This window comes from Thermobia domestica, chromosome 18, assembly GCF_964235325.1.
Source record: "Thermobia domestica chromosome 18, izTheDome1.hap1.1, whole genome shotgun sequence".
Taxonomy (NCBI): Eukaryota; Metazoa; Arthropoda; class Insecta; order Zygentoma; family Lepismatidae; genus Thermobia; species Thermobia domestica.
This window is the reverse complement of record NC_137471.1, coordinates 178,946,299-179,018,387: the sequence shown is the minus strand read 5'-3', so window position 1 is coordinate 179,018,387 and position 72,089 is coordinate 178,946,299. Positions and strand designations below refer to the sequence as shown.

Sequence of the window (72,089 nt, the reverse complement as noted above, 5' to 3'; positions counted from 1 at the left end):
CTCAATCCACCTTTCCACATAACCTCTTTATAATCACTTAAAAATCCTGGAATTAATTTTAATGGATACAAAACACTAAAGTCCTTTCTCAGACCAAGTTTATCATCTGTTTCAAATCCTGCTTGTTTTAAATATTCAACTTCTGGTTTGGAAATCTTTAATGTTCCAATAGCTGTAGATGTTATTCCTGGTAGCTCAATCTTATCTATAACAACTCCATGCTTTCTAACCTCAATTTGAGAAAAGAAGAATGAGAAGAAGTTATCTACAAGTTTTATAGTATCATTTGCACCAAATGTTCCTCCAACTGATGCACCAACAACTTCAAAAGTCATATGACAATCTGCTTTGTGTTGATGTACGAACCCATCCCCCACATCGAAAACGAACTCAATATCTTTGTTAGCTTCATTCAAATTATTAAATGTTCTTGTGTTAGCCTTAAAGCTCTGTAACTCGTAACTCTCAACACTATCCATTTATTATAAAGAAAATCTTGAAACAACGCTTTTATGGGATATACCCATAAAAGAATCATACATAATAACAATTAAAAACTTATAATCCCCATCCTAACTTAACCTTAGCATTCATAGCAGTACCAACCCCAAAAGCAGCTAATCGTTCACCAATTGGCGCATCACTACTAAATGCTCTTTTCCATGATTTAGTTTCTAGTTCCTTATCTGCAATATGTCTCGACTCTCTATCTTTATTGTCTCTGTAGTATATATCGTGTTCTTTACAAGCCTCATCTAATGGGTTAATAACTTCATCACCTCTTTCTAACCTTTCTTGAAGCTTAGTCCCAGGCCCGCAAAATCTGAAACCTGGAATATGTAATTCAAATGGGAGTTTATTAATCAAATAATTTACTAATCCTTTTCCAAGCTTCTCATCATTCCAGAATCGTGGTGGTAATGTATTTAAGATCTTAATCAAATTACCTATACCTTTTGGATCATTAAGAATAAATTGTGAAAGCTTATTATTAATCATACTCACTATACCTACTTTCTCATTATAAAAGTTATTATTACCAGACTTTTCTTCTCCATTTATAACTATTAACCGATCAATTAACTTTCTCACATCATCCATCCATATATATTCTTTAGCTATCTCTGTATATTGTTTAATTCCTTCACCAGTCCTTTTAGGAGTTGGAGGTAAAGATGGTTTAATATAATTATCCCAAATAGGCTTGATAATATTAATGTACTTAGAACCTCTATTAGATGCTAATTTTTTATCTCGATTATATTTTAGGAAGGCAGCATCTGATTCTATTATTATTTCCTTGTACTGTTCAAAATCGTCATCATCATAATCTTCAATGGTTTTATTAGTATTCATCGTTAACAACTCCCATAGAACTTCTGTTCCTTTATAAGTTTTACCATTAATTATCAAATCATTACCATTCACTTTAACTTCAGAATTTCCTACCTTATTTATTATTTTTCCATCTTCTTCTACAGTTCTTATTCCAAATACAATATCATTTCTTTTACAATAATATTTCGTTGCAATCTTATCAAATGATTGTGCTGTTGTTAAAGGTTCTACTCCTTCCACTTTGTCTTTAATTTGTTTTCTCATTTGTTTTATTTCTCCCGTTATAGGTGTATCACTACTACTTGGAGAACTATCATAAATTATCTTTTTAGGTGTTTCTAGTAGACTAGGATCTATTGAAGCCGTCTTATGTACAACTGGAACAAGTTCAGTTATTAGATTTTTATTTTGTTCTGCTACTTCTTTGATCTCACTTCCCAAGTTTTGAATAGCATCAATTACAGGTTGTTTTTGTGTTTTAAATTTATCATATATACCTGCTCTTTCTTTCTTCCAAGATTTGAAGCCCTTTATCAAGAACTCCTTTAACTTGATATTCTTATTAATATCTTTCTCATCCATTTATTATATAGAAAACGAACAAACGTCAATAAACGTCAAAGAACATAAATAAACGTCAATAAACATCTAACGTTTAAGAAGTGTTTTATCTTGTTCCTATACTTACCATTGTTTACATTCCTTGTCATATCAATTACTATAAAACCATAATCTTCTTGCCAACATTTTGAACATATCTCTTTAAATTTATCATAAGACATATCTCCTCCAACAAACTCATTATACACATGTTTAAGATTAGTATCATCTTGTCTGAATATGCATAGGAAGTTAACGTTATCTCTTATAAGTTGTTTAGGCACTTTTGAATATGTTTGTGCAAGATAGAAACAGTCTAAATGTCTATGCCTACCTCTTGTAAAGTAATTTCTAACAGTATCTTGATTCTCTGAAATGTAATCATCATACACAACGACAGAGTATTCTTCACATTCATCAATAGGTACAATAGAATAATTACCGCTTAAGAACGTCGCTATTTGTTTATTGAATTTTTGTTCTGCTTTTTCAAATCGATCTTTTAACTGCTCATACTTTGGCTGATTCATGCTTTTAGAATATATGTAGAAGTAATTATTGTTTAACCAACCTGGCTGTAATAAAAAATTAAATAGCAAAAACGTCTTACCACTCCCAGATGAACCTACGATAAGGCATCGAACATCATCAGGTATAAGCTCTCCATTTCTTTTCTTAACTGTTGTTTCTTTTATCATCTCTTGTACATCCCAATTAATAGTTTTCTTACTCATTTATTATAGAGAAAATCGACTCTTTTATGATCTTATATATTTAAGTTGTTCTCTGATCTTAAGCAACGTATCTTTTATATATTCGCTATCCATTTCACCATTTAGTGTTATTATCATCTCTAACTGTTCTTTAAATGAGTTAATACAAGTGACAATTGTTTTATATTCATCTTTTCTTTTGCTTATGTTTAACTTAGTAGACAAACCTGTTATTATAGCACTTCCAGTTGCAAGAGACGTTCTTAATATCGAGTAAATTGTTACAAATATAAAAATATTAATAAACCCAGTTGTTGCAGAAAGTATAACTGACAAGGTGATCAAAGTGTAGTATGCATACTTAACAATTCATAGTTTCTCTTTTTCTTCTTTAAACTGTATTCTAACTTTTGAATGACATCTTCAATTAACTTGATTACTTTCTCTCTTGGAATATCTCTAGGTATATGAAACTCATTCATTTATTATATAATAAATGGCTAAGGTATTTAAGCTAACGAGTGATACTTCTGTTTTAAAGAAGAAACTCCATTATGAATTAGACAACAGTAGCAACTACTTAAGTATAGGACTAGTTGGGTTTTACAGTACATATCTAACCCCAAACATAACAACAGAAAAAACAGTTTCTCATATGGTGATAGACAAGTTTTTATACCAGAAGGGCAATACAGCTTAAACCGTCTTAATGAATATTTAAGATCTCAATCCATCAACATAACATTATCAGAAGATCATTTAAGAAATAGAGTTAAAATAGAAACTGATAGTAATGATGTTACAATTAGGGGTATAGGTACTGTCCTCGGGTTTAATGTTTTTGAAGTTTTAGAAAAGAATAATACACATATTGGAAGTAAGTTGCCAAAGTTTCATCCGTTTGATACTATAAATGTTCACTGTAATATAGCAGATGGCATGTTTGTTAAAGATACAGAATACACACATAGAGAAACAGGGATCATAGCATCATTTAAAACAGATGCCGAGTTTAAACATAGCATCATTTACGAACCTACTTATCCATTATTTTTCCCTATATCCAAAGAGAAGGTTGACAATTTTGAGATAAGGATAACAGATGAGAATGATTCCTTAATTGATTTTGGTGGAGCAACAACAACTGTATTTTTACAAACTAAGATTTTCTCTTAAATAAATAGGAAGATGTGTTCTATTAAAGGTTGTATGTTTAGTGTTCCTTATAACGAACTAAAGGATCTAAATATTGATCATGTATTAACAAAGAAACAACTTAGTGATAAATCTAAGAAAATTAAAGAAGGTAAAGGAATGAATTTAACTTTAACTACAGCACAAATGAAAAAGATTAAGAAAGAGCATATGGGCGGTTTTATCTTTACAATTACAGCCATTTTAGCACCTTTAGGAGCAGTTGGCTCATTAGCAGGTGGTGCAGCAGTGATTACTAAAACTGTACTGGATGCTAAGAAGAATAAACAAGAACTTGAAGAACAAAAAAGACACAATATGGCTATGGAAGAAAAGCAGGGAGCAGGTAAACCAAGGAAGTCGAAAAACTAAAACCATTGACCAACTTCGATATAGAGAGGTTGGTTAAAGAATTAAAGATAAAACGATTTAGAGGTGTATTTATGAGTGATGAACTTCCACAAAAACCGTATGTAAATGAGTGTGGTATAGTTAACCTTGATAAATCAGAAAACATTGGTACTCATTGGATATGCTATTGGAAAGATAACAACATAAAGTACGTGTTCGATTCTTATGGTGGTGTTCCTCCTAAGCAGCTAGTACAATATCTTGGTACCAAAAACTTATTTTACAATGACGAACGAATACAAGACTTTAATTCAGTTATATGTGGTCATCTTTGTGTTAAGGTTTTAAATCTTCTAAATCAAGGGTATTCTTTTAGTGATGTTATGTATATGATTAAAAATGATTAAATATTATTAAGTTTAAGTACTTTTATAGTTTATATCCATAAAAGTTTTGTTTAAGATAAATATGGAAGCTATACACAATAGATTTTTAGATTATTTCGAGAAGCATGAGGATGAACTAGATGCACTAGATAGATTTAATTTTTATCAGTATTTTAAGTATGTTAGTAAGATAGACTTAAAAGATAAAAACAACGTATATACAGTTATTGATGTTTGGAGAGTGTTAATACCTAAAATTTTGTACACAGAGGAAGAGTTTGTAAAGTTACGTCCAATAATTACCTTAAAGGAGCTGTTGTCAAATTATAGCTCTAGACCATTAAAATGCAGTAATTGTGGTTGTAAGTCATTAACAAAAGGTAGGAGTACACATATTTGCGATAATTGTTTTGTAGCGAATGGTTTTGTTTACAGTACTAATGAAGGAATAAGAGCTTGCGTAAGAAAACCATGGTATGACACTATAAAAAGATTTAAGTTACAGTTATCTCGTTTGCAAGCTTTACAGGATAGAATTATTCCTGAAGATGTGTTCAAGGTGTTAAATGATGAATTTAGGGATATATCAAAACATTTAATATCAACAAAAGATGCTCTAGAAGTACTAAAGAAAAACAAATACACAAAATATTATGATGATGTTTATTTAATACACTATCACCTTACCGATCAAAAACCATTAAACTTACGACATATGGAAGAAACACTTAAAAACGACTTCGAAAACTTATACAAAACCTTTAAAGAACTGTATCCAAAAAGAGTATTGTTTATTAACTTGAAATGTGTATTGTACCATCTGTTGAAAAAGCACGATGTTCATGTTGATATTGATTTTAAGCACTCATCTAAACAAACAGAGATGTTAAAGAAATGTTTTGAAAAATTAGGATGGACATTTTCTTTATAATAAATGAGTATGGATATATTTGGTAATGTTAAAGATAGAAAAGATAATGTTGATATTAGTGAAGAAAAATTAAAATTGTTGGAGAATTTAAATGATGTTGTTAGCGTAAGTCAGCTTAGATCGATAGAAGCCCAATTAGAGAACGATAGAAAACGATTTGAAGATGCATTAGAAACGTTACAAGACACATACGTCAAGAAAGAAGATATTGAAAAGATTAGGATGGATACTACGAAATTGGTTATGCAGAAAGAAACCATGCCTCTACTATATCGATTAAGAGCTAAAAACGTTAAGGAACCAATCTTTGGAATATTTAATCTCTCTAACGGTTACAAATTTCTCTATAATGGGAAAATAATGCACATGGACTTAAGTTTGGATAAATACTTTCTAGAGATATATTTGGGTGATACTTTGATTGAAACTTTACCTTTTAACTTTAACAAGAACGATATAATTACAATTAAACCAAATAAAAATTCAGCTATGGAAGAAGGGCAATTATTGTTTGTTGTAATGTACATAGAAAGAGAACTTTCCTAAAGACGTATAATTTTTAGGTAATGGTAGATTTTATTTTTTTTTCGTTGATTTTCTATACAATAAATAATGATGATGTATTGTGTTAAGTCTAAGAAATTGACAGGTACGGAGAAAGATACCATTAGAATAGAACAAACAAAGAATGGAACATATCTAAAGAAAGGTATTTGTTCTGTATGTGGTGTTACTAAAACTCAATTCGTTAAAAAGCCTGATTGACTAGAAGAAGGTAAAGGTGTTAGAGAAGACATTATAGAAGAAATTCACAAACCATCTAGAAAAAACTTTGACAGATTAAGTGTGGTTATAAAAGGTATCGATGATCTTTGGCAAGCTGATCTTGTAGAAATGGATAGTGGAGTATTAAAAGGTGTTTCCAAATTAAATAAAAGTTATAAGTATTTGCTAACGATTATAGATGTGTTTTCTAAATATGCGTTTGCTGTTCCTGTTAAAGATAAGAGTGGTAAGAATGTTACAGAAGCATTCGAATCCATATTAAGAACGAGAAAACCTAGTAACTTACAAACTGATCAAGGTAAAGAGTTTTACAATAAAGAGTTTAAGAAGTTAATGGAGGAAAATAAGATTAATCATTACTCAACCTATAGTGGTAAGAAAGCTTCTGTTGTTGAAAGATTCAATAGAACACTTAAACAAAACATATGGAAAAGGTTCACAACACAAGGAAATTATAAATGGATAGAGATATTAGCAACATTTGTTAGTGAGTATAATAATAGAGTACATAGAACAATTGGTTTAAAACCTATAGAAGTTAATAAGAAGAATGAGCAAACAATATTGGAGAAAGTTTATCAAAAAGAATATAAGCGTGTTAAGCCCAAATACAAGTTAGGTGATCATGTTCGTATAAGTAAGTCGAAAGGGTTATTTGAAAAAGGATATACACCTAATTGGTCAACAGAAGTATTTGTTATTAGTGAAGTTATTCCATCCAATCCGCCTACATATAGAATTAAAGATTTAGAAGAAGAGGATGTGCAAGGTAGATTTTACGAACCAGAACTATTAAAGACGAAACATAAAGATGAATACTTGGTGGAGAAAGTGTTGAGAAAGAAAGGTAACAAAGTATACGTTAAATGGCTAGGGTTTGATGATTCGCATAATAGTTGGATAGATAAAAGTAATGTTGTAGTGTAAATATAAATGTTGTCTTTTATGGTTATTCCATTAAAGGCTAGCAAACCGTTACTCTCTGTGTTAGATATTATGTAAGGGTTTAACGATTTCGAAAGAGTTAATACTTGATATGACAAGATGGTGAAATGAGAATTTATTTGTGTGGGTAAAAACTTCGAAAATGATTAAATTAACATTTTTATATAATAAATATGAGTATTATGGATAATTTGTATAGTTTAATTGATATTTGTTATGAACAGATTAAAGGTAATTATTGGTATGGTGTTTTTGGTGATTTTAAATTGATTATAGATAAGAGTACAGGATATTTCAATGCTACTAAGTTGTGTCAAGATGGTGGAAAAAAATTTAAACATTGGCTGAGAAATAAAGAATCAGCAACACTAATAAAAAGATTAGAAGAAGAGCATCAATCTCAAAAAATATATTACGTGGTTAGTGGAGGAAGTCAAAGGATAATCAGTGGTACATATGTTCATCCAGACTTGTTCCAAGAAATAAAAAGACGGTCTCAATTGAAAAAAGGTAATGATAAGTCATGTTTTGTTTATATAGCAACTACCAAACAGCACCAAGAGAAGAATATATATAAAGTGGGTTATACAAAAAACCTTGAACAACGCTTAGGTCAGTTTAATGAGTTTAGACTTGACTTCGAGCTATTTTATTATGAAGAAACGTATAAGACAAATGATGCTAAAAAGTTAGAGTCACTTGTGCATAAACAATTAGATGAATTTAAATATAAAGGTGAATTTTTCAAGTGTGAACTCAACACGATCAAAGAAGTTATAGAAGAAATTCAAGATGATGAAGTAATCGAAAAATTAAAAGGATTGGAGTTAAAAGTTGAATAGTTATGTAAGGGTGTAACGATTTCGAAAATGAAGTTAAAAATAAAGATTTTCCATATAATAAATATGGGTACTATGGATAATTTGTATAGTTTAAATGATATTTGCTATGAACAGATTAAAGGTAATTATTGGTATGGTGTTTTTGGTGATTTTAAATTGATTATAGATAAGAGTACAGGATATTCCAATGCTACTAAGTTGTGTCAAGATGGTGGTAAAGAGTTTAAAAATTGGTTTCAAAATAAAGAATCTAAAGAACTAATAGCATACATTTCTAGCGCTGGTAATCCAGCTGTGGAAATTATTAGAAAAGTAGCAGGTGGCAAAGGCGAAATATGGAATGAATTAAGAGGAACATATGTTTGTAAAGAACTGATTCTAGATATATCTAGATGGTTATCTCCAGAGTTTTATCTTAAATGCAATCAAATCATTATCAATTACTTCGTTAAAGACTTTCAACAGCTATACCTTACTAACAACGATCAACTTCAAACAAGACTACAAGAAATAGAACAACAAATGAATGAATTACGTATAAACAATGAGAAACAAGAAAAAGAAATAAATCATCTTAAAACAATCGCAGCACCATATACAAACGATAATTCAAAAGATAATTATCTAATCATATACAAGAAGAACAAACTTAATGATCCTTTCCCTTATTGTGCTATTCGCTGTCAGAAGAGAAGCCTATATAAGCCTCTTAATGAAGCAGAAGAAAAATATCCAAATCATGTAATAATATATGAAAAGTTTAGAGATCCTAACAGTATTAAGCTATTCAACCTAATGCAGCAAGAACTAGATATTCGTAAAGGTAAGGGTAATGAGTTTTGGACGCCACTATCAGAAGAAGAATTGATTAAAGAAATTGATTGTTTATATGATAGGTTGTTATCTGATAATTAAGATTAATATTAGATAATTAAAGTTACAACTTTTATAATATAATAATCATAAAAGATAATTAAGGTTAATATTAAATAATTAAGGTTACGACTTTTATGATATAATAGTCATAAAAGGTAATTAGTTAAACATTAAACAAACCATCTGCTGTAACATCGAATGCTAAATTCAATATACCACCTAAATCAGGATTATTACGGTATTTTCTTATTATAACCCTCCAATCTACATAATGTCTAAATAAATATATAAACTCTACAGAGAGGTGTTGATAAATTGAGATGTTATGCCAATGAACTCTGTCTTTAAACTCTGCAATAAATCCTTCTGTTAAATTTTGAAATATTGAAATTATTTCCCAATCTACTTTGTCAGCGTAATCTCTTGTAAGGTTTTCTGATAATTGTTGAGTTCCAGATAAGCGTTACCAAGAAACTTTATCTGCATGTTCTCGTATAAAGGCTTCAGAGAGTTTGTTTCCATAAGATATAGCATCAAAATCAACTTTGTCTATAAACTCATTAATAAATTCTTCAGATAGGTTTTGATTATACGATACTTCTTTCCAATCAACTCTACCTGCAAATTCTCTTATAAAGTCTTCTGATAAGTCTTGGCTTCCTGAAATAATCTCCCAATCAACTTTATCAGCTAATTCTCTTATAAACTCTTCCGATAACTTTTTCCATAAACATATTTCAATCAAATTAACTTTCTGCAGATATTTGCGTATGAAGTCTTCTGTAATGTGATCATAGTTATATTCCTAGTCATAATCATCATAACCTATAGATAACCATTGTTCATCAGTCAGTGAATCTAATATCTCATCTGACAAATTCATAACATGTGCATAGAGAATGTTTTGTGTAAGAAATGAGTTGTTTTCTTTAGTGGCTTTCTTGAACAAATGATCTAACATACCTATGGACACGCTAAAATTTATTTTTTCTTCATCATTATAACCACCAATATCTAAATATTTACATACACAATCAGATATAGGTTTGTAAGATAATATTTCCTTTGCACTAGTCATGTTTGTTTTTATTCTTAGATTTTAAATTTATTTCATTTTTTTGTTGGTTTTCTATATAATAAATATGGGGAAAGAATTTGATTTATTACATGATAGACTTAAACTAATTCATCATGATTTCAAACTCTTAGCAGCACTACTAGAAAAGCAAATACTGTTAAAGGAAAAAGAATTATTAATAACACAGCAAAAAACATCTGATTTGAATAGTGATGATGAATATAAATATGGTAGTGATGATTATGATGATGATGATGATGGTGAGTAAGTTTACAAAAATGATTTAATTTTAATATGTGTATATGTGACATTGGTGGGTTATTCCCATGAAAGTCCTGTTCTAATACATAATGCTAATAGGCATCGAGATTTCCCAGGTCACATGAATATTAGCTGTTGTGTTAGTTAACAAAAATGAATTAAAAATTTTGATGAAGATGAAGATTGAAGAGTGATTATTTTCTATATAATAAATAGGATGAATAATTATAATAAATTTACTGTAGTGGAGTTAAGGCGACAATGTAAAGAAAAGGGAATCAAAAGATATTCTCGATTAAGAAAAGCAGAACTAATAAACCTTCTTAAACAACATGACGATGAACAAAGCAGAAAACAGATTAGAGATATATTCCCATTTAAACAAGAAGTATTTGAAGAACCATGAATCAAAGTTGAATCAGTACCAATTGATTTAAAGCTCAAAGAAACAACAATTAAATCAAGATTAGAAACATGGGAATTTACAACAGATTACAAACCACAAGATCCACTTGAACAATATATTACTGCAACATCTAAAGCTATATTAAACAGATTACAAATTAGCTTAAGTAAACATAGTTCATTGAAAGCTAATCTTTATATAAGTTGTACATATAAGAAAGGTAAAGAAACTCAAAACTTCTATTTTAACACTGAAAACCAAGAAATATATCAATCAAGTAATTTAAAAGAAGAAATAACTAAAATGAAACAAAGATTTAGAACAAGAATGGATGAGTTCCAAGCTAGAGGTTCTCGTTGGGCTCTTATAAACATTAACTTTTTACAACTAGCAATCGTCAAAGATACACCATATAGAGGATCAACATATATAGATCTGCCTGATAAAATTAAAAATAAACAAGCAGTCATAAATGTAGAGAACGAAGATGAAAAATGTTTCTTATATTCAATCGCTTCTGCATTATATCCTGTTGAAAAAGATCCACAACGACCACCGAAGTATAAGCATGTTGTTATAGACTTAGAAAAAAAATTAAAAGGCATCAATTATCCTGTAAAACTATGCGATATTCCAAGAGCTGAAAAATTACTTAATATTTCTATAAATGTTTATGCATATGATAAAGACTATTCAATCTATATACTACATCACACACAAAACAAGCAAGAAAATCATGTCAATTTATTATATATAAAAGAACAAAATGAAGAGCAAGTTAAAACACATTATTGTTGGATTAAGGATTTAAGCAGACTAGTATGTACGCAATTAACTAAAAAGAGAGCTCGAAAATATTTATGTGATAGATGTTTGTTATACTTTTACTCACAAGACGCTTTAAATAAACATGAGCAAGATTGTTCGTTAAATGAACCAGTAAAAATAATAATGCCTGAAAAAGGTAAATGTGTTGAATTTAAAAACTACCAATACACAATGAAAATGCCATTTGTGATTTATGCTGATTTTGAATGTTTGTTACATAAAATTATGGGTTGTGAAGAATGTTATCCAGATAACGAGCCATATACGAAAAAATATCAACAACATAAGCCATCTGGATTTTGTTATTATGTAGTAAAGAGCGATGGAAGTAAAACTAATCCTGTTTTGTATAGAGGTAAGAACGCTGCTAATAAATTTATAAGACTGTTAACAAAAGAAGCTAAACATATATCGAACATATACAAACAAAATAACGAATTACCATTAACAAAAAGTCAGAGAAAAGAGTTCAATTAATCTAAATGTTGTTATTACTGTAAGCAGGAGTATACTAAAGAAAATCATAATGTTAAGCATCACGATCATATAACAGGAAAATTTGTAATTTACTGGTTCATTACTATGTAATAACTGCAATTTAAAAGTCAAAGTACCAAAGTTTGTACCAGTAATCATACATAACTTGACAGGATATGACTCTCACTTGTTTATTAAAGAACTTGGATGTAATAAAGAAGAAATAGATCTAATACCCAATAACGAGGAAAGATACATATCATTCAGTAAAAAGGTTGGAACTATTAAATTGAAATTTGTAGATTCATTTAGATTTATGGCTTCTAGTTTAGACAAATTATCATCAAACTTGAAATCTGAGCAAATGATACATACACAACACTTTAATCCTAATCAAGAACAGTTTCAACTTGTAATAAGAAAAGGTGTTTACCCATATGATTATGTTAACAATTGGGATAGGTTTAGAGAAAGAAAATTACCGTTAAAGGAAGCATTCTGCAACAAGCTTATGAACACACATATAAGTGATGAAGATTATGAACATGCAAAGAAAGTATGGGAAACATTTGACATTAAGAATCTCGGATAATACCATGATTTATATTTGAAAACAGATGTATTATTGTTAGCAGATGTATTTGAGAACTTTAGAGAAACATGTATTAAAGCTTATGATCTGGATCCTGCTTGGTATATGACGGCACCAGGTTTAGCTTGGGATGCAATCTTAAAGATGACAAATATGAAATTAGAATTGTTGTGGGATTATGATATGGTATTAATCGTAGAGAAAGGTATAAGAGGTGGGATTAGTCAGTGCTCAAAAAGATATGTTAAAGCAAATAATAAGTATATGGATGATTATGATAAGAATAAAGAAGATTCTTACTTAATGTATCTAGATGCCAATAACTTGTATGTGTAGGCGATGAGCCAATATCTACCGTATAAGGGATTTAGATGGTTAAGTGAAGATGAGATAAGAGAAATAGATTTTACAAGTGTAACTGATAATTCTGATACTGGTTACATATTAGAAGTTGATCTTAAATATCCTAAAAAATTACATGACTATCACAAAGACTATCCATTAGCTCCTCAAAATATATGTCCGTCTGGTTCAAAACAATCGAAGCTATTAACAACCCTATATAACAAAGAAAAATATGTAATTCACTATCGAAACCTAAAACAGTGTCTTTCACTTGGATTAAAACTTAACAAGATACATCGAGTAATAGAGTTCGAACAATCAGATTGGTTAAATAAATATATTGATTTAAACACACAGATGAGAACAAAAGCAACAAATGATTTTGAAAAAGACTTCTATAAGCTCATGAATAATTCAGTATTTGGGAAGACTATGGAAAATATTAGAAAGAGAGTTAATATCAAACTTGTAAGTGATGAGAAAAAATACGAGAAACTTGTAGCAAAACCGAATTATAAGAGTACTACAGTTTTTACGGAAAATTTAGTAGCAGTTCACATGAACAAGGTTAAAGTGCAATTTAACAAACCGATTTATGTTGGTATGTCAATCCTAGATTTGTCAAAATATTTAATGTACGATTTCCATTATAATGTGATGAAACCTAAGTATCAAGACAAAATAGAAGTATGTTATACAGATACCGATACCATATCCATATCCAAACAGAAGATGTGTACGAGGACATGAAAAATTATATTGATTACTTCGATACCAGTGATTACCCTAAAGATAACAAATATAAGATACCACAAATCAATAAGAAAATACTTGGTAAGATGAAGGATGAAATTAAAGGTACAATCATAGAAGAGTTTGTGGGTTTAAGAAGTAAGATGTACAGTATAAAAGCACCTCAAATAGATTTAACAGATAAAGACTTTAAAGGTAAGTTCGATAAAGAAAAGTGTTGTAAGAAAGCTAAAGGTGTTAAGAAGAGTGTCGTGTATAAAGAACTTACATTTAACGAATATAAGGACTGTTTGATTAGCCAAAGAGAATATTATAAGAAGATGAATTTGATTAGAAGTTATAAGCACGATTTGTACAGTATAGAAGTAAATAAGTTAGCTTTAAGTTGTGTGGATGATAAAAGATGTGTTTTAAAGAATGGGATAGTACTCTACCATGGGGGCATTATAAGTTAGAAGAGTTGTAGTTTTAGATGTAAGTTTTAGATGTAAGTTTTTAGATGTAAGTTTTATGATTTTAAATGTCATAAAAGCCAGTGCACAAGGTACAATACTCAATATACTTTGCGCTCTGTAACTTTGAATAATTAGTTGGCTCCTTCTGCGTTAAAGTGTGATGGTTAGTGGTGGGTTCATAATTTTTTGGTAGTTAGGGGGTGGAAGGGGAAATGCGCTCGTAGTAACCATGACTATCTACTGATTGCCATCGCAGTCATCATGATATTACCATTTTAAATGCTGCTGAGATCATGTATATTAAACTGCTGTGATTGTCTGTACATTGAACCCATGAACTTCAACCGCTGGACAAGAGCTTCTTCCAATCACAAAAATTGTACTGCTATGAAGCAGTTGACAGTTATCGACGAATGCATCCCGGAACAACACTTGGGAAGCTAGTTTCCAAAATTGTTTTCACAGGCATGGTTCCGTTCAGGAACAACTCAGAACACAATTTCAGGCTTCAGCGCAACAACGCATCCTTTTAACAAAAATGCTATACCCGATGTCGCTTTTCCCCCCAAATGACGTCTCAAAGAACAGCAACCTCCAGCAACGCTTCCAAGGACATGACCAGCCTCCATCTCTCCTTCAACACCACCGAGTGCCCACACCATCCGCAAGCTTTTGTCTACAGCTAAAATAACTAGGAGCAAATCTCATCCCAGGGGGCGTTCTCTTACTGCCAGAGGAGAATTGGTAACACTGACTGACCCTTTTACTTCTTCCAGCACGAAGAAACAATCATCTTCTAGAAAGACGAAGGATGGAGATATGGTTACTGTGGAGGATATTACTATGATCTCAGGGATCTTAAAACGTGGATTCAATGTATTGATTGCAAGATTTGGTTTCACGAATTATGTGAATCTGCCAACATTGTTAAATGTTGCTTCCGAACGTTGTGTGATGCTAGTTCGCATTGTTGTCTGGCTCCGACGAGCAGTGTTCCATATGACTGCAGCTGTTAGGTTTGGCGATTCTCAATCATCAGAAGATTTATCGGTTAACGACATGTACTGTACGACGACTATGAGTTTTGTGTATGAGCAAAGCATGTAGCACATTGCCAAGAACATTGTTTAGTTGTGTTCAAAATGAATTTTGTTACGATTCCAACACCTTTCTGTTGTTCTAAGCTAGTGGCGTTATTTGCCGACACCTCTGGTAATAACGCCATCTCATACTCACTCCGATTCTCAGCGCATTGTGGTCGACATTGTATGTGTAGGATCTTTGTTTTCTCATTGCATTATTGCGGAGAGTTCACTTCATCTTCCATGTAATTTGGACGGTTCTAGGTATAAACATACTTTAATACCAGAACAATATGTTGAATTGGTGGCGTTATTTGCCGAAGTTACCCTATATATATATATATATATATATATATATATATATATATATATATATTTAAAACTGATTCTGAGGGATTAGTTTCTTCAAAATTATTTTTAAAAATATGTGAAGAGTTTTGAGACATTCGAGTCGAATCAAGAGTTTTACGAGCAGTCTCGATTCGATTCGAATTTTACAAATTGTATGTCGACTCGTGCGCATCCCTACTTCTCGGTTTGGTTTGATATTTGATATTGAATGAGCTGTGAGCCAAGCCGCACAAGTCATTGACAACCGTAGACCCAGGCAGAACAGTTTCAAACATGTTTGCCTGCAACCCTTTAACTTTTATCAAATTTTGGAAGAAGCACGAATACGTGCTCATCCGGAACTCAAACTCAGAACCTCGTGAACCATGTCCTTGTGTCCTAGATTTCGCGACTACCGAAATCGGCAGTCAACTAGTTTTTAGTATTCAGACGCAAACCCCCTATCTTTCAAGTTTAATAACAGAATTAATTAATTAATTAATTAATTAATTAATTAATAATAATAATAATAATAATAATAATAATAAGTTATAGTGGAAGTAGCAACATTGATAATAATTATATTGTTTATGTAGAATAAGTTAAAACAGAACTTGAAACTACACACAAGATTTGGCTCCATTTGGTTAGTTTTGGCTCAACTCGACTCGAAATTCGATCCAAATTCGAGTCGAGTTGGAAGAAATTTTTCAAGTCGAAGTCTCGAGTCGAGCTAAAAGATGTCTGTTTCGAGTCGAATCAAGATTCAAAAAAACTCGCTCGAACTCTCTCGTGCCCATCTCTAACCACCGCCCCTGAGTGCAGTAGTAATGTCAGATATCAGGGCCAGGCCACGAAGCTCAAGGAATAGCTTCCTGACGTTATGGGCTCGGGTCTCTTCTATTCACCTATTAAACATGACGTTGTTGGAGGGCGTTGGCGACATTTGAAAGGTTTTGATACGTTGAGCACAATTGTAATATCATAAATCGATCCCTTGCCTTGAACCTCAAGAAACTGGGTCCGAAAGTTTTAGACACGAGTCCTTTCTATTCCCCTTTTAAACATGGGGTTGTTGGACGCGGATGGTAACATTGGAAAGATCCTAGTCCTCTGAGGACAGCGTAATGTCTGAAATCGGTTCCTGGCCTCAAAGCGCCAGAAATGAGGTTCCGAATTGGCTCAATATCAATACCTGGTTGCGCAATATAGAACAACATTTATAGCTATATGGATGGTTTTATCTCGCGTAATAAAATACTGAGATTGAACCACAGCAAAGGTTTACATCACAACCCAAATGCTTGGGACCGAATCTGATTTCTGACATAACCGCAATGCTCAAGGGATCAAGACCTCTCCAATGATTAAAGAAAGTAAATGATGATAGAAGAATTGTTTGAATGAAATGTAGGAGGAAGCGGGAGTACACTGGGAAAACCCACGGATATGACCTTGTCCACCACAAATTTACCAGACCGGAAATCGAAACAATAAGGACCCCGTGCACCAGAGAAAAGAGCTCTACCACTGAGCTACAGCGCCCAACGATTAAAGCGTCAATGACAATAGAGAAACTGGTGGAATGGAAAGTGTGAAGAAGCGGAAGTAACCTGAGAAAAACCACAAATATGATATTGTCCACAACAAGCTTACTTGACCGGGATCGAAAAAGTAAAGACCCCACGCGCCAGAAGAAACGCTCTACCACTGAGACACCGCTCCCAATCATTAAAGCAAGTAAATGATAATAGAGGAATTGCTAGAATGAAAAGTGGGAAGAAGCGGACGTACCTGGAGAAAACCAAAGGATACGATTTTGTCCACCAGAAACTTACTTGGCCGGGGATCAAAAGAATAAGGACGCCATGCACAAGAAAAGTGATCTACGACTGAGCCACAGTGCCCAATGATTAGAGTAATTCAGTGATAATAGAGGCATTGATGGAATGAAATGTCCTGCCCACCACACAACTTACTTGACTGCGGGATGAAACAATAAGGACCCCGTTCACGAGACGAAGCGCTCTACCACTGAGCCACCACCGGCAATGATTCCAGCAAGTGAATGATAATATAAGAATTGATCGAATGAAACATGTGAAGAAGCGGGAGCACCCTGAGAAACCCCACGGCTACGATCTTCTCCACCACAAACTTACTTTGCCCACCAGAGGGAGCGCTCTACCACTGAATCATTGAGCCCAATGATTAAAGTAAGTCAATGATAACAGAGGAATTGGTGGAATGAAAAGTGGGAAGAGACGGGAGTACGATGAGAGAACCCACGGATACGATCTTGTTCCCCACAAATGTAGTTGGCCCACCAGAGGAAGCGCTTTACCACTGAGCCACTGCGCAAAATGATTGAACAAAGTCAATGATCATAGAAGATTTGGTGGAATGAAATGTGGGGTGATGCGGGAGCACTCTGACAAAACCCACGGATAAGATCTTGTCCACCACAAATTTACTAGCCCGGGGTTCGAAACAGTAAGGACCAAGCGCACCACATGAAGCGTTCTACCACTGAGCCAGCGGACCCAATGATTTAAGCAAGTAAATGATAAGAGAGCAATTGGTTTAACGAAAAGTGGGAAGGAGCGGGAGTACCGTGAGGAAACTTACGGATAGGATCTTGTCCTGCAAAAACTTACTTCGCCCACCAGATGAAGCCCTCTACCACTGAGCCACTGCGCCCAGTGATTGAAGCAATCAAAAATTATAGATGCATTGGTTGAATGGAATGTAGAAGGAAGCGGGAGTACCCTGAAAAAACCCAAAAATACGATATTGTACACGACAAACTTACTTGGTCCACCAGAAGAAAAACTCTACCAGTTACCCACTGCGTCCAATGATTGAAGAGAGTCAATGATAATAGAAGAATTGGTGGAATGAAATAAGAAAGGAAGCGGGAGTACCCTGTCAATACCCACGGATACGATTTTGTCCACCAAAAACATACTTGTCACACCAGACGAAACGCTCTACCACTCAGCTACCGCGCCCAATGATTGAAGCAAGTCGATGATAATAGAGGAACTGGTGTAATCAAAAATGGGAAGAAGCGGGGGTACCCTGACAAAACCCACGAATACGATCTTGGGACCATTACAAACTTACTTGGCACACCACACGAAGCGCTCTACCACTGAGCCAGAGCGTCCAATGATTAAAGTAGGTCAATGATAATAGAAGGATTGGTGAAATGAAATGTGGGAGGAAGAGGGAATACCCTGAAAAACACATGGATACCATCTAGTCCATCACAAACTTACTTGGCCCCCTCAGATGAAGCGCTTTACCACTGACCCACTGCACCCAATGATTGAAGCAAGTCAATCATAATAGAAGATTTGGTGGGAAAAAATTGGACGAAAGCGGGAGTGCCCTGACACAACCCACGGATACTACCTTGTCCACCACAAATTTATCACGCAAGGGATCGAAATAGTAAGGACCCCACGCATCAGAGAAAGCGTTGTACCACTGAGCCACCATGCCCAATGCTTAAACGAAGTCAATGATAAAAGAGGAATTGATGGAGTGAAAAGTGGGAAGAAGCGGAAATACCCTGAGAAAACCCACGGGTACGATCCTGCCCACCACACAACTTAATTGGTTGCGGATCGAAACAATAAGGACCACACGCACGAGACGGAGCGCTCTACATCTGAGCCACCGAGCGCAATGATTCCAGCAAGTGAATGATAATACCAGAATTGATTGAATGGAACGTGGGAAGAAGCGAGAGTACCCTGAGAAAACCCACGTATACGATCTTGTCCACCACTAACGTAGTTGGCCCACCAGATGAAGCGCTCTAGCACTGAGCCACTGCACCCAATGATTGAAGCAAGTCGATGATAATAGAGGAACTGGTGGAATCAAAAATGTGAAGAAGCGGGGGTACCCTGAGAAAACCCACTGATACGATCTTGTCCACCACAAACCTAGTTGGCTCACCAGAAGAAGCGCTCTACCACTGACCCACCCCGCCCAATGATTTAAGCAAGTCAGTGAGAGTACAGGAGTTGCTGGAATGAAAAGTGGGAAGAAACAGGAGTACACTGAGAAAACCCACGGATACGATCTTGTCTAACATAAAGTTGCTTGGCCGACCAGAGGAAGCGATCTACCACGGAACCACTGCGCTCAATGATTGAAGCTAGTCAATAATAATAATAGAAGAATTGGTGGATTGAAATGTGGAAGGAAGCTGGAGTACCCTGACAAAACCCACGGATACGATCTTGTCCACCAAAAACAAACTTGTACCCACCATACGAAGCCCTCTACCACTGAGCTACCGCGCCCAATGATTAAGGTAGGTCAATGATAATAGAGAAATTGGTGGAATGTAAAGTGGGAAGAAACTAGAGTACCCTCAGAAAACCCACGGATACGATCTTGTCCACCACAAACGTAGTTGGCCCACCAGAGGAAGCTCTCTACCACTGAGCCACTGCACCCAATGATTGAACCAACTCAATGATAATAGAAAAATTGGTGGATTGAAATCTTGAAGGAAACAGAAGTACGCTGACAAAACCCACGAATACGATCCTGTACACAACAAACTTACTAGGTCCAGCAGAGGAAACACTCTATCAGTGAGCCACTGCGTCCAATGATGATGAGAGTCAATGATAATAGAAGAATTGGTGGAATGAAATATGCAAGGAAGCGGGAGTATACTGTCAAAACCCACGGATACGATCTTGTCCACGAAAAACATACTTGTCAACACCAGACGAAGCGCTCTACCACTGAGATACCGCGTCCTATGGTTAAGGCAGGTCAATGATAATTGAGAAATTGGTGGAATGAAAAGTGGGAACAATCGGAAGTACCCTGACTTAACCCTCGAATACGATCTTATCAATTACAAACCTACTTCGCCCACCAGAGGAAGCGCTCTAGCACTGAGCCACTGCACCCATTGATTGAAGCAAGTCAACGACTATAGATGAATTGGTGGAATGAACTGTGGGAGGAAGCGGTTGTATCCTGACAACAACCATGGATACGATCCTGTCCAACACAAACTTACTTGGCCCACCAGAGGAAGCGCTCTACCACTCAGCCACCACGGCCAATCATTGAAGCAAGTCAATCATAATAGAAGAGTTCGTGCGATGAAATGCGGGAAAAAGCGGGAGTACGCTGACAAAACCCACGGATACTATCTTGTCCACCACAAATTTATCATACACTAAGGACCACACGCACCGGAAAAAGCGTTGTACCATTGAGCCACCATGCCCAATAATTGAACGAAGTCAATGCTAAAAGAGGAATGTGGAGTGAAAAGTGGGAAGAAGCGGGAATAATCTGAGAAAACCCACGGATACGATCCTGTCCACCACATAACTTAAAAGGCTGCGGATGGAAACAATAAGAACACCACGCACGAGAGGAAGCGCTATAGCACTGAGCCACCGCGGCAAGGGTTCCAACAAGTGAATGATAATACATGAATTGATTGAATGAAACGTGGGAAGAAGCGGGAGCACCCTGAGAAAACCCACAGATGCGATTTTCTCCACCACAAACTTACTTTGCCCACCAGAGGAAGCGCTCCATCACTGTGCCGCTGCGCCTAATGATTGAACCAAGTCAATGATAATGAAGGAATTGGTGGAATGAAAAATGGGAAGAAGCGGGAGTACCGTGAGAAAAGCCACGGATACGATCTTGTCCACCACAAACGTAGTTGGCCCACCAGAGGAAGCGCTCTACCACTGAGCCACTGCGCCCAATGATTGAATCAAGTCAATGATAATAGTGGAATTGGTAGAAAGAAAAGTGGGAAGAAGCGAGAGTACCCTGAGAAAACCCAAGTATACAATCTTGTCCACCTCAAACGTAGTTGGCCCACCAGAGGAAGCGCCCTACCACTGAGCCACTGCACCCAATGATTGAAATAAGTCAATAATAATAGAGGAATTGGTGGATTGAAAAGTGGGAAGAAGCGGGAGTACCCTGAGAAAACCCACGGAATGATCTTGTCTACCACAAACGTAGTTGGACCACCAGAGGATTCGCTCTACCACTGAGACACTGCGCCCAATGATTGAACCAAGTCAATGATAATAGAAGATTTTGTGGAATGAAATATGGGAGGAAGCGGGAGTACTCTGAAAAAACACGGATAAAATCTTCTCCATCACAAGTTTACCCGCACCGGGATCGAAACAGTAAGGACCCAACGCATCAGATGAAGCGTTCTACCACTGAGCCAGCGCGCCCAATGATTTAAGCAAGTAAATTGTAATAGAAGAATTGGTGGAACGAAAATTGGAAGGAAGCGGGGGTAACGTGAGGGAACCCATGGATACGATCTTGTTGTGCACAACTTTCCTCTCCCACCAGATGAAGCGCTGTAGCACTGGGCAAATGCACCCAATGATTGAAGCAAGTCAACGATTATAGATGAATTGGTGGAATGGAATGTGGGAGGGAGGAAGAGTATCATGAAGAAACCATGGATACGACCTTGTCTACCACAAACTTACTTGGCCCACCAGAGGAAACCCTCTACCACTCAGCCACACCGCCGAATGATTAAAGCAAGTCAATAATAATAATAGAAGAATTGGATGGATTGAAATGTGGAAGGAAGCGGGAGTAACCTGACAAAACCCACGGATACAATCTCGTACACGGCAAACTTACTTGTTCCACCAGAGGAAGGGCTCTACCACTGAGCCACTGCGGTTTATGATTGAAGAGAATCAACGGTAGTAGAAGAATTGGTGGAATGAAATATACAAGGAAGCGGGAGTACCCTGTCAAAACGCACGGATAAGATCTTGTCCACCAAAAACATACTTGGCCCACCAGACGAAGCGCGCTAGTACTGAGTTTCCGCGCCCAATGATTAAGGTAGATCATTGATAATAGGGAAGTTGGTGGAATGAAAAGTGGGAAGGAACGGGAGTACCCTGAGTAAACCCACGGATACGATCTTGTACACCACAATCTTACTTGGCACACCACACGAAGCGCTCTACCACTGAGTCACTTCGCTCAATGATTGAAGCAAGTCATTGATAATAGAAGAATTGGTGGAATGAAATGTGGCAGGAAGCGAGAGTACCCTGAAACACCCATGGATACGATCTTGTCGATCACAAACTTACTTTTCCCACCAGAGGAAGCGCTTTACCACTGACCCACTGCGCCCAATGATTGAAGCAAGTCAATGATAATAGAAGAGTTGGTGGAATGAAATTTGGGCGAAAGCGGAAGTACGCTGACAAAACCCACGGATACTATCTTGTCCACCACAAATTTATCACGCAGGGGATCGAAACAGTAAGGACCTCAAGCACCAGAGGAAGCGTTGTACCACTGAGCCACCGTGCCCAATGATTGAACGAAGCCAATTATAAAAGAGGAATTGGTAGTGTAAAAAGTGGGAAGTTGCGGGTGTACCCTGAGGAAACCCACAGATACAATCTCATCCACCTCAAACTTAATTTGTCCACCAGACGAAGCGCTCTACCGCTGAGCCACCGCGCGCAATAATTAAACCCAGTCAATAATAATAGAGGAATTTGTGGAATGAAACGTGATAAGAAGCGGGATACCCTGAGAAAAACCACGGATATTATCTTGTGCACTACAAATTTCCTTGGGTGGGGTTCGAAACAATACGACCCCACGCAAAAGAGGAAGCCGTCTACCGCTGAGCTGTCGCGCCGAATGATGAAAAGAAGTCAATGATAAAAGAGGAATTGGTGGAATGGAAAGTGGGAACAAGTGGGAGTACCCTGAGAACACCCACGGATACTCCTCACCACACAACTTATTTTGCTGGGGAACAAAACAATAAATACCCCATCCACAAGAGGAAGCGCTTTACCACTGAGCCACCGCGTCCAATGATTAGAGCAAGTCAATGATAATAGAAGAATTGATGGAGTGAAAAATGTCAAGAAGCGGGAGAAACTTTGAGAGAAGCTACGGATACGATTTTGTCCACCGCAAATTTAATTGGCCGGGGATCGAGACAATAAAAGCCCCACGCGCCAAGATAAGCGGTCTGCCATTGAGCCACCGCACCCAACAAGAACAAGAAAATTGGAAGGTACTAGGAAACATTTTAAGAACCAATATCTTTCGGGTAAAGACCACCGCTCGATGATCGTCTTTTAATAACTTCATGTAAAGAAAGGACTGATAAATCTCTCTCCTATATTGTCTTTTTCAAACCACATACCTTATCCGGATATTATCCTTTATTCTTCATCCGGATTTAATCAGTTATCCGAATGTTCTATTATCCAGATATTATCCGTTATTTTAATTTTGTAAATTATGCGGATAAATCCATTATCCGGATATTATCTGTCATCCGGATATTGTCCCTTATCCATCATGCGGATAGTATCCGTTATCTGGATATTATCCGCCATTCGTTATCCGGATATTATCCGTCATCCGTTATCCTGATATTATCCGTCATCCGTTTTGTTATCTTTCAACCGTATATTACAAATACGGATAAATTTCTATCCGATGCCAGTAGAAAAATTATCCAGATGTGGCAATACCTAATCAGCATTGTCAGGAGCAAACACGAGCTAAATATCTTCAAAGTCTGCTACACAAGAGCGGGGTCGGATCCAGGGGGCGATCATGGCGATTGCCTCCCAGAAAGGGAATATTTCTTATTTTATATATAAATAAAACCCATTCCAGAGTTTGGAGCTCTTAAAAGTAGCTCTAAGTAGGAGTATTACATACCACCGAGCCCCCAGAAGTCCATCGTAGATCCGCCTCTGGACAAGAGAGTGGGAAACACTTATTATTCACATTCAGTTCGCACATCTCAACAAACAAACAATATTTTCTTTCACTTCTGCATTCTACTACTGCATTCTACTGAACTGTAACGACCTTTTATGTTTAAAAATAATTATACATTTTTCCAATAATTGTCAATGTTCATAAGTTCAGTAATTCACCACGAATAGAGTCAACTAGAAGTGTTTTTGTAACGAAGTAATTACAAAATGAACTGTGAAATATCTTCTCACCAATTGTCGAGAGTTAATAGTCGACAAACTTTGCTGTTTCGTTTACCGATTACCTCGAAACCGCGGTAGCCAGAATTAGCCCAGGATAGGGGACTTATATTAAGAAAATGAAAATCTCAGGAAAATGCAGAAGTCTTTTAGTCTGAGAGAAAAAGGTAATGAAATCTCCAATTTCCAGTTCTGTTAGTCTTGTAGCTCTTAGTCCGTACCAAAGTACTGGTAGAAATATGGCCAATGAATTATGACTATTTTGTAGAATATTCTACTTTAAAATCATAGGAAATTCATCTTCCGGCTTGTTTGGTTATGAAAAGTTATAGAGTGTATTGGTAAACTATGTAAAGTATATGTACTGTCGCTGATTTGTGATAATAATCAGAAACCGATGTAAAAGGTAAATTACAGTAATAGTTTTCTGTTAATTTTTATTTTCAAGGGGAGACGGAAAACCTACTTTTATCTTAACATTTGGGATCACAACCATACCCCTCAACATTGAATACGGAAATGGAGAACTTATTTTGAATTTGATTGTTGGTTCCAGTATATTTCAGGCATCACTTCTTGGACCTGGGCCTGTGATATGTCGGTATATTGCTATCGCCGATATCTATATTAAAATATATCAACCTTCGATATCGCGAATATATGGACATGAATATATCATTCCAAATTTTCGATATTGATATTCGGGAGGCGGCGAGCTATAAGGGACCCCTAAGACTTACGATGGATGAAGAAATTAAACTTACTTTTTACAATATTGTTTTGTAATCATAACATCTTTATTACCACAAATTGCAATGTAAATACATCCACTTGCAAATTTGCAATATTATATGGTATAATTTCTTAGGCGAAAGAACTTTTCTGTTCCCTGAAAAAAGAAACAAAAAATCTCGTGCAGAAGCAAGTGCTTCAAACTTTGAACTAGAATTTACCATAAGTTTTTTATTCTCTCTCTTGGAGATTTCCACCTCTTTTGGCCATTGGGACCGCTCATTTACGAAACGTGTTCACATGATCGCTACATGCATTCTTGCTCTTAGACAGTCAGGGATTTTGAAAAGGAAAAGACTAATAATAATAATAATAATAATAATAATAATAATAATAATAATAATAATAATAATAATAATAATTTCTTTACAACTAGGGTCTCATTTCTTTATCTTGCATGAGACGGCCGCAAGTATGCTACGCCACTGGTGTCCCCTATTCTGTGTTTGTCTCTTTTTCGTTTTGTTTCTCTATTTGTTTTTGCGCTGTTAAGCTTTTATATGAAACCTTGATATTATATAACTTTTTCTTTTTATGAGTTTTTTTGGTGTGGTATGGGAGAAGAGAGAAATGCTTTCTCCTTATATCTGTTTCCTGACATTCGTCTTGTTTGAACTGCTGAAGTAAATCATTTTGTAACTTTGGATGTCATCCAACTCCATCACAATAATAAAATTGTCATTTCCAAAAATTTGTTTTATTCTCTTATTTGCAGTTTCCCACACTGATATATTTCTGATAAAATTGAGGTTTAGTCCAACGGCTTTCGAATTAGCAATCAATCCAACCGCCAAGTTTTGGGTTGCTTGCTATTGCAGGAAAAGGAGAATTGCAGGTGGTAATGCATTTTTGGAGTCGTGTATAGAATATTTTAAAAACTAAATCTTATAAATATTGATACTGTTTTTAATTCACCTATTAAGTGATGAATGGTTAAATAATATCCAACAATAACTTTACTTTTCATATGCTCTGCATTTTTAAATGCGTACAATATAACATTTCTCCTTCGGTAACACCGTAACATGTTAATGTAATATCTACTTCACTTAGCCCCACGTAACAATCGCATTGTGATAATCGTATATAATTTTGTAATTTCATAATGAAATGTATTTGACTATTTGTAGGATATACATTTCTACAGCGTTTGAAACTAATGTAATGTAAGAGCTATCATCAATACCTTCAGAAATCATTTTCGTTTAAACTGAAGTGTTAGGTTTGAAGTTCCAAAACAAACTAGTATATTTAACGCGTGTTCTTTTTTAAGTTTACTTATATCGTATCAAGATATTTCTTTTCAAATTTAACATAATGCGGTGTGTAAAACAAAAGATTTTACAAGAGCGTGTTGTACATTACATACAGTAAGTTTTCGAACTATCGGTGCTATATTTTGTTGTTGTTTTAGTATATCAACGCATACATTAATTGTGTTGTTAATATTATAATCTAAATTACGTGGAAATTCCCCACGTGTTTATATCAAATGAACATTTCTAACTTTTGTGTATACAACATTTTTAATATCACGTATATTTTCATTAATAAATCCAAAAATGTGTTGTAATACCGTTGTAATACCAACCATACATTTATCTTCTAATTTTAAAGAATGTTTTATAACAACTTGATTTTTATTTTGAAAATATTGTAATATACGAACATTCTTAGGAATCAACTGAAGAACAGATTCAATAGAAGAATATCATCTCGGTGTTATTGGAACACGATGACGTTCAACTTTATCATCGAAACTGTAGTAATTATATTTTTTCATTTTTACCAACATTATAAAAACTCCACGGAATATTAGTGTTAATGCAACATCCCATTCTCCACGATTTAAATCAATAGGTTTTGCTAATTTAACTCGAAATGAAGCTTTAGAATTATTATCAAATGTTTACTACTTACATTTGAAAGAAGGGTAACTTAAAAGTCGTGTGTAAAGTTTGAATTCATCTTGAGTACTGAATAGAATTTGATCTAATCTACGAATTAATAATTGACCGAAATCACAGGCATTCTACATTCATTCACACATTTTTACGTTTTAATTCTTTTTAAGTTAAATAGGGTTTATTTGAATTTGTAATTTGTTTTTGTAATTTTTGTCCATAAAATGTACTTTTAATTTCTTCACCATTCCAATTTTTTAATTTATAAGTTACAGGATTTGATTTAATACGTTCATCAGCAATAAATATTTATGTTTCAACTTTGTAAATATCCCTTTTCTAATATATGTTTATACTTACTAATACGGACATATCACCCGGACCATATTTACAACTTATATTGTTTTCATTCATTCTTTTTCCGTATAATGTTTCCCGTACTTGATTATACTGGGATTATTTACTTGTGGAGGTGATATTTTAATACTTGAATAATATGATTGATTATAATTATCTACAATTTGATCCGAGAGATTAATATATCGATAAGTATTCTTTGCAGTAAAGTAACGATATAATTTTGCTTTTAATGTTCATATAAATCGTTCTGCTAACGCACTTTTAATTTAAGATTAACACTATAATGATTAATTTCGTATTCTTTAAACAATTATTATTCATGACGGTTATAAAATTTACCAAATCAATATGCCTGTATGTTAAACACGGGTAGCTTGATTTTTTTAATTTTTTTCCTATGATGTTTTTCATTTCAGGAACTTTCTTTGTTTTTAAGGGAACATAATATGCATAACGTAAAAATTTCAATACCACATAATATATATCTATAATTATTATTATACTTTGCAATCTTTTGCAAATCTGTTAAATTCATCTGCAATGTTTTATTTGGTACATTAACGTAATATTTTTTGCTTGAAAAACTTTACGAGCTGTTGATTGTAATGTATAAGTATCTTGAGAAACTAATCATGTTTTAATTTCTTTTTAGGCAACTTTGTTTTACAATATAATGTTGATATATTTGATGAGGAATCAGGAGTTGAATAATCGTAATATATATTTGATAATTTTGCCATTTTTACGTACTATATTCTTTCCAATGTTTAAATAAATTAGCTACTGTTGCACGACTACATTTTTTTTACATTACGACTACGTTGTCTTTTTCTACTACAGTTTTGATGCTGGTGTGCTAATGGGTATACCAATAAATTCTTTAGGAACATAAGGATCTTCTAATAAATTTTTAAATTCATGAGTACTTATATTATTTATTCATTGTTTCCTTGTAGGAACAACATCATAATATTTGAACCGGGTATTGCTTTTCCTTGGATACGCACTGTACCAGACTTATCCCAATCGATTTTATCACAACTTGTGAATTGTTTTTATAACACTAGTTAACAAATTTAAACTTTTTGTTTGTTAGATGAGAAAAATCACATGATCTTAAAGGAACTTTTTGCGCTGAATTCGAATATGCACTCGGTTTCTCTCCATCACGTACAGTTTTCCCGTAACAGAGGGATTTTCGGGAAATTCCCTCAAAATTTCCCTTTTTTCAGATATTTTATTCCCCTAGCTCCTGTCCCCTTACATATAGTAACATAGAAATTATACCTAAGTATACCTTGATTTATATTTAATAAACCCTAAAAGTTTCGTAAAAATCGCTTTGTTCTTTCTAGAGAAATAAATATATTTGTATGTATACTGTGTGCACTGTTTATTGCATCTGATAGTAATGCTTTCAGATCTCCTGAGTTGGGGTAATAACGATTTGCTTTATTACTACAAACACAGACATAAAAATGAATATTTACAATAGTCAACAACACACTTGTATTGCTCTCTGTAAATTAGAAACGTGTATAAAAATAGAATGTACTTCCAACGTATATTTTTTTAAACGTACAGTATATGTATATCTTAATACATATATATACAATTCTCCAAGTTTTTTCGTTTTGTTCATGAAATGGTTATCAATATTTGTTATCAAATGTAACAGAATGCAAAAGAAAGAAAGAATGGAATACAGACTCGTGCTACGTCACTTTGCTTGTATGGGCCAAAGGGAAACGGAGGTTCATGAAATTTGCTGTACCAATGGTGTGGAGAGAACCCACCAACCATCTGGATGATTGTTATTTTTGTCTCACAGTAGTTAAGGGACATTATAAAAAAACAAATACACAATAAGTTATCCCAACGTTAAATCCGCAATTAGACCTATTCTGCACGGGGATGAACTTCCACTTCCCGAGCCCCCTACCTACTGGGAAGAGATATGGCCAAAAGACTCTGATGATCATGACCTTGATGAACCATCGACATCAACATGTACATCCAAGGATCCAACGTTCATCCCTGACTGTGTTCGCGAGCCACATTTGATTCGGCAATGTGAACTTAATGACCTAGTCCGTGATTTGCACCTGACAAAACAAGAGGCGGAACTTCTGGGATCAAGGCTCCAGCAGTGGAACTTATTGGATGCAGAAACGAACATATCAGTGTACAGGAAAAGGCATGTTCAATTTTCAAGCTATTTCTCAATGCAAGATAATGTGTGCGTATGTACGGATATAAATGGGTTGATGGCGGAGCTAGGAATTCCTTACGTTCCAGAAGAATGGAGGTTATTTATCGACGCGTCAAAGGTCAGCCTTAAAGCTGTCCTTTTACATAATGGAAATAAAAAACCTTCTATACCACTTGCGCACTCAGTGAAGATTAACGAATCCTATGACACCATGTCAACTTTGCTAAATCTTATAAATTATAAGGACCATTGTTGGCAAATATGTTGTGATCTCAAGGTAGTTGGTATTTTATTAGAACTGCAGTGCGGTTACACGAAGTACCAATGTTTTTTATGTTTATGGGATAGCCGAGCTGATGACAAACATTTTGAAGTGAAGGAATGGGAACCTAGAGTGAATTACGTACCTGGAGAATGCAACGTCAAATACGCTCCTTTGGTAGATCCTAATAAGATATTACTACCGCCACTTCATATCAAGTTAGGACTTATGAAAAACTTTGTCAAAGCCATGGACACATCTGGTGAAGGTTTCAAGTATTTGTGAGATAAGTTCCCTAACCTGAGTGATGCTAAGATTTCAGCGGGAGTGTTTATTGGTCCCCAAATTAGGAAATTAATGCTTGATGATAGCTTTGACAGCAAGTTAAACAGTGCTGAGCTAGCTGCCTGGACAGCATTTAAGTGTGTTGTGCGCAACTTTCTGGGCAATAACAAAGCTGAGAGTTACACAGAAATCGTACAGGACATGATACAGAAATACAAAGAGTTGGGTTGTAGGATGTCTTTAAAAATCCACTTTTTGCACTCCCACCTCAGCTTCATTCCTGCTAACCTAGGTGCTCTCAGCGACGAACAGGGGGAAAGATTCCACCAAGATATAATGGCAATGGAGAAAAGTACCAGGGACGATGGGATCCTCCAATGATGAGGGACTATTGTTGGGGTCTTGTTAGAGAATGCAACATTTCTTACAAAAGAAGGAAGTAGTGTACGTTTTTGTAACCCAATGGAAGTTTCATATATTGTGATAGTTTTGATTGTCTTTTCATGACCTTTTGGTACATTTGTATTATTGTTTATTGTAAATTGTCACACTTGTAAATCATATTGTATTATATTTTATATATGTGTTTGTGGTAATAAAGAAAAACGTTTTACCTCAACTTAAGAGATCTGAAAGCATTACTATAAGGTGCAATAAACAGTACACACAGTATACATACAAACATATTTATTTCTCTAGAAAGAATAAAGCGATTATTACGAAACTTGGAGGGTTTGTTAAATATGAATCAAAGTATACTTAGGTATAATTTCTATGTTAATATATGCAAGGGGACAAGATCTTGGGGTGTAAAATAAACGAAAAGGGAAACTTTTGAGGGATTTTCCCGAAAATCCCTGTGTTACGGGAAAATCGTACGTGATGGAGAAAAACCGAGTGCATATTCGAATTCAGCGCAAAAAGTTCCTTTAAGAACAGGTATTTCCTTTTATGTAACGAAACCTTTGTTAACTAGTGTAATAGATTTGTTTTCCTTCGTAGTGTTTTCGGTACTGTTTTTAAAATGTCTGGTACAAATGGTAAAATAGAAGTATTGTTATCATGGTGGAAATTGATGATAATTTTTCTTTTTCTTCCTTTTCTTCTGAATAACATGTAATGTAATAGGTTTATGTGAAGATGAAGCATACGGTAAATGATGCTATCCTTGTTGATGTAATTGCCACTTTTGTTGTACACTATGATCATAACGTCTTGAAATATTACTCACTTCTTCATCTAAACGTGACTGACGTGAATCTATGGATTTAAGATAGGATCGAATTTTATTTATATCAATTTCAGCAACTAAAATTATTTTACGTAATTCTGGCATAGTTAAGAACACTTTTGTCTACTGCTGCAAGAAGTTGTCCCAAGATTAATAGTAGGAACCTTTTCATACTAACAATTTCTCCTTTAGTGTCGTACGTCGTTGAGATAAAGCCCGTAAGATGTTTTATGTCTACGTAAACGTTGCTTCTGACGAGAATTTAAAGGGATGTTTCTTTTATTATGTTTTCAACTACTTAAGAAATTGTTCTTATTGAATCCCTAAAGCATTTTGTAAAATTTGGTTTCGTTTTGTACCCTTGCATTCGCACAGAGCGTGTTGTAGTGTAGTTTCACCTTCAACATCTTGACTCAGACTGAACAAAAATTTATGTGTGCAAGTCCTTTACGTTAGTGTACACGTGCATGATTTCGTTAGGAAAAATATTTGTACATATTCGCAATGCATCATTTGTTTTCTGTGTTAAGTCAAATAATAAGTGTTAGGCTCACGTGTTACTTCCTCGAACACATTTACGATTTCCTTACTATATCGAGGCATTATTTTCCTAGCTAAATTATGTATTTGTAATATATCACGAGAATTTTGAAATAATATAATGTAATGTGCATTTAAATTATTATCACGTGCATGTTTTCCTTTTGGAAACAAATTTTGAATAATAAATATTACAATCAACTTTTTACGATCTGCATACTTTGTAAATAAATTAGCAACATTAAAATTGGTTTCTGACATTAAATCATCAAGTATTAATAAAGCATTTTCTTTATTTTCAAAATTACCCACGTCGGGTTTCCCCTCCACAAGACGTATTTTTGAATATAAGTTAATTATTTACTGAGCAAACTGTATATTTACGTTAAAATTCAACGAAAATATTACTCAGCAAATAATTAGTATATATTTAATTATACAAAATCAAAGCTTCTACTTTCGGAAAAAACGTATTTTTGCATGTACATCTAATGTTATTACTGCGCCATAACACCATACTATATCATTAAATTTTATACTAAATGTTTGATCTCGTTCATTAAGTAATCGATTTCAAAACATGTTTTCGCAGCCCTTGACGTACCGGCGATTAAAATAGTAGAGGGATGTTGAAACTTAACATCTTGTACTTAAATGAATACATACAATAAAGCATTTGCTTTATATACACACCCCCATACAGAAAGAAAAATACTGGGATATAAGAATATTAAACTTGAAAAGACTAGTTTTAACATTGACTTTCCATGGTAAAGAAGAAAAAAAAACAAAAACAGATTCAATAAATAATTAGCAAGACTTTCCTTAGAAAAGGAGAATATAAACAATTACGAGTTTGCGCAGCAATCGCTAGGTAAAAAATAACAAATGATCCACCAAGAAAGAATTAAATTAAGAATAAATTAGCAATAAATTAAAAATAAATTAGTAATGAATAATTTGAAAGGAGAATTCGAAACAAATTCATACCGCACGAAAAGAGATATACATACAACTCACATTCACTCGTTTGTGGGGTTATAACCGTAGGGCACGCTTGCATGTTTTCGTATCTGCTCATCGTCAGTCACGTCATGTTCGTCAATACGTTTACTTTTTTGACTGCACATTATGTCTTTGTCCCAGTACAGCCAAAGATGCTGAACCTTGGTCTTCGAACGATACTATTTGGGTTTTCTATTACTCTGGACTCTAATTGTTGAGACACTAATTTATAGAAACCCTCAAAGTTAAATTTCTGAGAGGTCCTATCATTCAGTGTAAACCCTCTAATTTTCAGTATGTGTCGTACATCCCCTTGGGCATTAATTAGCCTATATGTATAAATTTTTGCTTCTAATCCGAGAAATGTAAACTCCCAACCTTCTGGAATTTCATGTTAGATCACCTATTTCAATTCTAACTGGTAACAAATCTTTTTCTGTATAAACATGTCACTATCGGTGTCACAGTAGATTGGTCTGTCTGGTCCTATAGTCGTCAGTAGTTTGTACAGTTCAAGCCTAGCCCACGAAGTAACAAATGCGCCTTGCATTACATTAGAAAACTGTATAGGTATGTTTTCAGTTTCCAGTCTCTGTAAGTGATAATTAAATGATCATGATTTATTGGGACCACACGTTGAATTTCATACCTTGCCATTGTTAAATATCTGAGAAACGTAGCCTCATCACTAACAATTACACTATATGACATATCAGTGCGCTGCCACCATTTACCATACAATGAATTGAGGTAAAGTTTTCAAATTGCCTTAATCCTGGGTTCGTCCTAATGTTATCATAATTCAACTGTATGCCTTCATGGACCTAATATTTATCGATAAATTTTTGTCTGTATTCTTCAGTTTTAGAATAAATAGGAAAACCAAAGGCTTCCTGCTTCATCTAAAGGAAGGAATTCACATAAGTTCCGAACGAATCACCTGAATTTCCCTCTTCAGGATCCATAAGTTCGAATTCACAAATTTCGTTTATATCGAGTATTTTGTAACCTTTTTGAAGAGCAAGGTGTAACTCTGCAGTACAAAATGTCTCTGTGAGAGCACACTCAGCGTCACTATAAATACAATCAATAGTCTTGTCCTCATCCATATATGTTCGGCAAAGACCGAAAAGTAATCGGCCCCCCGCAACGTACGGCGGCATTGGAAAATACAAGTCTTTTGGAGGCAATATAGTGCATTTCACTAGACCATGAATAGTTTACACATCTGGAAAGTCCTGTCCCGTATGTATCTTACCTGAATTAACCGGCATATGTTTACGTGACATCATATATGTATAAAGGCTTGTGATATCTAAATATTTCAACATTTCACTACTCCTACAATTGACGTAAGTTCGAAAAGCTTCAGTGCGGCCACCGTTGTAACAATATTTGGAAATAAAAAAATCAGGTACAATATTACAACATTCTTTAATAAACCTTTGTACGTCCTTATCCGTCTTTACCTTCACATCCCAAGAACATGCCCATATTTTGTATAAGTTTTACCTATACACTTCACGTACTTCCTTCGCGGCATTGTTTGTTCGTATCTTTGTTCCATCGTATTGTACGAGTCTTGAAGGTTATGCAAAATGGCGTCGCGGTTAAGGGGGAAACTCTCTTATAAGAATGTCGGTAACAACCCATAAAGTCGAAGGCAGCGTTGAGTCCTTGGTGCCTTCCATCGACCTTGTATGATCTGTCAGGAAAGTAAATGTACACCTATTTTTCGAGTCTGGCATTCCTGCGCTCCATCCGTGGAGAGTATGAGAATTAAATCGATCAAATGTTTACTGAGGGGCAAAAAGAAAAGCTTAATCTGAATAAGACATTGCAGAGGGGCACAAGCTGTGAATACGAATAGTGCATTGTGTAAATAAAAGACGACACGAAAGAGAAAGCCAGAAACAGCTGTTAAACTTACAAAAGAAGAGTAAAAATTGTCGAAGTGGGAACATAAAACACAAATACAACAAATACGCCGACAACTAAACGGTCACCATGCCATGATCTTGGTGTAGTGGTTAAGGTGCTGGCTTACAAATGCAAAGGACGCAAGTTCTAATCTTAAGCGAGTACATTTTTAAAAATTTTTGTTAATAATACATACAACTCATGAGAGATGGTAAAAGAGGTCGTATTTAGTTTTTCGTAGCAATTATTATTGGTAATGTTTAGTACTGATAATACTTTTTGTCTTTGCGTATTGCTTTTATTCTTTTCTTCATTTCCAAAGAGAAGAATATCCGAACAAATGCCACCAAAATTCCTCATATTTTGAATGTAAACGCCATTTGCAATTAGTGAAGAATAAAAATTGAACGTTCCGATGTAGCTGCAAAAAGTAAAAAGAAAAACATGGAAGTGGACCATACTCATGGTTATTAAAAATACAATTTCTACATGCCTTACACCTCCCGACCACGTTTCTACGTTAGCAAGTAAGAGGTTTGTTTTTAGGTTAGGTTGGTCAATACGTTTTGCGAAGGGGCTCGGTTTAGCTCTGACGCACCCACAGGTGCGAGAAGGGAGATAAACACTTTTTCTCTCTCCCTCTGCGTGTCTACTTATCTATCTATTTGTATATATATAACGCTATTTGTGAATGCCATAACCACCCTAATTTTCAGCGGATTGAGACGAAACTTGGCACAAACATTAATTGTTGAAATATCTTGATGAGTTCGTTAACCAGAATAATCAGATAAAAATGTTCAAAATGGTGGCCCTTCAAACTCTTAAAAAGTTCCAAGGGAACCAAATTTCGCCCATAAATAGGTATTCAGAAAGTTTGAATAAATTTTCCTCTTTTACTGAAATATTTGTGTGCAGAAACTTATTGAAATATTGGACCCGATTAATCGCCTAAAGAAGGTTCACGCCCTTTCGCTACGGTCAGGTATTTTTTTTTAATTTTTGCAGAAGGGGGTTATTTTCCTATCGGAACAAGATGATTGTTACTGATGATATGAAATTACACATTGAAAGTGAAGTAACTTGTGTAACGTGTTATTTGAAAAAATAATATAATAAATGTGCATTCCTCTAACACAGAGAACTCATGTATTTTGAGTTCGGGAGCCTGAATGGCGAGGAGTGTTATTTGATTTGCTTTTTAGTAACACATTGCATTGTAAATAAAGGTAGGCACCATTAGTGGTAAGTAAAATAATAATAATAATAATAATAATAATAATAATAATAATAATAATAATAATAATAATAATAATAATAATAATAGGTGTTGTTTGTGGCAAGGTAATATCTTAATCAATTCTTCTTCAAACGTAACGATTGTAACGCCATATCTCCCTTACAAACAAAATATTAGCAATTTATATCGAGAGAACGAGAAACTGTAGAGCGATGGGAGCAACGTTGGACAGTATGCACTCATAGTACTCAGAAAAGTAGGCAATTTCAATGCAAAAGGAACGAAGAGTCATTGTCATGGGTAGCCATGGGGCCACGGCAGAGCCCTCTTTAGGCAAAGTGTCAATAACTTATATCGAGAGGTGATACTGGGATGGGACCAACTTTGGACACCGTAGACCCATAAAACGCATCGAAAAAAATAGGGGGGGGGGGCGCCAGCCAGCCTTACTTATTTCCACATAATAATATAAAATTATGTTGTCGAAATACACACACGAGTTAGCTACTAATATTTCATATTATTATTATTATTATCGACAGCGTCTTTTCATTACGTGTGCGTGTTTGACATGAAGCCAAAGTGAAGATCCATCATTCGTAGAAAGAATAATAGTCAGTTACTTTAACTGTGAACGACAGCGAAAAATACGAAAAGAGTGGACTACCTGTAGCGTAAAGAAGCAATATTTTCTCTCAAATGGATAAAAAATCAAGCCGAGATTAATTCGAACTCGCATGGACGGCGCGAAAAGCCAGTGCTTTGTCCACTTTTTTTTTAACTGACTCACTGAACGTGTTTCAGTAACTTACTTATTGCTAATTTTACTTGCTTCACTCGTTTAACTTGCTTTTTCTAATAACTTATAACGACAGAGACACGAACACAGAAACATCGAGAAAAGTTAAAAATCATAGATGCTCTCCCGCTGAGAATCGAACCCGGAACTCCATACACCAAAGGCGCACGTGCTAGCGACTAGACCAGCGGGAAGGGCACCACTCTCTCCCTGTGTCGTTAGGGATTACGACCACTGTCTATCCAGCTATCACTTCTGTGGGTTGTATACTATGATCACATGTTTCTTATCTGCTGCAAGAGTAAAACCTACATTATATGTAATACATGAGGTATTTAAACCTACATGATCTTCATATAATGTAATAAAAGGGTCATGCTGGGAATAAGAAAAAGAACATTCCTTGGACAAAACGGAAACTATTGGCATCAGAAATATTTATCTACGAGGCATGCGCAGTAGTATATTTCAGAATAGTTACTGTTTTGTTCAGTAAACGAAGAAAGGGGTATAAGAAAGCAAATATGTCGCGTCAACGAGATCGACCAGATTTGACAGGGGCGGAAGCAGATGTATAGTAATACAACAACTTCGCTCAGTTGATACGAGCCGAGCCGGTTGATATCACTACACGAGTTGGTCTTCTGCTTGGGCTCAAGAATTCGACCGTGCAGGTCTCAGCCTTAATTTTAAGAACTACAGTATAATTTTAAGTACTACAAGAAAAATACCTTTGACTCGACTCGGATTGAACTCGAGTCGAGTCGAATTTTGGCTCGACTCCTGTTCATCCCTATTCGTATTTCTATTTTGTTTCCACTTCAACAATTTCTACTCTTTTTTTCTTCGTTTACTTATTGTTTCTGGATTTCTCTGTCGGTGTCGTCCTTTATTAACACCATGCACTATTCTTATTCCCAGCTTGTGACCCGCTTCAATGTCTTATTCAGTTTAGGCTTTTCTCCTTACATTGACTTGACATGTGATTGATTTAATTCTCACTTTCCGCGCACGACCGATGAAAATGTTTTATTATTATTATTATTATTATTATTATTATTATTATTATTATTATTATTATTATTATTATTATACTATTGAACTTGCACGGCGAAATTACTGTATAATACGATATCATATCAGTAATTTTATTCCTTTGTATGTTATTTAATTTATTAATGGGCACTAAATTGTCTCCAGATCAACGAAAAAATTAACTACGGCATGCACTTTGGTGAAAATATCATTACATGAACATGTTTGGAACGAACCAATAATCTTATTGCAACGATATTTCCACCAAAGTGCATGCCGTAGTTAATTTATTCGTTGATCTGGAGACAATTTAGGGCCATTAATAAACTAAATAACATACAATGGAGTAAAATTACAGAAATGATAACGTATTATACAGTAATTTCGCCGTGCAAGTTCAATAGTATAATAATAATAATAATAATAATAATAATAATAATAATAATAATAATAATAATAATAATAATAAAACATTTTCATCGGTCGTGCGCGGAAAGTGAGAATTAAATCAATCACATGTGAAGTCAATGTAAGAAGAAAAGCCTAAACTGAATAAGACATTGAAGCGGGTCACAAGCTGGGAATAAGAATAGTGCACGGTGTAAATAAAGGACGACACCGAAAGAGAAATCCAGAAACAGCAGGTAAAAGGAGAAAAAAGAGATACATTGTTGAAGTGGAAACATAAAATACAAACACGAATAGGGATGAGCACAAGTCGAGCCAAAATTCAATTCAACTCGAGTACAATTTGAGTCGAGTCAAAGGTAATTTTCTTGAATTGAGTTCCGAGCCAAGTCGCTGTTTTCGAGGTCGAGTTTCGAGTTGAGTCGAGTTTTATAATGGCTCTCTCGCTCGTTCAGCTCGTTTTAACTCGTTTTGAAATATTGGCCTGATCAGACTGGAAAGCAAAAGCCATGACAAATGTAAGCAGTAATGTGGAATACTTTTAGTGTTGCTCACGACAGAGGTGCGTCTCATCTCGTAATTTTAGTGCATCTCGTGGGGCAATTTTAGTGTATCTCGTCTCGTCTAGGTTACGAGAAGACAAGAGTTTACTATTATTATTATTATTATTATTATTATTAATATTACGAGACAGCCTCAAATGTCGTAATCACCAATATAAGTATATACTGTAGTTCTTAAAATCAAGGCTGAGATCTGCACGGTCGAATTCTTGAGCCCAAGCAGAAGACCAACTCGGGTAGTGATATCAACCGACTCGGCTCGTATCAACTGAGCGAACAGCTCGAGTCGGCTCGGTTGGGATGAGCCAATGACCCTAGCCGGCTTAGTAGGAACAAGCCATCGACTCAGCTCAATTGAGCCGATGGCTCGAGCTTTCTCGGTTGGGATGGGACACCTACTCGGCTCATGTGAACCGGTTCGAGCCACCTAAGTTGAAACTAGTTCATCAGCACGTTTCGACTCAGCTCAACTAAGCCGATGGCTCAAATCGGCTCGGTGTGGTGAGCTGTTGGCTCGGCTCACTTCTCGATTTGGTTCGATATTGAATGAGCTGTAAGCCGAGCCGCTTGAGCCGTTGAGAAGCCCAAACCCGGTCCCAGCTGTTTTGAATATGTTTGGATGAAGCCTATAACTTTTAACAATTTTTTGCTCGAGCCCGAATACTTGCCCCTTCGGAACTCAAACCCAGAACGTGACCGATGTCCTTGCCTCCTGAAGACTTCCAGACGACCGAGATTGACAGTGAATTAGCTTTTACTAGTCAGATACAAACCGTATATCTTTTAAAGATTATACATGGAGTTGATATAATAATAATAATAATAATAATAATAATAATAATAATAATAATAATAATAATAATAATAATAATAATAATAATAATAATAATAATAATAGTTTTAAACTTGCCCTGAAATTTGGCAAAACTTACTTAAAAGTAGAGATTTCGGGGAAAGGGTTCCGTACCTTCAAGACACACCTCTGCAACTACCAACATTTTAAACTAGAACCTTTTATTGAAGTTTCATGTAGAAAGTATGTTTTGAGGAAAATAACTGTAATAAATATAACTGAATATCACGCGACAGTAAGGCATATAATAAACTAATTTTTAGAATATGCAGAGGTAAATATAAAAGCTTTGCTACAAAAATACCTCCACAGAGCATAATTCAATGAGCTCTGAAATACAATGCAACGAAATAGCCTATGAGATTCAGTCTACAGAGCTATTGTTACTTAAAGAATGGACATACACTATTTCGAGAATCGAGACAAGACGGGAAATGTTTACGATACTTTTCGTCTCCGCTCGATTCTCATCTCCAAAGAGAGACGAAAATTTTGATTTAGCCCTGACCCGTCTCGAATGTAAAATGTTAATTCTCATGTTATTTTATTTGTTTTAGAAACGAGATGAGAAACTCCTCGTGAGCAACATTAAACCAAACCGAAATATTCTTTCCAAATGTCACGTTTCTGCTTGTAATGGTATGACCTGAGCGATAATTTAGCTTCTAGCTTTTAATCTTCTACGAGATAATAATAATTATTATTATTACTATTATTATTCCTGAAGATTTGATAGTTAAAGTATTGAAACATCCGAGTATTCAAATATCTGAATATAATAAAACGTATGTTATCGCTGATCAATCGCCATCAAAAATTCTAAAGTAAGAAAAAAAATTGCAACGTGCATTCGCAGAAGCACCTTGACCACTGAACCGCGATCGCTACGCGGTAAACGATCCGTCTTTAGTCTGGTTACGTTAGGTTTCTTTGTCTCCGCTTGCAAAGTTGTATGTTATATTTTTCGATTCAAAATGTCTTTCGTATTTCTTTTATGAAGTCGGCAAAGTTTATATTAATAACTTGAGTTTTTGTTAAACCACTGGTTCATAAGTTCGTTATTTCTCCACACGAAACTACAAATATGACAGATTGAATTCTCATACTTCCCATTTCTTTCAAAGCAGTCGCCACTACCTGGTCAAAGACTTATTTCCGCCACGATTCATATTAACCAAAATAAATTCATTTTTCGGAAGCGGAACTTTCACTTTCCGGGTTTTCGCAAAATTATGGAATTCAGTTATACTCCGGAATTCAGAAGAATTTCGGAACTCGGAAAGAATCCGCAATTTAGAAAATTCCGGAATTGAGAAAAACTCCGACTTTCGAAAAAATCCGGATTTTCCGAATTCCGGAATGTTAACGAAATCAGAAATTTCTAAATTCCGGATTTTTCCGAATTCCGAAATTATTACAAAATTGGAATTTTCCGAATTCCGGAATTTGTCCGGCTTTACTTTCGGGAGTCCGAAAACTAATAATTCCGGAACGGGCTATCCCTAGTTTATACACAACCTTTCAGAACACTAAGCTAGTAGCTGTCTACAAACAAACAAGTAATGCAAAGCATGTTGTATACTGCAATACGTCATGTATTAAAATCCGACACCATGACCCTTTTATTACATTATATGAAGAGCATGTAGGTCTAAATACCTCATGTATTACATATAATGTAGGTTTTACTCTTCCAGCAAAAAAGAAACATGTGATCATAGTATACAACCCACAGAAGTGATAGCTGGCAATACAGTGGTCGTAATCCCTAACGACACAGGAAGTGAGCGATGCCATCGCCGCTGGTCTAGAGGCTAGCACGTGAGCCTTGGGTGTATGGAGTCTTGGGTTCGATTCTCAGCGGGAGAGCATCTATCATTTTTAACTGTTCTCGATGTTTCTGTGTTCGTGTCCCTGTCGTTATAAGTTATTAGAAAAAGCAAGTTAAACGAGTGAAGCAAGTAAAATTAGCAATAAGTAAGTTACTGAAACACGTTCGGTGAGTCAGTTAAAAAAAAGTGGACAAAGCACTGGCTTTTCGCGCCGTCCATGCGAGTTCGAATCAATCTCGGCTTGATATTTTATCCATTTGAGAGAAAGTATTGTTTCTTTTTGCTACAGGATGGATTTTCTCTTTGGTTTCATGTCAAACATGCTCACGTAATGAAAAGACGCTGTAGATAATAATAATAATAATAATAATAATAATAATAATAATAATAATAATATGAAATATTAGTAGCTAACTCGTGTGTGTATTTCGACAATAATTTTATATTATTATGTGAAAATAAGTAAGGCTGGATGGCGCCCGCCTCCCTAATTTTTTCGATGCGCCTCATGGGTCCACTGTGTCCAACGTTGGTCCCATCCCAGTATCACCTCCTGTTTTCTCGATATAAGCTATCGACATTTTGCCTAAAGAGGGCTCTGCCGTGGCCTCATGAGTAGCCATGACAATGACTCTTCGTTCATTTTGCATTGAAATTGCCTACTTTTCTGAGTACTATGAGTGCATACTGTCCAACGTTGGTCCCATCGCTCTACAGTTTCCCGTTCTTTCGATATAAATTGCTAATATTTTGTTTGTAAGAGAGATATGGCGTTACAATCATTACGTTTGAAGAAGAACTGAGGAAGATATTGCCTTGCCACAAACAACACCTATTATTATTATTATTATTATTATTATTATTATTATTATTATTATTATTGTTGTTGTTGTTGTTGTTGTTGTTGTTGTTTTACTTACCACTAATGTTGCCTACCTTTATTTGCAATGCAATGTGTTACTAAAAAGCAAATCAAATAACACTCCTCGCCATTCAGGCTCCCGAACTCGAAATACATGAGTTCTCTGAGTTAGAGGAATGCACATTTATTATATTATTCTTTCAAATAACACGTTACATAAGTTACTTCACTTTCAATGTGTAATTTCATATCATCAGTAACAATCATCTTGTTCCCATACGAAGATAACCCCTCCTGCAAAAAAAAAACTGACCGTAGCGAAAGGGCATGAACCTTCTTTAGGCGATTAATCGGGTCCAATATTTCAATAAGTTTCTGCACACAAATATTTCAGTAAAAGAGGAAAATTTATTCAAACTTTCTGAATACCTATTTATGGGCGAAATTTGGTTCCCTTGGAACTTTTTAAGAGTTTGAAGGGCCACCATTTTGAACATTTTCATCTGATTATTCTGGTTAACGAACTCATCAAGATATTTCAACAATTAATGTTTGTGCCAAGTTTCGTCTCAATCCGCTGAAGATTAGGGTGGTTATGGCATTCACAAATAGCGTTATATATATACAAATAGATAGATAAATAGACACACAGAGGGAGAGAGAAAATGTGTTTTTCTCCCTTCTCGCACCTGTGGTGCGTCAGAGCTAAACCGGGCCCCTTTGCAAAACGTATTGACGAGCCTAACCTAAACACAAGCCTCTTACTTGCTAACGTAGAAACGTGGTCGGGAGGTGTAAGGCATGTAGAAATTGTATTTTTAGTAACCATGAGTATGGTCGACTTCCATGTTTTTCCTTTTACTTTTTGCAGCTACTTCGGAACGTTCATTTTTTATTCTTTACTAATTGCAAATGGCGTTTACATTCAAAATATGAGGAATTTTGGTGGCATTTGTTCGGATATTCTTTTTCCAAATGAAGACAAGAACAAAAGGAATACGCAAAGACAAAAAGTATTATCAGTACTAAACATTACCAATAATAATTGCTACGAAAAACTAAATACAACCTCTTTTACCATCTCTCATGAGTTGTATGTATTATTAACAAAAATTTTTAAAAATGTACTCGCTTAAGATTAGAACTTGCGTCCTTTGCATTTGTAAGCCAGCACCTTAACCACTACACCAAGATTATGGCGTGGTGACCGTTTAGTTGTCGGCGTATTTGTTGTATTTGTGTTTTATGTTCCCACTTCGACAATTTTTACTCTTTTTTTGTAAGTTTAACAGCTGTTTCTGGCTTTCTCTTTCGTGTCGTCTTTTATTTACACAATGCACTATTCGTATTCACAGCTTGTGCCCCTCTGCAATGTCTTATTCATATTAAGCTTTTCTTTTTGCCCCTCAGTAAACATTTGATCGATTTAATTCTCATACTCTCCACGGATGGAGCGCAGGAATGCCAGACTCGAAAAATAGGTGTACATTTACTTTCCTGACAGATCATACCTACCGATACACTTTTCCCCACCTCTCGTGGCATGCTGGATTTTTATCTCTAATTGTTCTTCCATATACAGAAGCTATTGCTTAGCTTTAGTACTATATATGCCCTTATGATGGAAACCCAACGCGAGAAATACAGCAATATTATTTTCAGGTATGTACAAAGTACGATATGTCCGCATCATAAGATTTGCAATGGTGGACGAAATAATGAAACATTGCAAACCATTTGCTTTTTCTCCTCAATAATGTAACTAAACCTAATGATCGCTTCTGCCAGAATTCTAACGTCATTTTAGTAATAAGAAAACATTTTCTTTTGAAGGTTAAACTCCTCGCCACCTAACGCACGTTCTTTGTGCCAGGCTTCCAATTGTTTCTTTTCTTCTGTGCTTTTTCCCAAGGGTCGTAAAACTCAAGCGCGCGATAAAGCCCAGCATAATTTTGACTCCATTCTGTATTGAACTAATATGGTAAATCTCCCTTTTTAAAATTTTATGTAAGGCCTAAATTTTTTGTGCAATTTGCATATTCTTACAGCGAGGAAGAAAAAATAATCCCTATAAAATACGGTTTCTAATGTTAATATGAAAATTTTCTGACCCTGAGTAAGGACATTAGGAATGATATGCTGCTTTTTTTATTATATTTCCAAAGCAGAAGAGACTATCGTAGAGACTTCTATTATGAGCGATGCATACTATAAGCTAAAGCAGAGCGCTGTACTAGTACATGATTAATAAAAGCTGTCACCGTCTTAAAAGAAAACGAACTATTTTCAACCATATCAACACATGTTTTACAGGGATCTCCGATACTTATAGATGTGTGACAAATATGCTTACTACAGACCAACTCTACTTCGTGTTCCCTTTCACCTCCAGTATTTGGTGCCTCTAACATTGTTACAATGTCATATGAAATGTACATAAATCTATTATTATGTATAGGCATTTTTCTTCGTAGAAAACATGTGGGATTTATATCTACATGTACAGATGGTGAATAACAATGTTCACCACACACGTGATATGATTTTCGATGCCTGTTATTAAACATGACACCACAATCAATGCAGACTTTAACATTATCACAAACAGATCTACCCGGTTTATTACGCTTCACATGATTCTCAAAACACAAAACCGCAAAAAACTCTCTATTGCATGCATTACATTTAATTTTGTTACTAGTATAATCGCGTTCGTGAGTATGTTCACAAGGAGTACACTGAGTTTTACAGTTGTGTTTATAAGACTGAATATTATAATCTTGCAAAAATGATAACAATACTTCGGTTGACTAGGAAAGCTTTTAATATTACGAATAGGTTCAAAGTGGCCAATAGTGTCACGTCTTTGATAGTAAATAAAGCTCTTATTTTCTGCGGGTTCTCCTTAATAACTAACTATATATTCCCGAACATTCCTTTCATGCTCCTTATAAATACAATTTGATATTTCCTTTTCAAATACGATTGGAAAGCATCGGCGTCTGTAAAGTCACACTCTCTCTTAGTTTCAACGTTAACTCCTGCCTTCTCGCAGTGAACCTCTGCTTTAATCAGCCATGTAACAATGTTTTCATAAGTTATACAATCTTTGAGCACATAATGTATGTTTTTTATCCACCAAGCAATTGCCATCGGAAGACAATAGAAATTCTTATTTTCTATCCGTATTAAACGCTTTTCCAAATAATCTTGGTGCTTTCAATATTTCATATTTGCATTTGTTTTATTACTTCTTCTCTAGCTGTCGGCTATATGAAACCGAAAATGTACTTCATGCTTCAAAAGAAGCTCCTCATTTGAATTTAATACTCGTTCAATTGAGTTAAGGGCAGTTCTTGCAGACAAATCGCGCTTTCTTCTCCATGCCACGCATACAGTCTTGTTTCTTGTACTTTTGCTGCTATCTGTGTATAACTCGATAAAATCCGTGGGGCGCGCGTTGGATAACACGTGTTATAACTCAAAATCAATTAAACTTTCAATATATGTCTCTGGATTATAAATTTTTCTTTCATTATCTACAGGGCTAACAGCGATTTCGTGGAACGTAAGATGAAACTTACGAAAAGTTTTTCTGCTTCCTCTAACAACTTCCGACTTACTATTTCTCTGATTTTGCCCGACATTATTATTATTATTACAATATGTATTACTACCACTAAAACTACTACTATTACCACTTGCACTATTACTATTATTGCTCCCACAGTCTTCCAGTGCTGGATCAGGGGCGTATGACGGGCCAGGTTGAGGATCAGATTGGTTCCTATAGTCATGATTATCCTTACACAATATTCAGGAGGGAAGTTTTACGCAGGATTTTGTCCTTGGAACTCTAGCGTGAGTTTAACCATAGCTTCCTCCGCATTTTCAACCAATCTCCTAATTTCTTCTTGAACGGAATTTAGATTGTCAGTTCTATTTAAAAATGCTAGGTCTTCATTAGATAATTGGTTTATATTATTATTAATACTCAAGTTATGATTTTCTTGAAGGCTCACTACTATCGGCGTTTTAAATGGGATTAAACATTGTTCTAAATGAAACCAAGTCCCAAAATCGAAAAAAAATATTGTCAGTTCTATATCCTTTATTCTGTATGCCTGATCTTCTTCACAAGATAATAAATACATAAGTTGATGAGGAGCGCAACCATAGCTTTCATATGTATGGAAAACCCGTAAACAAACAAATCCAGTACATTAGCACTGGGTAGACAGTGCCATTTCCTTCAAAAAATAAACGGCACGTATTAGTGCATCACATCTCTCCGAACCTCTTTGTCCCAATCGTTGTAGCTTTATTACGGCTTTCCAGACGCTGAAAACTTTAAGGTAGTCGTTGAAACCGCGAATCAATTCTTGAAGGTAAATCTCATCAATCAGATTGAGTACTTCAATTGGGCAGAAGAAATCCGTCTGAAATAAAAAAGAGAGAAACAGCGATTTTGAGTTATCAAGTTCAATTTAGTAATAATGTTTGAACAAAGCGTCTCTCTGTTCCTTAATGCTGATTAAAAATTGTGTGTGACAAAGAAACCAAACAATCATTTCAAGTAGCGGTTAAATATTTTGTAAATGAAAGATCAATTTCTTATTTTCAAGCTTCAGATATTTAATAATAATATAAGTGAAAGAGAAAAACAGCAATCAAGTTACTTTATGAAGAAAATTAAGTATTTTTTATAAAAGAGAGATTCTCAGTGTTTATTATTACAGGTTACTAACAAGCCAAGGAAAAGTGCAAAAATGCATGATTTGTTTTTTAAAAATTCAATAACTATAAGAAATATAAAATACGCACTTCTTAATCTCTAGTTACCTCAAAAAACGAGCAAAATGGCGTGGTGATATCGGTACTCTTGCCGTCCAACAAACGGGAAAAAATGGTAGCCTCTCCTTAAAAACTGCATTGCTTTTTCTGCTACTGCAGGATCCACTAAGAGTCCAGCAAGGATTAGTTCACTTAATATAATAATGACTGATGTCAATAAAAAAACCTTATCTCGTTTAAAATTTTGGACCATTCTTTTTATCTAAAAACAAGTGCTTAAAAGAAGACGAAACTCCTATTTGGTCTTCTACGTGTGATGGTGTAAAAAGAAATATCAACGGTACCATAGACACTTCTCCGTGGACCCCTAAAACATTGAGGTCCCTGGGTAAAAAATGGCATGCATTAATTACATGTATTAGGTCAAAATTTAGTCGTATTGACCACAACACACTTCTTTAATCTGGGACCCAATATGCTGTTTAATCGGCACTGGAGAGTATATTAGACTGGACAGTAAAGTAGACAGTACTAGCACGGGCCCCCTTAGACGCGGTTTCCGATTGAGAGCAATCGGCCCAATCGGGTTAAGGCCGGCCCTGCTTCTGCATTCCAATGAATTCAGGATTAGTCTATAAATCCTTCGAAGTTATCCTTCAAATAGGGTTTTTTTAAATTTTGTTCCGCGAAAAGATACAGTGCAAGGTACGCTCACTGGACACTATAGGGGATGACACCAGAGGAACAGTGTTGATAACACAACATGAGTTACAATTTTTCTAGCAGAACGCCAGATTATGTACTTGTGGAATGATCGTGTTAAACGTAAAAGAACGAGCTATTACTTGTCTGTCTCGTTTGTAAACTAACACCACTATTACATCTGGAATAGTACAAGGGATTCATTGCAAGAAACGTACCACTGCTTCCATTAGTTCCATTTGCTTTATCAAATAAACTGTTCAAATCACCGTCTTTTGCATCAAAATCTGACAGGGTTATTTACACTTTGCTATATTCGATCTCACTGAATTTTATGTCAGATTCGTTTAAAAGTTCTTTCAGTTCTCTCCCAGATGAACTTTATCGAAGAACACGATTTGCCCGTATATCCAATGCTGCTATAGATTCTTACATGCATTGTCACAGAATAACGAATATACAATTTCCTATGAAATATGTCTCTTCACTCAGTTTTGCAGGATATGATAAAAAATACTTGATAACAGCAGGGGGTGGAGCTGAATAGTTCTTTCAAATCACTATTGAAACTTTATATATATATATATATGTGTGTGTGTGTGTGTGTGTGTGTGTCTGTGTGATTATAATACAAAATGGCACATTTAGGTGTTAGCAGGTTTCAAGAAATAAACTAATAGAAAGTAAAATAATTAGGTGCCAAGAAATAACCAGAAAAAATGTTTATACTAAATTTTTATAATGTACAGTTGGCAACACTGCACCAGAATAATAGCTCAGAGTGCTCCTGCATGTTGTAATACCAAAATTATTTCAAACGAAAATAAAGTATATAACCAAACCCCTACAATATATCAGTTAACTTATTCTGTGAATAGCCCCGAAGTACCATCGAGAGGAGCCTCTGAGGCCCACACCAATTTCTTTATTAATAAATAGAAAAAGATAAAAACAAGTACGTTTTATGATGAATGGGATCAGGCTAGACAATATCAAATTTTTCATATTTTTTATGCAATTTTGAATGTTACAAAATGTAACAGAAATAATTTGTGGGCCTGCGACCCTCTTCAAGGTATTCATAAGGTTAATAATAAGTAAACTTAAGTTCACTACTTTCATTCATTCATTAAAAGTTAGTAATTTCTATAATTTAAAACACATTATGCAGAGCATATCTTATAACCAAACTATATTTTGGATCGCAAATTAAACATTAAGCATACTCCTCACCTGCATCAGTCAATATAGTGAAATTCGCGAAAAATATTCCTTCTGAATTTCTATTATATATTACAAAATATTTTTAAAGCAAAAGAATCGAAATTAAATGCTGTGTCGTCACATACAGATCAAAATTACAAAATATTACAACTATTACCGGAAATTAATGCTGCAACCCATTTCGAAAAGTTCAAAACAAGCAATTTCTACTGTGTTGAAATTTCTTTTCTTATAGATAGTACGAAATGTAAAGAAATGTAAATTTTCATTAGTGTTGTCCAAGTGGATTTATATAAACCAAAGGAAGTCTTGTGAAGTTTAACAAAAATTCCAAACTAAAATGTCTCTTGAGAGCAGCCCTTATTTGTAAAATAATACATAATGAACCTTGTGGCTCTTGCAGTCGCTTTTCCAAACACCTTCATAAACATTCAGCGTAGCATAACAAGAAAAGCTGCTTCTATTGTGTGTAAAAAATAAATAAATAAAAAATGCTGAAGTGACAGTATCGGGCGCCGAATTCTACTTCGCCTCGGATGTTGACATTTCCAACTGGGGCTCTGGAGTTAAGTAACTTTATTAAGAGCTACCTCTATACATAAAAATTATATCAACTTGATAAATATCAAGCTTCCTTTTTCCTTGTTTCAATAAAAATGCTAACTTTATGAAACGTTACTTGTATTAATCATATCAACTTTGATAACAACACAAAATATGCATCAGAAATCAATTTCTTCAATCACGTGCTGCCCTGAGATGGATGTACTGAAATGGAAAGTCAAAACAGATAGAAGAACAACGGATAATATCTCCATTATAACACAACTGATAGAAATATGCAGAGAAAAAAGATTTCATAGTAGCATTTATTGATATTGAAAAGGCATATGATACAGTCAAAAGAAAGATATTATGGGAAGTAATGGAAAACATAGGAATATCAAAGAAATTTATTATGCTTATTAAGGAACTATATAAGGATAACAAATGCAGTTATGAAATGGGAAATATAAATGAAAATGGATATACAGTAATAATAAATGTTTGAAACAAGGATGTCCTCTATCACCAGTTCTATTCCTGATATACATACATGAAGTGGAAGAAGCATTGATCAAAACAAACAGAGGGTTAGAATAAGATTGCAAGGAAAAGAAAAAGCAAGAAATATCCTTGGCACTCTATTTGCAGACAATTAGCATTGATTAGTACTACAGATGGTGATCAGAAAAATAGAAACACCTGAACGAAATTCAACTTACCAGATTAATATGGTGTCGCGCCACCTTTCGCCTCCAGAACAGCCTTGATGCGACGTGGGATGAAGACATAGAGGTCGTGAATGATAGGAAGTGGAACTTTACACCATTCCTCGTGCAGGGCATCGGTCAGTTCCGTGAGAGATGATGTAGTTGGAAATCGTCGCCGGAGTCGTGTTTCCAAGACAGACCACAGATGTTCAATTATGTTGAGATCTGGGGATTATGGGGGCCAGGAGAGGTGGTGAACTTCATCCGGATGTTCCTCAAACCACGCTGCAACAAAGCCAGCTATGCGAATGTGTGCATTATTATCCTGGAAGATGGCGTCATTGTCCGGGAAAACCATCCGGATCATAGGATGTAAGTGGTCTTCTAAAATTGCGACATAATCGTTGACAGTGATTCGTCCGCTAAGTGTGACCACAGGACCCAATGAAGACCATGATATGGCGGCCCACAGCATCACCGAACCGCCGCCACTTTTCACAGTTAGGCGGAGACACTGCAGATCATAAGCTTCTTTGGGCGTTCTCTACACATAAACACGGCCCTTTTTGGGAATAGGGTGAAGGATGACTCATCCGACCATATCACACGTTTCCAGTCCTCAACGGTCCAAGTTGCATGGTCGCGGCACCATTTAAGGCGTGCGAAAGCGCTATGGTCCCTGTTGAGCGGTTTGGCCCGTGCAACATGACCACGTAAGTTCATGTCATGTAATTCGCGGCGGACTGTGATTGTCGAAACAGGGTGGGGGAGGTGCTGATTGAGTTCCTCCGTCACTTGCTCCGCAGTGGAACAACGGTTCTGCGTGACAATGCGCTTTAATACCCGGCGTGTACTGTCACTCATGATTTTCTTCCGCCCACTGTTCCGCTTCCCCGATGTGATTTTCCCGTGTGTTGTGTAGGCCGTCATCACCTTCGACACTGTCCCACGCGACACACCTAACACAGTAACCACTGCCGTAACACTCACTCCACATAACCGCGCACCAACAATTTGCCCTCTTTGAAAATCTGAGTGGCATCCCATTTTGCACTACCTCCGTCTGCTGCAGCCATTGGAAACTGCTGTTCCACTGCGCCTGACGTAGAATGGAGACCGACCTAACACACCACCACCAGCGGTTAGGAAAGGAGAATAAATTGGTTTAAAAGTAAATGAAGAAAAAAGCAAGTTCATGGCTTAGCAAATTTTTAGTGGAGACATAGGGGATCAAAATATACAAGCAGAGAACATAGTAATAAGCAGGACTGAAAAAAATAGATTTTTTAAGGAATTAGACTTGAAGAAGGAGAACAATACTTACTTGAACATGAGAAAAAACGAAAAATAAACTACAACAGTATACAGCAAATATAAAAAATAAAGCAATGTGGTCATACAATAGATATGAGATGTCAAGAATACTATGTATGGAAACAAGTAGCAGTACCGGCGCTAACATATGCAAATGAAGTAATAACTTTAATGGAAGAAACCAGGAGTATTTTACAACAAGCACGAAATCAAATAGGATGGTTTGCCCTAGGAGCAAATAAATTAAGTGCAAATGTAAAAATAACAAGAGAGATGGGATGGAGTGATTTTGAAAAAAAGACAAGTTATGAGTAAAGTAAATTATCTTGGAAGATTAAAATTTATGTAAGAAACAAGATTAGTAAAATTAGTGCATAAGGCCACTAAAGATATGAGAAAAGGGGAGAACACAAAATGTTTTAGGAGAGTTAGGAAATTAGAAAGAAAGTATGTCCAAACAACCCGCTGGCACAGAGAAGAAAATTATAAAAATTGGGAAAAATCACAAAAAAAAAACAATTAAACAGAAAGCGCAGGAAAAGTGGTATGAAGACGTTGTCAAAAAGAGCAGTTTGAAAGGAATATACACATATAAAAAGCGTTATGAGAAAATAAATTATATGAATAATGGTTTAAGAAGCATTTTACATTTCAAAGCCAGGTCAGGGAGCCTTGAAACCGGGGTAAGATTGAAAAAAATTTAAAGAAGTGAACGAAAAATGTCAACTATGTTTTAAAGAAGATGAAACGCTAGAACACTTATTGTTAAAATGTGAAGAAACCCTAAAAATCAGGGAAAAAATGAAATGGAACGATGAAATGAAAAAGGAAGGAAATTTGGTTATATTAGCTTGGAGGCTAAATTTTAATGTAAATGGAAGGGAACTAAGTGAGAAAGAAATAAAAAACAAAGAACTTCTTGAACTTTGGTGGAAAAAGAAAATGGAAAACGTTAAATGAAAAAAGAGCAGTACTTTCTTTCACATTTTTTTTCAGTAACCCTACTTCCGAAGAGATGGAAGGAAAATACCTTGAACCTGAACCTGTACCTGAATATGTTTGGTGAAGGAACACAAGTATTTGTGAAAGTCATTTGCCACGTGATCTGTTGTCGCAAATCAGTGATGAAAACCTGTGGGGAAAAATCCCATATGGTGGGAGTTTTTTACCTAATTTTCTCGGAAAGGGATAATAGGCAGCATATATGGGATTTTTGAGAAGATGGAAAATTACGGCTTATTCATTTATATATTTTAAAAAGTGGCTAACACAGACAAATTTAATTTCTAATAATATAGCTTACTCTTAATTAGTATAACGTGGGAAATTCACACGTAAAATGGGATTCTTTGCCTCTTGACATGGGATTTCATATTGTATCAGATAGGCATCACTGTAAGGCGTTCAAAGTTGTTTTCAAAGTTGAATTCATTTCAGTTTGTGTGCATGGTTCCATATATAATGTTACTTCTATGAACGTTCGTATAAGTCATTTCATGGACACTAGGAGCATAAAATAAAACAGAAATATCAAGCACAGTTAAAAATTCGTACTGAATTTGAAGTCTTAATGGCTTGTGAGGAGACAGTTAAGTATGAATAGTTGAAAGAAGAAATCGAGAATGATTTTACTCAAGATCTATTCGAAGGGAAAGGGAGATCATACGAACTGATGACTGACAACAAAGAATTATCTACAACTGAAGGAGACCAAACAATGGAAAAGGATATAGCTATGTATTCTTCTGATGTGAAATTAAACATTGATATAGTGAAATCTGAATTAATATTATCTACAACGGAAGGCGATCAAATAATGGAGAAGGATGTATCTATATATTCCTCGGATGTTAAACTAGACATTGATAAAGTGAAATGTGAGTTGTCTGTAGAAGATCCTGCATTTGAAAGTAATGTTCAAACGCTAAGAGAAATAGTGTTTCCAGAGACGTGCGCGTCGTACTATAATGATTACAAACAATTAACAACAAAAAGTTTCAATTTGTCTGAGCGAGAAAGGTAAGTTTAAACTTTGTATATAGTAATAGGTTCAAATTGATAATGCAGTTACGTACGTTTGGAAATTATACAGTAACTAGGAATACAAAGCGAGAAATACGTATATTCAGGGCCGGATCTGGGGGTGGGTCAATTCGAAGCATTTGCCCCGTGACGCAGCTGATTGAGAGTATATAGGAGGCGCCATTTCGATGCAAGATTGGGCAGGTATACGTCTCTGCCCCGGGCGCAATATTTCGTAGATCCGGCGATGCGTATGTTAGATACCTTGAACGTAAATTAGTAATCTACAGTTGGACTTTGGCACGGCACACATGGACTAGCTGTACCGGTACATAAAAACAAGTGATTGATACCACATATGTTAAACTTATGTAACTCGTATCTCAATGGAGTAATATTTGTTTTATTATTTGTCGCACATATCTGACTAATTCTTGTACATATTTACAATAACGGTGCTCTGTGATAGTGTTTCATATATCGAGCCTTCTGTGAAAGAACAGGAAGCCTCTCTGTAGGGATACCAACATTTCCGACATTCATACGTGAAATGTGGTCTAATGTATCGAAAATATGGACATTTTTTTATTGTACCCACGATTAATATTGAATGCTTCAAGCCACACTTTTGCGGAGTGCTTCTAAAGACAGCAAAAGAGAAGGTAAAATATAATTCTACCCAAAATGTGGTAGAGATTTATTTTCAGGATCCACACAAATTCATTGCATTTTTACTCGTTCTTTTTCAGAAATGGACCTTTTGTATTTACGGTGCAGTGCTAGATCATGAACTTTCGGTGAATGGGGCTTGTTTTGATACAAGCTTGCGAAAAGTGAACTTTATGGTATACAAACAATGTGTGCGTGGTTTTTCTCTTCATTCTCCCGTTTTCTCTCACTACCAGCACTTCATTTATTTCTCAGCAATTTCTCTTAACCTAGCCCACATGAACGTGGAATGTAAAATTCATGTATATATTATTCTAAACAATCATTCTTGGATTGGGGATTTGCATTTTTACATACAGCTTCATTTTAGATGACTAGAGTGTACCTACAAAAGAACTATTTGGAGAATCTAACGAACTTCTGCAACATGGCCATTGCAAAGCACAAATTTTATGTAACTGAGTCAGGGCAGGAGCGTAACATTTGTACTGGAAGGCAATCCAAAGGATGTGTCGTTTCGGAGTATACGCGTCACCGGAAGTGATACAGGATAATAGCACAAAATAATGTTTATAATATAAAATTTCAATCGTACGTGTTGAATTATGTACGCTACTATAGACGTTACAGATGACATTGGGATACTTTTTCACTGCTCACATGTTTACACTATACAATCATACGTTACTAATGCAAATTTCGCAAATATTTGGATTCCGTAACTTTGAAATTCTTTTAGTTGCACAACACGAGGTGGTTCAGTTACTTTTGATATTTCAGTTTATTTAAATGAGAGTTGTTACTATGTTTTTATGTGCGAATCCTAGCATAACAGATTCGACTTTATCATTTTACTCTTACATACATATGTATCTCGCAGGCAAGAACACAACATATTTAAAATAATTAGACCCGTTAGTCATTTAAAATATTAGTACGAAGTTGTTACGTACAGTAAGCCTGCACGAGTGAATGTCAGAACAGACATTGCTGTGGTATAGAAATTCACATCTTCGAGTTGGTATACTTCGAATTCGTTTTATCAATGACACCATAGTTTACTAGAAATCATATACTAGATATAATTTGTTTTTAGGTTTACCTTAACTGGGAGAAGGAAGCGTCAAAGTAGTAGAGGTATCTCAAATTTTCTCTCTGCCTCTCTTTCTCTCTCTCACACACACACAGACATTAATCACAAATTAATCAGGTTAAAAATTGGACGTGTTTCCCAAACACATTTCTAAGAAAAATGACATATGTATGTTACTTACAGTCTGGAAAAGTTACCATGGAGGTGCGATATCCTAGGATTGGACGTTGGGAAATCTTAAATTTAATGGAAAAGTGCTATTATCATTGTCGAATCCATAGTTTTAGGGGTGGCAATGCTGATTTTTGTAATGCCAAATAATATCAGGACCAAGTAAATAAAGAATTATTATGAAAGAAGTTTTCTTGATTTACTTCTCTGCTTTCCTAGTAGTTCTTGGTATTTATTTGGCTCGGTTATATTATTATTATTATTATTATTATTATTTTGGTTGGCCAAGAGTAAATGTACTGAAATATGCACGGAGACCCCAAAAACGTTGCTTATTTTTATTTATTCCCAGAGTTTTATACTTCAGTATATTGTGAATAAACGTTTTCCATTTGTGCAACTGCTGGTGTTCTGACTGGCACACAATAAAATACAGTTCTTTGCAGAATTATAATGATAATTATTTGCCAAGTAACTGCAATATAAATTCATTTCAGATCTGTTTTTGAAGTAAGCATTCAAGGAATGTAACTACAAAGTATATAATCTTACTCTTACGAGTTGTTAGGTAATATACGTGGAGTATAAATAAAGCTTTCAAATGTGATTTGCAAGCTCTGGCTTGTATACGTCTCTAAGGTGCTCACTTGCTCAATGAAACTACCAGGGTTAAAATGTGGGTCGGTACTAGCTATTTTTATTTCCAAGACACATTAATGTAAATTCATATTTTTAATTAATAGCTGGTTTCTTTTATTTTTACCTGATTATCTTAAATTAGTGACCATTCGTTAGTGGAGGCTAGCTGTGGTTGTGTATCTTTACACTTTTATTTCTTTCTTAAGACAGTGTGGGTTATTTTCCCGAGCGGTGTGTGGTTTTTAAAGTGTTGTGGTGTGTGTAACATGCAGACTTTTTTAAAAATTAGTTGACTGATTTTGACGCCGTATCGATAAAATTTCTGTTTTTGCACTGCAATTACAACACATAAACTAATATTTGCAAAGTTGACTCGGTGTTCTGATGGTTATCGTGTTTTCTTCTGGAACAAAGTCGTGGGTTCTTGTCACTTCAGGAGCAACAGTTTTCTTTCAGAATATCTCTTTATATGCTCACATATTTTATGAACATATGTGTTCTTGTATTTTTCGAACTTTATCTTGGGATATGTGACCATGGGACATGGTAGGTTAGATAAAGTCAAGATTGGTTATATATATATATATATATATATATATATATATATATATATATATATATATATATATATATACATTATACCTTCATATCTTTCTCTGAAAGTACATTTCTATGTGTTCACTTTTATTAATATTAATTTCTATCTTTTAATTTTACTGACGATGTGTTAGAGATATTTAGGTAAAATTATGTTCGTATAAAATATAAAACAAAGCCATAGCACTGTCTTTTGATCGAATGCGTTGCATTTTCTTTGATGCACTAAGTTACTGTGAGTGCCTGCCACCCAAATAATAATTTTGCTCATTGTCACTGCCAATAGCTTCAGTTTTGTGAATGTAAACCAGTTGTCATTACGCGTGTTCAGTAACTCATAATGTATATTCACTTTTATCTGAAATGCACTACACATTACAAATATATAAAATACGAGTAGTGACAAATACATACCTCTTGAATTAAACTACTATTAGTATCCGACAAAAAAATGTAAGTGTGTGTGTTAGAATGTATATATATATTACCTGAACACATACAAACTTTCACACTACCTGTTAAAACAAGCATACCAAAACTGATTTCGAAGCTTGCATAATACCACGGCTAATTTTTGAAATATGTACATGAGTTTCAGTTGTATTTTATTATTCATATTCTGCATGAAACCAAAAGCAGGTTTGTAGACTTTTAAGGTATCCCTTGCAGAGGTGAGAGAAGATTTTAGAACAGCTTTGTCCGTCTAACATCAGACATCGGAAGAAAATGGAAAAAAAGATGTTACATTAAAATTTTTCAGTTTACAAAGAATAACTTTCATCTCGGTGAACTCTCTATTCAAACCTGAAGCGGCTGGAATTGGCTATTTGCAATTTCAGTGTTTATCGTCATAGAACGAAAATATTAATATAGCGAGAAGCGGTTCTTTACTAATGGTTCAGGATCTGAACACAGCATTTATTAATATCCAATAGTTTGTACCAAAAGCAATTCAAATTTATTCTTGCGTTCGGTTTTTCAAAACTGTTTTCCGCAGAGGATAAATTGTTCAAGATGCAGCTTCTTACTATTATTTCAGCGTTCCACCAAGAGATTCCATTTCGCTCGTTAACCCTGTATTAAAAAAAAAAAAATGTTCAAATTAGCCATTTTAGTTTCAACCGTTATTGCCTTAGAACGAAACGGTAACAGATAACGAGAGATAGTTCTTTGGAAGCGATTGTCTGCTTATAAAAAAACATTGAGGAACTCAGCGTCTAATGAAAAAAAAGCGCTGTTATCAACAATATTCTATCCATAACAGAAATGCTAAAGGTTTTCTGTTACCTCTACTTTCCATATTGATTTCTGCAGAACTGGAAGAGTAAAGAGTGGCGGGGTGCGCCTTTTTGTAATCCATGAATCATCTCAACAATAGGTTCCACTTTCAGTATTTAACTTGTATTAAAAAAAGAAAAACAGAAAAGAAAAGAAAGTAAGTGGTAAAACTGACTGTTTTCACCTTGATCTTTTACCGCAAGAAGACGGAAGCAATTAGCTTTAAGACGTTTTTTAGCAAACAGTTCACCATCAAAGACATCTCATCACTATTGTGAGATATGTCACCGATCATGCAGAAGTCCAGGAGTCGAAAGAAACGGGATATCCTTTCCAGTACACTACATATTCCTTTCTGCGTCTTCTGCTTCACGTATGTGCTATTTTATCAATGTAGAATTGACAGTGTAACTGCCAGATTGTAATTCTTCTGTAATTCTTGTGTAAAACAGTCCGTGAGTAGGTTGCCGATTTAAGTCTTCTAATTGATAAACAATTGAATTTCCCTGAATAATCTTTTATACTTTAAATATTTCAAAAGTGCAATACTCCACATGTCTTTTACCAAAGGTTTCTTTCAGCTTACTAATACGTACTCTATGGCCAACCTTTAAATATTCTGAGTATTCCTTATTTTTTAGAACGTGGAAGTTTGGTATTATGTTGATTATACCATACTACAAGATTATATCATATCTCCTGTTGATTATACCATACCTGAGAAACATTAGCTGGTACCATCTTAGTATTGGGGAGTCAACTTTCGTTATATGCGTTTAGAAGATCCTTAACACATTCACAAAGTGATAAGTTTTAAATTTGGCAAAGGATTTCCACATCCTCTGCTTAAGACTTCGTCTTAATCGTTCCACCATGCTGGCTTCGAACATTTCGGGATCTTTGCTCGTTGTATGTTGCACATGATAATTTAGATACGTTTATTATGTTTTGTTTGGGAACTCACTTCTATGATCCGAGCTTAATATAAATTATTTCTATCTTTGAAAAATAGTTCTAAAGGCATTTGTCACATCATTTTCACTTTTACACTTTAACAGAAGAGCCCAACCGTAAAGGCTGAAGATGTCGATCACTGACAGAAGGTAACAATATCCACGATTTTATTTTTTAATGTTAAGCATTAATGTCACTTTACCAATAATCATCAATATTATTGACAAGATAAAATTGTGTACGAAACTGACAACATATTGGTTTGTGCAACGTATAGGTTCCTTTTTTCTGTAACCACTGTTGAATTTGAAAAGCGGAATGTTTTTCTTTGTAGCTTTCCATAATATTTCTGCTGTAAAAAATGAGGCTGGATGTGAAGATTGATAGTAAATGTTTTCAATGTTTAATTTATGGTTTGTACTTTGACCATATTGGCATTTTTCATTTTCCTATATGTTCATCACTACCATCATCATTTTCTTCATCTAGGGAAAAAAATAGTAAAAGGGAAGTCTACTTTTTTCTGTTGCTGTTGCTCTTGCTTTTTCTTCTTCTTTTTCTGATGGTAGTATTTCATTTTGATATCCAAAATGGGCTTATTGTTTATGGTTTCCAACAAGTTGTCGAATATTTGAAAATGCTTTAAAAACTACAAAACTTCTCCAAGCCTACTTGTGTAATTTTTCTCGTCCGAGACACGTCTCAAATTAAGTCTAAAATATGTGATTCCTGTCTTCGATCACCGTTTTTTGGGATCACCTGTGATTCGATTATCTTGCTTTAGTCGTCGAAGTAATAATCCTGGTTACTTACGAAATACTGGAGGAAGAGGCACTAATAATTCTTTTTCAAACTTCGGCTTTTTATTTTTTACGGATGTCAAGGAAATTGAGAATTGCTCTTTTTGCTTCTGCTGTAAATAAAAGTATTTTTGAAGTATTATACTGAATACTGTCCATTTTTCTTCACTACTCAAAAACTTTGAAATTTTTCTCATATTATTATCGATGGTTGAATCTACTTTTTTAAACTTGTTTTATTTATGATAATAGGTGCATCCTTTTCAGTGTTTATGGAGGAATGAATGTTATTTTTTTTTTTTTTTTTTTGCCTGTTTTATATCACTGTCGAAATATTAAACTTCACAACGCGCCACTGATTACAAGAGCAAGTAATGCTGATAAGGAACTACTGTTTTGTAATAGGAAATATTTCTTTTCTTGTTCTCGGTTTTCGATGTTTCCACAAGATGTCGAAGCCTTCTTGCAACGTCGTAATTTTCCTTTCTGGGTTTGTTAAGAGGAACACTTCATTTTAACACCTTATAACAACACTCACAAATACTACGAATTACCGAAGAGTCAGCATGAACAAAGATGCCTACATTTTTTTCTTCTTTTGTTTTTTGTGCAACGAACATAACAAATCAGTCTCTCTCTCTGTTGGAAACGTGGTGATTTAGTAAACACCACATGATTTATCTTCGTTATTTTTTTAAAGGAACATAAACTTGATGAAGCTGCCCTTAACATACTCCAAATAAAAAATACCAATCAAAAGCGGCAATGAAGCAAACAAAGTATAAAACAATAAGTATATTTTGGTTTTTGCTGGGATATATAGGGGATTCAAAGTCGAATTTCATATGACGTGTCCTGCTTGAGATCGATGAATAAGTATCCAAGAGGTTCCTTTGTTCCAACTTTGTAACTTTCTTCAACAAATAGTGGATTTTCGGGCGCGATTTGATAACTTAGATGTTTAATTTAGATTTGTTTTTAAAATTTTAAATGCAACCAAATAAGAATTTAAACTAATGTCTCGAATTCCTTTACGCTGATGAAACATATGTTGAGTATTAATATAACATTGAAGTTCCTGTAATGCAATCCATTCGTCAACAAATCCATATTGTCAGTATTGCGTCACGCGTGTGATCATCAATAATAATGAAGGGTATTCCTTCTTCTGGTTCAGAGTTTTTGAGAGAAGTTAAACCTTCATGAAAGTGAACTTGGATTAGATTGTCGGTGTACAGATCTTGCCATTCAGCGTAGTACTAGTATATTCGACGAAAAGTTGTGTTCATCATTTCCTGTATATTAGAAGGTAAACGTTTTAGAAATAGAGTCTTTGCACATCTACTTTGTACAGCTAGAAGGCAAGTAAAGATATGTTTCCACAAAGTTTCCATGATGTTTTCTTATTCAAGTCAATTTCCTCTATTATTTTTATTTTTCCTTTCTTAGTTTGTAAACACTTATATCCATAATATGCTGTCAAAAGATTCTGGTAGTATAAGATCTTTCAAGTAGTTGATCTTTCACACTGCTTTCTTTTTTTTCTTTATTAATATTTGTATGATCACCTATACGAAATATTTTATTGATGGTGATAACTATTTCAAACGAATGTTCAGTCATCGTAATTTCAGTAGAGCTTCCGAATTTTTTATTTTATTTTATTTTATTTATTTATTTATTTATTTATTTTGTACGATGAATAATTCAAAATTAATCCACAGATTTTACGAACGTGATGGATCGTTTTGCCTGCCCGAGACCAAAACTTCAAATGCAAAATTTATTGGTCCACCTTACTCAAAACACTAAATGTAGGCAGTTTTTCCGTATATTTTGACAATATCTGGGTTCGATCTTTGTATGTTCGGGAAGCCAAAGATATAACAGTCCTAGGTTCGTTTTCCTCCTGTCCCTCAGAGGGCTTGGCCCAAGATACAACAGTACCTCTAGTTTGATTGTCAAGTTATACTAAAAGCTGCGATTCGTACCAATATGCCACAGAGCGTGAAAGTCGAGACATGAAGCTGTGATTTGAACTCATATGTAACAGGGTGGGAAGCGCGACACAAACAAGATAAGTGTTTATCTTCATGTTCCCACCGTCACTGACGAGACCACTCGATATATTTAAGGATGAACATTAAATTTCATTGTCTAATCGTCTCAAATAGCTTTGGCCGGGTAATGATCATCTCTTTCATAACGTACGGGAGAAACCCACAGAAATAAAACATATTTACTTGATCACTCAATGGTTCTCTAGGAAGTTAGCGCAATGTTGTACTATACTACAGCAACTGCTTGACACAAAAATCAATATAAAGTTTGCACACTTATATTCGAATATTACATGATTTTTTTTAGTTAATTGAATCACAATTGAATTATCAATAATAAATATTTGATAAATCACATACTGAATACATCAGTAACACTGTGCACACGATTTGATGATTCAAACCGTTTACCGCACATATTCATTTCAATAAGTCCAAAGAAAAATAAACTGATGTGGGAATTATTGACTTATTATAACATTTTGAACTTGTAAGCACAAATATAATTCTGTACTACAAATATGTGTGTTATTATTGACTTATTGGCCCGATTATTACGGTCGAGATACGCGCGCGATTATTATCAACGATCGCGCTGTCTGCGTTACGCACATGGTTATGGCATTGAGGATCGGTGGTTGAAAATGTAAGCACAATTCACTTATTCTTCCATGATGAGAAACTTAGAATCTTTTCTTTTCAATAGTGTCTCCTTATAGATGACTTTCTGCTACAGACAGATTTCACGACAAATTAACTCATCCTTCCGTTTCGTTTTATTTAATTTCTTTCATTAGAATTTTGAACTAAAAGCGCGTTGCTAAACAGTGCACAGCATCCAATAATATCGTCGCAGGATATTCGTCATAACATAATCCGAAACATCTTTTTCTGATTTAAATAATAAGGTAAAACGGGATGAAATAAATTTTTCGGACATAGAATGGTTACTTTAACTAAGGCTTCCAGTGTTTCTTTTCTTGGCATGTTTTCACCATTTGCTAAGTAAAAAATTGGGATGACCAATGGGGATTTATTTACGATTCACAAAAAATTGATACAAACTACGTAGTCAGAGTAGAACATTTTTTTCGCCGGTGCTACTTACTTTATTATATAATTTAGTGGCATTTTGCCTAACCGGTAGAACACATACCTTCGTTTTTCTGGTGTTTTTTATAAGGATGGTTATGCACATATTTTTGCATTTTTTCGTTTTTATTAAGCTGTTTTGGAAATACACATCGACACATTTCATAATCTATATACGCTAATTGTTTTAAGGGATAAATTTTCTCCTGTGTTTTTTTCATATCTTATCTCTAGAGTATCGTTGGGTTTTGGTATATATAATTATTTCTCCCTTTGGAAAAACAATCCACACAGCCGTGGGAAAACATCCTTGGTACTCTGAAATGTGAATTTCGTTGCCAGTGTCATCTCTCCATGGACCGTCTACTTTCATTCCTGCTAGGTTGTTTTCTCTTCGCATCGCTGCATTGTTGATTTGAATATGTCTTGCTTCTTCCTCCCAGACTAGCCGCTGACTGCTAGCACGGATTGTACGTCGCAGCAACGTAACTATTGGGAAACAAAAATCCAATGGTGTTTTCTTGCAACAAGTTTCTACGATAAACTAAATTACAAGTAATAGCCATCGTGGTGATTTCCAAAAACAGGTTTACATTAGTTCCTTCTCAAAGTTAGTCATGAAGGAAGTACATGTTTGTCGTAGGACTTGAACATCTTGAATACAAGATTTTATCAGTTCTTTCTCGTATTAAATTACCCTATTGATGTCGATTGTGCAACTCTTAAAGGCATTCCGTTCACTTTTACCATAATAACTCCTCCATAAAATTGTGTGGCTGGTAGTTGTCAGTCTTAGTTTTCTTTCGATACGGTGTTGAAGAAATCTTTGAAATATTCTCTACAAGGAGGAAGATTGATACCTGTCGATAATTTTGACAAAGCCATAGGTAAAAGACATAGAACGGATAATTGGCGTTATTTAGAAGAAAAATTATGAAAACACTTTCTTTGCCTTCAAAGTTTTCTTAGTGCCGGTGCCACGGGAGCTGTATTTTTAGATGTACATAATAACACATTGAAGCATGTCCATATGTTGGTTAAGGTGTATACTTTCGCAGCTTAGTAACATTTTGTGAGGTTCGAATGAGAACAGTGTTCTCAAATTTCTTAATTAATGGTATTGAGTAAATTGGACCAGTTAATGCGTGTTGGATATCTGTGTATTGCATATTAATTTTGTATCATATGGCAATTATAAAATACATATTCATTAAACTACAGAATGTGGCAGTTTTCGTCTATTAAGGTGTAGGTCACTTGCACCCTGGTTTTCAGTATAGATTTTAAATGGGAAATTTCACCTTCATAATATATCATACTTCTCAAATATCCTGTTTGTGGCGTACAGTTTACATCTCTTCTGCTGCTCATAAGACTCTGATTGGAATGACAGTAACGTGAAAAGGTGGAAAGGAACAGAAGTCTTCTGTTAGAGACAGTGCTAACTGCGCTGTAAAATTTGAATTCAACTGAGTGATGCGTTTCCCGAGCTAATGCGTGATAAAATTTATTTCAAGTTTATGTACTTAGAAATAATATCTAGATAGTTCTTCTTCTTTTTCTTAAGCACACTATTTCTTAAAACCATGGTGCACTGCACAGTCTTTTCTTAACGGACAAGCTTATGAGCATACTCTTGTCTTTGGAGCTACAGAAAAAAGGCGAAATGATAATTTTTGACGTCCTTTATAATCCTTGTCGTCTTCTCATCCGTTACTCATTTCAATCAACGGAACGTTATAAAATCCTAGTTAAAAAAAGGCACTCAATATAGTAAATCATTTTAAACAGTTTTAGCTTCGTTTTTCACGAATATTGTAATGTAGAACCTGATCTTTTCATTTGTTTAAATTTGAGAATGTAGTATTCACCTTGTAACTCGGTGTATCTTTTAAACTAACAAATCGTCAGTTTCCCACAATGCATATAATAATTTAGAGACATTGACATATCCTTCAGTAGCAGAATTCCAAACCCAGCGTCGAATTTTGATTTATTCGAATGGTACTACATCAGGCTATTCCAAATTAGATTCTGTATGTTAAACACAAACGTACACTAGCACAAATATTTCTGTGTGTTACTAACTAACGACGTTGCACTATGAGGAAATTGTAGAAGCTACTAATATTAATAATCAAAGGGAAACGAACGTGGCAGTCCTCATTACATATCTGTCGAATTCTGGAATAGCATATAAAATTTTTATATTCCTTATGAACAGATGAAAAATTACAAGGACTTGAAGATTCACTGTTTCTCAAAGGGCTTTATTTTGTTATTTTGTAAGACTTTTTAGATATGTTTCCCAGTAACCACGTAGATATATGTCAGTAGACATACATATCGTAATATGCATTAATATTATTATCTCAAAGGATTCATATAATATTAAAATCAGTAGTATTGATTGATAATCTGGTGGAGATGGCGTATTATGTGCAAAATTATAGAAGGTTCTGTATCGTTTCTTTGTTTCTTTGTCATTTACTAACAGTTTCTGGTAGCTGTAATTACAACGAGTACCAACAATTGCTGGATTTTGTGGCACAGTAACTAATAATATAATACATAAACATTTTCAATGACACTGTATCTCTGTTTTCATATATAATAGTTAGATGTTAATTCCATAGTGTAACATACATACTTAAGTTTAATATCGTATACTTAATGTAAATTCTATTGGGATAGTAAACAAAAGAACATTGTCTCGTCTTGAGAATACATATGACAAGCTACTTGTAGTTCTCTCTTCCATATTTCTACATGATTTCTTGTAATAGTTAAAAGAAAGTTAATAGTTTATCATTACATGGGAACCCTTCACATTTCAGATAAATTATTTTGTTCCCGTACATCACTTGCATGCGTTTGCGTTTCTTTGGTGTTTCGTATTAAGTACCTAGATTTGCATTTCCTTCTATTTGTATTTGTTATAGGTGCCATAACGATACTTTTTCCAGAAAAGCGAATACCTTTGTTACAGAAGAGGAATCAATTCCTCATTCAGATAATGGATCTCATATTTACCACCAGATTGACACAGGATCTACTCGAAAACACAGCTTAACACATGAAAGTGAGAAATATCATAGATATGAAAAGGTTAAAAAGGAACTTAGTCCAAGTTCAACTTTGGCAAGCCACAATCCAAAACCTCATACATGTCAAGAATGTGGAAAGGGATTTAGACGAAATTCAGAATTAAGAAGACACGCTTTAATACATACAGGTGAAAAACCTCACATATGCCAAGTATGTGGAAAGCAATTTAGACTGCGTTCGAATTTTGAAAAACACTTTTTACTGCATACAGCTGAAAAATCTCACACATGCCAGCAGTGTGGTGAGAGGTTTAGGCGTATTTCAGATATGAGAAAACACTTATTGCATACAGGTGAAAAAGCTCTCATGTGCCAGGACTGTGGAAAAGGATTTATCCGAAATTCACACCTGAAACGACACTTACTTATACACGCAGGTGAAAAACGACATACATGCCAACAGTGCGGAAAAAGCTTTATTCGTAGTTATGAATTGGCAGCACATGTATTAATACACTCAGGTGAGAAACGTTACAACTGCCAAGAGTGTGGGAAAAGATTTAGACGAAATACACACCTGAGAAGGCACATGTTAACACATACAGTTGAAAAACCGTATTTATGTCAAGAATGTGGGAAAAGATTTATTCGGAGTTCACAATTGGAAACTCATTTATTAATGCACAAGGGTGAAAAGCATTATATGTGTCAAAAATGTGGAAAAAGGTTTAGTTTTTGTTCAAATTTGTCAAGGCATGTTAAATCATGTAAAGCACGTAGTTCATCCATGATATGATGAGCTCACCCTCAGCCTCGTGAGCTAATCCGTCATATAATGGTACAGTAGAGGGAATTGAGCTAATAAATAATAATGAAGTTGGTCGAATTAAACAATCTAACTTAACTAGACTTCTTAATATTAGAAACATAAATGATATAATTTTAGCCCAAAGTAACACTGATCTGTTTTCAAACATGAAAGGTGCTGTAAATTGTGACGTTGAGTAAATCTTGCTGTTCCAGATTAACGTACACTCAATAAGAAAGAAATTAATTAAAATTGAAATTTTTCTTGACTCATTTCCGTGCCATATTCCTTGTGTTAGTGTACACTGGCTTAAAAATGAAGAAATACTTGTATACATACCTAAAGATTATATCATGGCAGCAAGCTATTATACGAGTAGAATTATACATGGCGGAGTAGCAATTTATTTTAGAGATGGCTTCAGCATTGACTCTATTGTTATTAACGTAAATGATTTCTGCAATAAGGGGAAATCTGAAATAGTTGCAATTTTATTTCCTAGCGCGAGAACTATTGTGGTATCAATTTATCGAACACCAGATACGGATGTCAATGTCTTTTTTGCACACTAGGAAGACCTTACTAACTACTTAAGTAAGCATGATAAATATAAAATTTTATATCTGGGGATGTAAATATCAATGTTTTACTTGATATTCCTACCAAGAATTATTTTTTCTGATATACATAGATCATATAACATTTATTTTCTAAATGATCTGCGAACAAGAAAGGAAGCTTGTTTAGATAACATTATTACAAATGTATATACTACAGTACTATACAGTGCTCATTGCCTGATTATGATGTTCTATGGGTGTTATATTCCTTTGTCAAACACATGAGCTCCCTCGTGGCAAAGCGGTTAGCGTACGCGTCTTTGGCGTGGGAGACCCGGGTTCGATTCCCGGCGGGAGCACATGTGGTTCGAATTCCACGTTAATCAGAGGTCCACGTCTCATATAGCCTCGCTGCTGAAAGGGACGCTAAACTAAAATCAACTCAACTCCTTTGTGAAACACAATAATACTACGCTGGTGACCAAGAGTTTTAGAGTACTTAGTTTAGATAATATCTATGGTTTAAGACATAAATTAAAAAAAATTGACTGGCAGCAAATATTTTTCAGATGTAAAAATATAGTAGAAGCATGCGGATTTTTATGTATAATTTAACACGATCCCTAAACGAATGTCAAAGAAAATTTAAATGTTATAACTTATCTACAAAGAATTACAGCAAAATGTTAGTAACTGGTACACTCCGCAACTAGCAGAGCTTCGTAAGGTTGTCATTGCTTGGTAGAAGAGGGCTAAATCGGGCTGTCCTTTGGGAAAAGAAAAATACATCAGAGCTAAAAGGCACTACAGAAAGGAAATAAGTGCGTCTAAAATTAAGGCAAACGACAGTTTTATTGTAAACCATGCAAATTTATGTAAAGCAGGCTGGACAATTATAAACAGGGAAATAGGTGTACGGAAAGAAAATGGTTCAATATCAATATCCCCTGACACTTTTAATGAATTCTTTGTAAGTAGTGCTAAGTATGTAAATGGTAATACAAGCAATATCTGTAAGTCCGCAGAAAACGGTGTTATAGACTTTAGAAGTATTCCTAGTTCATGTAGAAATCAAACTAGTAACTTGACATTTAAATGGACAAACGTAACACCTGAAGCAGTTTTGTCAGTGGTTCGTAAGTTTAAGACATTTGGTAGCGGGGATTATTATGGGTTTATTAATAGTACAATTAAAAACATTATAGGCGTAATAGTGGAACCCCTTACCCACTTAATTGGATAAGGAGTGTTTCCAGATTGTCTTAAGATTGCGGTTACTATTCCCATATACAAAAAGGGGACAAAAACTGTCCCAGCAACTATAGACCAATATCTCTCGTACCAATTGTATCAAAAATTATTGAACATTGCACGAAGGATCAACTTACTCTGTACTTTGAAAATAACAATCTCATTAACTGTGCATAATATGAGTTTCGGAAAGGTATGTCCACAATTAAACCTGTAGAAAAAATTGTATCTGAGATAATTGATACGTTTGAAAACAGTTTATTCGCTTGCGCAACATTATTAGATTTAAGTAAGGCTTTTGATATTGTTTCACATGAAATATTGATTCAGAAACTACAGTATTATGGGATCAGAGCAACTGAGCTGTTATTGATCAGGTCTTATCTAGAAAGTAGAAAACAAGTTGTGTGTGTACAAAATAAACAGTCAAACGTACTTGAAATATTAACAGGAGTCCCAGAGGGAACTGTCATTGGACCTTTTCTATTTCTGGTATATATTAACGATTTACCTGACTATTTCTTAGAAACCACTGTTATGTATGACGATGACACTACATTTATAACGAAAGATAATAATATCAACGCAGTACACTTGAAAAATAATAAAGCAATAGATAAATCTACTGTTTGGATCTTCCACAATAAGTTACATTTGAATCATAACAAAACAGAGAAGTTATACTTTCATCTCAGCAGCTCCACAACAGATACAAAATAATGCCCCCTCAGTTAATCTATTAGGGATATAATTAGATACGAAATTAAACTGGAATGTGCATACTATGCAACTTTGCAAAAAAAATTATCAAGCTCAGTATATGTGTTATGTAAATTAAAAATATATGTAAGTAAATGACGATTAATCACTGCATATTATGCTTTCTTTCACTCTCATCTGAAGTATGGCATACTATTATGGGGTAATTCTTCCGGGGCACAAACAGTATTTAAGTGGCAAAAAAGAGCGATAAGAACGGTAACAGGAAATGCAGAGGGAGGATCTTGTAGACATTTTTTCAAAGATTTTGAAATAATGGCCATCCAGTCCTTGTACATATTATCGTGCCTTATGTATATCAAAGAAAACTGTACAAATTATGTTACTCGATGTAGTGTTCACACACAATACAGGGGGCAAAAATGAAATAAATATTCCCCATATGCGACTGTGAAAAACTCAAAATAGTTATAAATAAATAGGGATGAAATTGTATAATCTATTGCCACTTTGAGTGAGAGAAATGTAGATTCAAATTTTAAATATCTTTGTAAGAAGTTGCTCTCAGAAAAGTGTATATATAGTATTTCAGAATTTCAGGAAGAAATTAAAGGATTAGAATCGAAAAGTAGTACTAGGTAAAATATAAAATATTGTATTGATTAATTAAAATTGTAAATATTACATGTACGCGAACTTAAATTTTGTCGTTGTCTTTTACATCATGTTTAACGACAGTAAATTATTCTTATTCTTTTTCTTATGAATATGGGCAAAACTTTAGGTGAACTTCAGTTTGGCTAGATACAATTTAGTATATACAGTTGGAAAATCTCGAACCTGCTAAATGTGTAGAAGGGGACTTATTCTAAATTCATACTTGACAACACAAAATTGAAAGGCAACACAAGCGATAGAAGGATAAAAGCGTATATATTGAAATATCAATTCTAAGAAGACATGAATTTCTAAGAGGCTGAAACTTATACATGCTTAGGATGTGGAAAAAGATTTAGTAAGAACTGACTTTTGGAAATACACATGTCAATGCATAATTCAAAACTTACAGGCGCCAAAACTGTGACAATAGATTAATTGAAATTTCAGTCTGGCAGAAGTTAATAAATACTGCTCAAAATCGCCATACATACTAATTCTGGAAGGAAATTATTTTAAGTTCACATTTGTAAAGACATGTTAATATACTGCGTTAGAAAATTTGCAGCGACAAGAACGTAGAAACGGTTGGTCGAAAATTTATATTTAGCAAAACACGTGCTACTAGATAGATGAAAGAAATTAACAGCGTCGAAATTCTGATGCAAGTAATTTAGCCGAACTTGAAAGACACATGTTAAGACATACACACAGTTGAGAAATATTTCAAGTTTGTAGGAAGAAGAGTTGAAATATTACGCTGGACATATTGTCTACGAGTGATAAATTAACACGCACTAAGTGTGTTGAAAGTGTCTTAAGCATAGTAGACATTCTCAAACAGATATATTAATACATAAGGTGAGACATGTCGCATTGCAAAAGTATGATGAAGAAATAAGTTGATGTTAAATATCAAGTAGTTATATATTAATTCATAAAGGTGAAAAATATGTATTTCGATTGTGTTAATATAAATTTAGTGGAAGTTCACATTTTTAATGAAGGCAATTATAATACCTAAAAAGGATTTATTAAAGAATCGTATTTCCCAGCTCTTATATTAATACGTGCAGAAAAAGCCATCAGAAGTTCCAACAGGGTGGGAAGGAACTTAGTCGAAAATCAAATGCTACATAAGATAACACACACTCGTGCCAAAAGTTAAAGATGATTTAAGGGAAATTTAAGATTGCGGTACATGGAGTTTTTGGAATGAATTTATGAAAATGCTTTTTGTGAGGGCGCGTGGTAATACAAGGCAGTGAAATATGATGTACTGGAGGTTCAACCTTGGAAAGGTACGTATTAATACATACATGTGAAATACATCATATATGCCAAAAGCTTATAGAGCAATTTATTTGAAGTTCATTTTTTTCGAAGATCCATATTCAGACATGGTGATAAGGAACGTGTTAAACGTTAAGAAAATTGAAGCGATTTGATTAAAACAAACCTGTTTAACAACACATGATTTTCATAAAGGTTAGACCCTTTAAATCCCAACAGTGCTAGAAAGGATTTAATTGATGTTACAATATTGCAACATACATGCTTTGAGAGATACAGGTAAGAGACATCATAGGCGCGAAATTGGGAAGCATATTGGTGAGTTTTACACTTTGCAAGACAAGTGCGAAACGTGTTTGTTGTTATAAGCGTAGGAAAGAT

General features: G+C 34.7%; 1 protein-coding gene across 1 annotated transcript; it reads left to right on the top strand.

Moving 5' to 3' along the window:
- The first annotated feature begins 53,163 nt into the window (after window positions 1-53,163).
- LOC145674860 (uncharacterized) lies at window positions 53,164-67,823 on the top strand. The gene is made up of 2 exons (XM_081745095.1): window positions 53,164-54,016; window positions 66,315-67,823. Exons 1-2 carry the CDS (start codon window positions 53,670-53,672, stop codon window positions 67,213-67,215), a joined length of 1,248 nt encoding a protein of 415 aa, XP_081601221.1. The 5' UTR covers window positions 53,164-53,669; the 3' UTR covers window positions 67,216-67,823.
- The last annotated feature ends 4,266 nt before the right edge of the window (window positions 67,824-72,089 follow it).

What these genes read in the sequence shown, in the direction of transcription:
- LOC145674860 (XM_081745095.1), top strand. Translation starts at nt 53,670, where the DNA reads ATGACTGACAACAAAGAATTATCTACAACTGAAGGAGACCAAACAATG. An exon ending in AATTTGTCTGAGCGAGAAAG is followed by an intron (nt 54,017 to 66,314) that starts GTAAGTTTAAAC and finishes TATTTGTTATAG; the next exon opens with GTGCCATAACGATACTTTTT.